This window comes from Drosophila willistoni (genome assembly GCF_018902025.1).
Source record: "Drosophila willistoni isolate 14030-0811.24 chromosome XR unlocalized genomic scaffold, UCI_dwil_1.1 Seg144, whole genome shotgun sequence".
Classification (NCBI taxonomy): domain Eukaryota; kingdom Metazoa; phylum Arthropoda; class Insecta; order Diptera; family Drosophilidae; genus Drosophila; species Drosophila willistoni.
The window spans coordinates 7869335-7932534 of NW_025814057.1; the positions used below are offsets into that span (position 1 = coordinate 7869335).

Here is a 63200-nt window from a genome sequence, read left to right on the forward strand (position 1 = left end):
AATTAAAAACACAACAGACAACATAAAGTGAAAGAGAGGGAGAGAGAGAGAGAACGATACACACTCACACACACCCACCCATAGAGAAACAATAGATTAAAGGAAAGCTCAGGCTGAAGAAGTGGAAATAAAAAGGGCTTACCTGAACACATTTCCTTTGATGAATTGTTTGTTTGCACTATTAGATATGCAAAAGATGCAAAGCAGTCAACCCTTTAGAATTGGCTTTGAGAGCAGATAAAAATGTTTCTAGCATCGGAACAGAAAATAGAGTGAGGGCTTAGCTTTTTAGAGCTCGTCCTGTAAAAACAGTTCTGTTAGTTGTTTTGTTTTGGGTTCTTATTTCAAAATATTCTTATCGATTTTTATTGAAAACTATCCATGGAAGAAGATCGTTGAAAATGCAATTTGCCAACAAATCAGGTTCTAGAAAAAAGCTGAAATCCATTTTCGATTGGGACTAGCTTCTATTGATGAAACCAGCCAAGATCGAATTGATTAAATTTTTAAAATTTTTGATTTTCAATTGATTTTTCACTTCACAACAAACTGAAAATGAACAATAGTTTGCAGTAGGCACTTGATTGAATTTTGTTGTAAGCTGAATAACATAAAAAGGACAAACAGGCAAAGTCAAGCAATTTATTAGATTTTTAACTAGAGAATTGTATAAGCCAGTTGAGATTGCAGTTGGCATTTTAATAACTCGACCAAGAGCATACATACACACACACACACGCACACATAGTTGTTTATGACACATGTATAACACACACAAGAATATTACTTATACAAATGTACATACATAGCATCGAAAAATGTTTAAAACATTTTATTGTCAGACACACAGCAGAACAAAAACCTCTTAAAAAAAAAAGAAGAAAGGAATGAGCAAACTCAACTTGACTGCTGCCAAAAAAAAAAGACCAGAAATGTGCAGACAATAAGACTTAAAGTCAAGTTCTTTCCCCTTAGCACCTCTGCGCTCAACTCAACTCAGTCAACCCTTTGCCCGGCCTAAATCAACCAGCCAGCCAGTCAGCCAGCCAGCAAGCCAACTGACTGACTGACTTATGTGCTCTTTGTATGCGCTCTACACTGCATGTGTTGCACTTTGGCAACTATCTTTTTGGGACTAGTGCAAAATTTAACTAACATTTTTGTGTTTTTGGCATGCAAGAGGCATCAGGCGCTGTAAAGTATGCTATGTTTTTTCTCTCTTTTGCTCGCTTTTGTTGTCCTTCATGCTTGAGTGAGGATAGCAAGAGCGTGGAGAGATAGCGAATGGAAGAGGGAGAACAGGAGTAAGTTTTGTTACAGTTGTTTATGCTTGCATATATACATATGTATATACTATACAGGGTGTTGCCAAACTAAAGCTTTAAAGCAATGACATTAATTTATGGCCAAGAAAAAGAAGCGACAAACGAGAGAAAAAGTCGAATTTCGGTTTTCTTTTCTGTTTTCACTCCATTCACACGCATCGTGAGCTGTTGGCTCGCTCTTTTGGGTTTTTTTTTCCGGGCGGGGAACACTTAAGCAATTTCAAGTTGCCAACCAAACACAGCAAAATGTCAAAGTAGTTGTTAACATTTCCGCTTTTTCGCGCTTCTTTTACTCCGATTTCAAACCCCATTTCTCTCACCCTCGTTGTTTCTGTTTGTCTGTCTCTCTCTCTCGCTCTTTTCTATGGTCCTGGTCTTTTATGGTCTCAAACAAACGAAAAGTTTGCTTCAACCACAAGTAGGAGAAAATGCAGTCCAAGTTAAGCTGCAGCAAAAAAAGTTCCCCTCGCTTTTGGTCTCGACACCCTTAAATTACTGACTTAATTATAAAACATGAAAGCAGCTCCAGTTCTTCGTCTCCCTATCTCTCTTTTTTTTCTCTTCTTCTGCGGCTCGTCCTCTTCCTAGTTCAGTTCCTCAGCTTCAACTGTTGGCGGTGGTGGTCCTCGTGCATTTTGGAGCTTCTCTCTGCCTCTGCTCAGTTTGGTGTTTGCAGTTGCAAGTAATTTACATAAATATAACTTGGCACTGGTAGAAAGAAGTAAAAGAAGAACTAGCATTAACATGAAGGTTACAAATCGCCCTAACCATAAAATGCTAAATGCCATTTAAACTGTTGACTTTTGTGTTAAGACGAAATGAGAACAAGCGGGTCAACTTGGCTTTACGTTTGGGCTTGACCCCCGGCATGGAATTAGATTTAGAGAATGAGAGAGAGCGAGAGAGAGAAAAAGGGACAACAAAGGAACTTCAATTGTCATGGATAAGAGTTTATGGCAAGGATGAGCTGCTGCTGCTGCTGCTACTGCAGCTACTCATGTTGTTAGTCAAGTTTTTGACTTGACTTCATGTTGACAAGTGATGCCAGTTGCAGTTGCAGTCAGTTGCTGCTGCTGCTGCTGCTGCCACTTGACTATGTTGACTACTGAGGTTCTTGAGGTTTGAGGCTTCCTTTCTGTACACAGTATTCCACATTCTACTGACATTTTCCCTCGCTAACTAGTTTGCTTTAAAAAAAAAAGTAGGAATACCATTTGCCTTCTATTTATGGCATTGTAATCAAAGACTAATCCAAACTAAGCAGCTCTTAAATTTATTAAAAATGAACAACTTTTTGACTGTTAGTTGATATTTAACTGAAAATTGAAATTTGAGTTAGCAATTTGAAAGAGCTTCTTAAGCGTTCCTCAAAACGGAATATGGTAGAAAGTTGTGTGTTGCCTGAGAATCTTTAATTTGCACTTTTAATAAGCAGACTATAAACCCCACCCCGTTTCTTAGCGTACACACACACATAGACAAATGTAACTAGGTCAAAAACCCGCCACCAGCTGCAAAAGTGTTGCCTACCTTTGGGCTGTAGTTGTGGACTTTTCTACAAAATATAAGGGTTAGAGAGATGGAGAAAGATAAACTGCAAACGGGGGGAGTGAAAATATTCACGAAACTCTCAACACGCGTATGTCCTTGAAATTTATGTTTTCGACGCAGGCGATGCCTAAAAGTGTTGCAAAGATAGCATACGAATAATATCGTATATAGGGGACAAGTGGCACATGGCGTGTAATGCGCTCATTATGTTGTTGCCATTGCCTTTACCTCTTCCCCCGCCAACACACACACACACACACACACACACGCATGACACATGCAGTGGGGGCAGAAGACCTTGGAACTGGGCCAATGTGAATGGCATTGTCTTGGCTGAGTTCCCCATAATCATCATTATCATCAGCATCATCATCATCATCATCATCACCATCGTCATCAGTAGCAGCATCCACCTCCATTCAAGCCAGAGACCAAAGATAATAACAACAAATTATTACACTTGCTTGGGGACTTTGGGGACTGGCAACTAAATTAAGCATTGCCGCATCGGGTTGATAACTCCAAACTAGATCGGACAAATAAGATAAGACCGAAAGCTCTCTCTCGTTCTCTCTCTCTCTCTCTCTCTCTGTTTATGTCCTTTGCCTTTTCATGCCTTTTGCTTTAAAGACGTTGTTTCACTTAAATTTGTTATACATATTTCGTCCTCAGTCAGATTATTGCGGTCATAAATTTTTATGATTTTTTTCTAGCGCAAACGAAAAAAAAAAAACAAAATTTCGCGTGGGAAATTCTCAATATTTTATGGGAATTTAATAGCCCTGCAGATATGAGCCAGAAAATTATTATTATTATGACTGAGTTTAAAGGAAGTACCAAAAATGGTTGAAAAAATGGGAAAGGCAAAGCGATAGCTGAAACACAGTTTCACATTAAAAATGAAAAAACCTATGGAAATTTAATAATACAAAATTTCTTTGTAACCAAAGAAGATGGAGTAGTCACCTTTTTTTTGAGCGTGGGGTGGAGACCTTAAAAAGCATATTGACATTTTCAAACTCATCCATCAATCACGCCTTGACAGCCAGCCGCCACCGCCATATGCAGGTAGAGAAAATGTAATCTAATCCAATTACTCAACACTGGCAAACAAGACGAAAGGTATCCCAAATAAAAAAAGGGGGATGTTGGTGTCCATTAGTAACCCAAGCACTCCAAACCCACCCACCCAAACCACCTTGCCCAAAAAAAAGAAAAAAAAAACGAGAAGAAAATATCACATATTAAATAACCGAAAGACAATCCAACAAAAGCATCAACACAAAAGGGAATTGCTGCCTCAAATGATTTTCCCTCAGCCATGCTACAAATTCAATATTCAAGAAAATCCTTATAACTACTTATAACCGGAGCCAGACAAATGCTTTTGATCATTAACCCACAGCAGCGATAGAGAGTTAGACAAATCCTTCGAACAAAAAAAACCCAAACAAAATTGAAATTCATGCGAATTCATTGATTCTGTTGGAGCAAAGGCGGAGGAGGAGGTGGATGAAAAGGTTGTATTCTTCATGTTGCCGAGTTTCATCCATTGTATTGACAAAAATTATCATTTTGGTTCCTTCAATCGAGAAATGACAAGGCTAAAACCATATACAACCCCAATCCTGCAGAGGTGGTTAGAAGCCTTACGAAAATTAGACAAATCAACTCTTTAAGCTCCTTGGGGGTATTGGGTCGTTTGGCATTGGCATTGCCAATTCTACATTAGGAACATAGACCCAGGACCAAAGTCTTAGTTCGACTTTGCGTGAAACTTATGAGTCATTTAAGTAGGATTTACTAAAACGTAAAGTTACATCTAAAAGTAATGGAGTTAGTAATCTAACTAACATAAAAAGATATGAATATCATCCATGCAGGGTATCATGTAGTTGAGACTTTAACTTTTACAATTCACAGCTTTTCATTTTTTAATGGCCGTTGATCAAATATCTATTAAGTCAGCGACCCTTTAGTTCAAATATTTATACCACTTATGTAAATATCTATGCATAGCGACTGGTAACGATTTCATTAAAAGACCATTTGCGCCACGCCTCTTTACGGGTTGCAACTAATTTCAATATCAAAATAACCGCCTCAGGTTCAGTGGCATTAATTTACACTTTAACCGCACAAGAGGCGTGTCTTGGTCGGGTTGGGCTTGGTTTGCTGTGATAAACAGCTTCTAAGCTTCCCAAATAAAGGTGATGACAAATCCTCACACCAGTGGCAAACAGCAAGGACTTCCAGGACATACACACACACAAACACACATATTCAGTCTCTTGGAGATAAACTGAAAAACACACAGGGCCACAAAAAAAGGGTCAATTTTATAAGCATTCAAAAAGGACAAGAATTTTGTAAACTAAAGTTAGCCAGGGTAGACAAGGCATGTAAGGGTGGCAACGGGTATTGCGAGTTGGAGAGGCGGTAAGTCCGTTTAAAATAGTTTCCGGGCAATAAGTTAATAACCAGAAAAACTGACAGTTACCCCCAGTACTAAAACTGGGTGAAAATGCCTTGCTAAACCTGATGAGTTATCAATTGTCTGGCTGAATGAACAAAAACTCTCCCATTAGTTAGTTTAAACTAAGTGTCAAATTGTTTGGCCAAAAGAAAGACTTTTATGAAAATAACAATGATAAGGCAAACTGGGCTATTGGTTTTCTTCAGTTAGGGTAAAAATTAGAGACCATGCAGTTCAACTTTTTGATGTTTGATAGGAATACAAAATTGCAGTTTAACTTTTATATAAACTCTTAAAAAAAAAACTGGGCAATAGAACAAGAAAATGGTTTACAAACAAGTTTAAAAACCTTAAAGCCTATCTCTTTTGAAATTTTAGTATTAGCATCTTTTGTCCAATTAATGTAGGTATATTTACCGATATATATTGATAAACATTTTGATTTTAATAAAATGTATTTTCCATATATGGCTTATAAAATTGAATTTCATTCAACTTGCTGTCATTCGGTCGCTATCAAATTAATATTTACCTGCAACTGCAATTCATTCTCATCAATTTGCTTAAATAATTAATGTTAATTTATGAATGCAGAAATAATAACAACAACAAAAAACATACAGACCGAAAAAAACTGAACTGTACACAATCTCTGTAGATACATAATGAGTTTGCTCTTTCTCCTCCATCCCCGCGCCAAACACCTGAGTCCTTCTTTTCTCATCGTTTCGATAATGTCATTAATTGCTTACGCATGAATCTTTGATGCATTCGGTTGCAAAAATCAATTAAATGTAAAAATTTCGCATAAATGCACAGCAATAATAATATATACTTTTATAGCTATACATATATACAGTCAGCAAAAAAAGTTTAAGTAAAAGAAGATTTTTTGACAAATTTTGATGAAATAGGGCTAAAACAAAAGTAATTGAAATGAAATGAAAATGAATGTGCTAAGATATAATTTATTCAATATTTGGCAACATAAAAGTCTTGAGGTTAATCCATTTTAACATACAGAACAAAAAAAAAAAAGCAAATTCATAAAAATAAACAAAAAAATCGAACCAAAAAAGTTTAAGTAAACTTAAAAAAACGTAGCTTAATATATCTTAATACTTAGTTGGGCCTCCTTTTGCAGCAATTACTGCTAGCAGACGTCGATGCATACTCCGTACTAACGGTTTGGTGTCATTTTCGACAATTTTCTCCCACTCGGAACGCAAAACCGACGAAAGGGTAGCTTTGGAGGATATTTGGTGCTTTCGTATCCTCTTATCCAACAAATTCCAGATATGCTCAATAGGATTGAGGTCTGGTGATTGTGGGGGAGTGTGCAATTGCTTGGTATTGTAAAGCAACCATTCCTTTACAAGATACGACGTATGTTTGGGGTCATTATCTTGCTGAAAATAATATGCACCCTCACTTAAATGGAGCTGAGTCGCGCTCTCCTTGAGATTGGCCTTCAAAATTCCTAGATAATGATGTTTGTCCATTTTAGTATCTATAAATACTAATTTTCCAGCACCACTCGTGGCGACACATCCCCAAACCATGACATTTCCGCCGCCATGCTTCACAGTTGGAGTCAAATTTTTCAGCTGTAAAGCAGTATTTGGCTTTCGCCACACTTTTTGAGCTCCATCCGACCCAAAAATGTTAAATTTGGACTCATCACTCCAAATAACAGAGTCCCAAAAAGAATCCGGCTCATTTACATACTTTTCAGCGAATTCTAGTCGTTTTTTCTTATTGACCTCAGAAATTAACGGCTTCCTACGAGGAGTTCGTGCGTTGTACCCTTCCTTGTGGAGCACATTTCGCACAGTTTGCGGATGAACGCTAACTCCAGAGGTGAGAAATAGGTCCTCCTGTATTTTTGGTGCCGACTTTTTTGGATCACTCTTTATAGTACTCAGAATTTGTCGCTTATCTCTGGCACTTAATTTTGAAGGTCGGCCTGATCTGGGCTGAACCTCAAGGCTAGCTGTTTGCCCATAAGATTTTAGAATTGATTGAACACTAGTGGGTGGTCGGCCAATCACTCTGCCAATTTCGGATACACCTTTACCCTCTAAGTACAGTTTTATTATCATTTGTCGCGTTTCTAAAGGTATTTGCTTGCCACGACCCATTATGACCCATTTACGCACACAAAACTGACACAAATGAAATTCCATTGCATAATAACTCAAGAATTTGAAGTAAAGTAAAGGAAAAAAGCAGTTTACCGTTGCAATTTCCGAGAAACACCCAACGGTAAACGGGACAGACGAAACATACTTAAACTTTTTTGGCGTGCTTTTCGTCATTTGGTTTGGTTTTTGGTGCGTAGAAAGAAAATAAAAAAAGGAACTCGGTTCTTTTTCACTCCATTCGTTAATAAATAAATGTCCTAATGTAAAATAATCATAATTTAATAATTTTCCCATTATGGAACGGGTACTAATAGAAATAAAATTAATTTAAGCAGTTTACTTAAACTTTTTTTGCTGACTGTATGTATGTATATGTGTGTGTATTTATATATATATATATATATATAATAAGTGAGCAAACGAACAATGGAACAAAGAGGCAAACAAATATTTTGTCATGTAATTCATTGAAGCATGCAAATAATATTTTAATTGAAAAACCTCGTCAAAACGATAATACAATTGGTTATTTTCTTCAATAATGGAAGGCAAATGAAAGCAAAGTCGAAACTGATAAGCCAGGCCACCCACTAGCTCCCACCCTATAAATAAGAAACGGCAAGCGAACTCATCGCTTGTTTAAGTCACGGCAATTAAGGCGATGCCACGTATTTTGTTGTATTTACTGGGAAACCTTTTCCTTCTTCACGTGCATTCGAAATCCCTGGAGAGAATTACCAATGGTGAGACAGCCTATAAAGGTCAATTTCCATATATGGTTGGCCTTGCCTTGGAACGTTATGGCAATTTTTATTCGTGTGGCGGCAGTATAATAGCCAACGATTGGATTCTGACAGCAGCACATTGTACTGATGGAGTGAACCGCGTTATCATCTACTATGGATCCACTCAAAATGGAGGGGCTCTTGTTGAGGTCGAAGTGGATGCACCTGGCAACATTATCCCAATTTTGAAATAACCAATGTGATCAAAGATGATATCTCATTAATACGCAGTGCCTGGGTGGATTTTAATGCTCATATTCAAAGCATTGCCCTGCCCAAACCCGATCAGCGTGACGAGCAATTCGTCGATCAATGGGCCACTGCCATGGGCTGGGGAAGAACAAGCGATTATAGTATGATTCCAGCCAATCGATTGCAATGGGTGTCCTTAAGGGTAATTAAAAGCTCCACTTGCGGTTTCTACTTTGGAAATATACCAGCGGGAGTTATGTGTGTGTCAACTCAAAATAAACAATCTATCTGCGATGGCGATTCTGGTGGCCCTCTGGTTCTTAATAAGGAAAAAATACTTGTAGGTATAAGTTCATTTGTTACCCATTCTGGCTGTGAGATTGGCTATCCAGCTGGATTTACTAGGGTCTCTGAATACTTGGACTGGATACGTGAGAATTCGGGTGTAACTTCCTAATGCGAGCTTTAATACATTTGTGAACTCTTTTGTCAAAAAATATAAAAATAAAGTACACATCAAAATGCATAACAAATATTTTTACAGGCTGTTATATAATTTGAATGACATTTTATTTATTTTTTATACTGGATGGCTATTCACAATTATAAATATCCAAACCACTCTAGCTAAAGACTGTCCTAAAGGTAACAACATTGTAGCAATTTAGATATTCGGTTAATTTTTAAGCAGATCCTTTCGGCTTAACGATCTCACATGATTGTTTGGGTACAAACTATGGGATATCGATCAGTCTGAGGCCATTATTGATGGCCCTGAGTCCACTAGAATCACTACAAAAGAAATTTCCGATGACTCTAATGGGATCAATCAGTGATCAATATTATTCGTCACGAAAACGGAAAATTTTACGCCCGTTTTCTGTAAATGGGCAGCAAATACAACACATGGTAAAACTATAAAACGGTGATTTTATGAGGTGTTAATTTAAAGATATCAAACAAAAAGGCCAACAAATTTAGTAATTTATTAAAAAATGCAAATAATATTTTAATTGAAAAACTTAGTTAACGCGATAAAACAAATGAAAGCCAGATTAAGGCCACGTCGGAACTAAAAGGCCAGCACATCCACTAGATCCCACCCTTTATAAGAAGCGGCTCGTAGAATCAACTCTTCAGTAAGAACTAAACTGCAACGATGAAAAGTATTCTTTTTTGTTTCTTGGGAAGTCTCATTTTTCTTCCTGCCCTGGAAGGGCATTCAAAATCCCTGGGAAGGATTGTCAATGGTCAAGAGGCCAAAGAAGGACAATTTCCTTACATTGTCGAGCTTACAGTTCACTCTCTTTACCGACCAAGTAGTTTGTGTGGTGGCAGTATAATAGCGAACGATTGGATTCTTACTGCAGCACATTGCACTGATGGCGCCAACCGTGTAACCATACACTACGGATCCATTCAAAAGGCTGAGGGCCAAGTTATAAATGATGTCGAAGCAAGTAGCATCATCCAACATCCTAAATATGACAGAACAGACTTAACGAATGATATCGCATTGATACACAGCAAGTGGGTAGATTTCAATGATCGCATTCAAAAGATTGCCCTGCCTAGGCCTGAACAGTTTGGCGAATCATTCGAAGGTCAATGGTCACAAGCCGCTGGCTGGGGTTCGATTCTCGATTACAAAGCAGCTGTAATTCCCAAACGATTGCACTGGACGAACTTGCACATAATTAACAATTTAAAATGCAATTTAGTGTTTCCAAATATCACAGAAAATCATTTGTGCGCGAGCTCAACTAATCGACAATCCATTTGCCGTGGCGATTCCGGTGGACCTCTTGTTCTTGATAAGGAAAATATACTCGTAGGTGTGACTTCAGGTGTGCATTCACTGGGTTGTAGGCTAGGTCTTCCAGCTATTTTTACGAGAGTTTCAAAATACTTGGATTGGATACGCCAGAATTCCAATGTGACTTCTTAATTTCGAATTCGATTTCTTACTATATGAAAACGAGGAATAAATAAAGTGCAAGACAGTTCTATATATCGACTTTTCTATAATTTGAATAATAATATTGTAAAGGACGAGGAATAACTTTATAACACTGATCAATATATTATTTGTCCCGATATTGAACCCTCGTGAACCATTTACTTAGTACAATCACTCGAGGCATGCTTATGGTTATTTCACTCTTTTTTTGCTGTTAAAAAAGTAATTTTTTATCATTTATTTTACAAAAAGGGAATTGGTAAAACTGTTATACAACATACCACCAAATCATTATACGAATTATCATTCTGCTGTTTAGCTCCAAGTTTTGTTTGTGTCATAAGCCTAATTCATAATGATAATGCCGAAATGCTCATCAATACACATCGGCAAATCATTTTGTCATGTAATTCGGTATGCAAATAATATTTTAATTGGAAAACTTCGTTGAACCGATAACACAAATGGAAGTAACATTAAAGCCAAGTCGGAACTGATAAGCCAGCTCACTCACTAGATTCAACACTATATAAGAAGCGACTTATACACTTGCCTCTTAAGTAAGCCACGGCAATTGAAACGATGGCAAGTATTCTATTCTGTTTCCTGGGAAGTCTTCTCCTCCTTCAAACACTTGAAGTGCGTTCAAAGTCAATGGAAAGGATCGTCAATGGTCAGCAGGCCGGAGAAGGACAATTTCCATATATTGTCGCCCTGTCAATCCAACGAAAGGTCAAATTCAACTATTGTGGCGGCAGTATAATAGCGAATGATTGGATTCTAACTGCAGCACATTGCACCCAAAATGCACAACGTGTTATAATCTACTATGGATCAATTGAAAAATCTAAGGCCCAAGTTGTAGTTGAAGTCCAAGCAAGAAGCATCATTCAACATCCTAAATATGACAGAACAGATTTAACGAATGATATCTCATTGATACACAGTAAATGGATAGATTTCAATGATCGCATTCAAAGGATTGCCCTGCCCAGGCCTGAACAGTTTGGTGAATCATTCGAAGGTCAATGGTCACAAGCCGCTGGCTGGGGTTCGACTTCTGATTACAATTTACTTGCAATTCCTAAACTATTGCAGTGGACGAACCTAGAAATTACTCCCAAGTCTTTGTGCGAAGTGGCGTATTCAGATGTGGCAAATATCACAGAGAATGTGCTGTGCGCGGGCTCACCATATCAACAATCCGTTTGCGCTGGCGATTCTGGAGGACCTCTTGTCCTTATTAAAGAAAATATACTTGTAGGTGTGTCTTCAGCTGTGCACCCACTGGGCTGTAGGCTAGGTTTTCCAGCTATTTTTACCAATGTTTCTAAATACTTAGATTGGATACGTGAGACTACCAATTTGACTATTTAAAAAATATTTACAATTCGATTTTTTGACTATTTTGCAATACGATTTGAAGATCAACTATAAATAAAATGCAAGACGGTATAAAGACTGTTAAATTATCTAAATAAAATTTTATATATTATTTGTCTCGATATTAAACCCATGTATCTAAAGTGGCACGCTACTCAGTGGTTTAGCGAACAAAATCACTCGAGGCATGTTTCATATTACTTCACTCTTGTTTGGCTATTAAATAAGTGATTTTTATACCCCTGCAAAAAGGGTATATTCATTTTGGTCAAAAGCGTGCAAAGCATGGTAGGAAGCATCTCCGACCATATAAAGTATATACATAATTTATTTTACAACAAGTGAATTGGTAAAACTGTTATACAATATACCAGCAAATCGTTATACAAATTGGTTTTTACGTTCCAAAGTCTTATGCTGTTTAGTTTTGTTTGAGTCATAAGCCTAATTGATAATAATAATGCCAAAAAGCTCAGCAATATAGATATATGACAAGGTGAGCATACAAATCGTTAAAGCATTTTTTCATGTAATTCGGTATGCATATAATATTTTAATTGAAAAACTTCGTTGAACCGATAACACAAATGGAAGCAACATTAAAGCCAGGTCGGAACTGATAAGCCAGCTCACTCAATTGATTCAACACTATATAAGAAGCGACTTATAGACTTGACTCTTAAGTAAGCCACGGCAATTGAAACGATGGCAAGTATTCTATTCTGTTTCCTGGGAAGTGTTATCCTTCTTCAAGCACTTGAAGTGCGTTCAAAGTCAATGGAAAGGATCGTCAACGGTCAGGAAGCCAAAGAAGGACAATTTCCCTATATTGTCGCCCTTGAATTGCTGCTAAACGAGACATCTCTCTCGTGTGGCGGCAGTATAATAGCGAATGATTGGATTCTGACTGCAGCACATTGCACTCAGGATGCACAACGTGTTATAATCTACTATGGATCAATTGAAAAATCTAAAGCACAAGTTGTAGTTGAAGTCCAAGCAAGTAGCATCATTCAACATCCCAAATATGACAGCACATTAACAACGAATGATATTGCATTAATACACAGTAAATGGGTAGATTTTAATGATCGCATTCAAAGGATTGCCCTGCCTAGGCCTGAACAGTTTGGCGAATCATTCGAAGGTCAATGGTCACGAACTGCGGGCTGGGGTTCTACTTTTGATTTCAGTTTAGTTGCAATTCCTGAACTATTGCAGTGGGCGAATTTGCAAATAACTCCCAAGTTTTTGTGCGAAGTAACGTATTCATATGAGGCAAATATTACAGAGAATGTTCTATGCGCGGGCTCACCATACCAACAATCCGGTTGCGCTGGCGATTCTGGTGGACCTCTTGTTCTTATTAAGGAGAATATACTTGTAGGTGTGACTTCACACGGTCACGCAGTGGGTTGTAGGCTTGGTTTTCCAGGTGTTTATACCAGAGTTTCTAAATACTTGGATTGGATACGTGAAAATTCGAATGTTACTTCTTAATAATATTTGCGATTCAAGTTCTTACTATGTTGCAGTAATATTTGAAAATGAAGTTTAAATAAATTGTTTGGCAATTGTAAAACCTATAAAGAGGATGGTATTTAGGATTAATATCTATATATAGTATTCATTTATTTATTTTGTCTTAGATCAGATCTTGCTAATTCTTGTACCTAATTGCATATAACGACTCTAACACTTTGTACAGGGTGGCTGATGAAATCCGCTACATGTCATATTTATATTTAATAAGTTTTGGTATACTTATACTGGTCATTTTGTTGAACTTTAAAACAATCATTTTCTTTTAAATGTGTTTCAAAACTTTATTTGGATGTTATTTTATACAAAACAATGCTCAAAATGGTGTTAAAGAATTTAAACTTCAGTATATACCCGTATTTTTCGCTATCCACTCGAGATATTCAGTTAGCCTTACATATCCTGCTGGCTTACCGATTTCACAGCCCATAGTTGGTACAAAAGAAGAGACGCCAATCAGTTTGGTGCCACCATTAATGACAAGTGGACCACCAGAGTCACCCCAGCAAGGTGAACGATGGCTGGATGTATCCACACAGATGACGCCGTCTGCCACTTGACCATAATATAGTTCGCATTGCCATTGCTCGATAATTGGCATTTCCTGCCATTGCAATTGATCGGGTAGCAAGGTAATCGCATCCGATAGTTGACCCCAGCCCACAGCCTTGGCCCATTGACCGGCGTAGGTCTGATTCCGATCCTTGGGCATCGGCAATGAAATGTTCTGTATGAGTTGTGTAAAACTTATCCATGGTGTTCGTATCAAAGCCAAATCATTTATCAATATGTTAGTTGTCTCAAAATCCGAATGTATGATAATATCACGTTCATCTATATAAACCACTGTCTCCGACTGGGCACGCTGTGTTGTGCCATAGTAAACAGTGACTCCCGAGGCACGTTCCATGCAATGGGCTGCAGTTAAGATCCACATGTGACCGATAATACTACCGCCACACCACCAACTGGAGGCATCTTTGTTATCGATCTGAAGGCCCACTACGTAGGGAAATTGTCCCTCAGCCGCCGCATAGCCATTTGTGATCCGTTGAGAGTTCTCCGCGGATACACTAAGGACCAAGAGCAAAAGATTTACTAAAGAGCACCAAACGTATGACATGTCCACATAGCAAACGTCAACTTTTGATTGAAATAAAACTAATCGAACAGATACTTTTTTTAGTTTCAATGCCATTGGTTATCATAAATGAAAAAGAAGAAAGAAACATAAAAAAGCACCTGCTTTTATCTTTCGCTTTTTAATTATTTGGCATGCTTAGGGTAAATTAACTTAGCGCATAAGTATTTACCGACTGAGAGATAAGGCCATAAAAATTATCAAATGTAGGAAGTTTCTCAATTTCATGTAAATATTTTTAATATTTTTTTTGTTAACCATCGTCGTATGATGTTAAAGTGAGTAATTGGTGGGCTTGGAAAAACAAAACTAAACTGTCCGTTAAGTCCGCAGGAGTAAACAAGGAAAATGAAAGAATTTACATCTAAATTCTAAATCTAGAACAAATCTACCACAAACACAATCATCTAATCTCAATGTCATTAGATTAGAATGCTGTAGGCAAGTGTTTACCTATAAAAAATATCGATTGGATCATTTGGATCGAATACAAAGCTAAACCGCAATAGGAAAAGGCAAAGAGTTTGAAATTGGAAACCATAACTCTTACTTCTAATGACTGTGAACCATTGAACCGAACTATTAACCAATTTCAAATGGTTTTCGATATCTGATAGTAGCGAGTGGTAGTAGACGATGTGTGAAGGGGTAGGGGTTCTGGGGTGCGAGGTGAAAATGAAAAGAAAAACATAAGCAAGAAAGAAAAGCTATAGAAGAGGCGAATAGTCCACTCGAACTAGTTGACTCGGAAAAATGCCAAGCGGTTATATCAAAATTGCTAACTGACGACGTGTGCGCAATTTCCGCTACCTCCCTGGCCTCTTCTCATTGCTCTCTCTCTCTCTCTCTCCCTCTCTCTCACACTTTTCGTCCTCCTGATGTTAGCTATGCCAGGGGTCATTCATCCTGCAAAGTGGCGACACGCCAAACTCGACCGAAAGGAGCAACTACCCAAAATGACTAATGGGCCCAAAAGGGGAGAGGTGGTTAGTGGCCGTAAGGGGGGATGGCCGGAAGAGGGGGTATGAAGAATGAAGAAAATGCCCAAGCAAAAATGGGAAATGGCAGAAAACTGGCCGCCACTGGCAGCAATATGCAAAATTCGTAATTTGCCATGGCAGGCAGAAAACCTCTCGTCTCCTTCCTTTTTCATACTGTAGCCGTCATGTTGTCCCATCGTCGTCTCGTGGCCTGGTCTAGAATTTGCCACTGCTTGCCTGCCCCCCCAATCCCCCTACCATATCTATCTCGATGGGGTAGTTCGAAACGTTCGACTATTTTTATGACCGAATTGCGTTTTATTGCTTTTTTCGCCTGTGCCGGCCGATTCCTGGACTTGGACTCAAAAATGGCACATGGATATGAAAGAGAGTGAAGCATTCAGCATCCAGCATCCAGTTTTGGTTGCCGTAGCCATTGCCTTTGCCTTCTTATTCTTGCCCTTCCTTTAGCTCATCACACACAATTGCAGTTTGGTCGACATTCAAAACAAGTTGACATTTTTCTCGTCTTCTTTGCCCTTTCCTTTATTTCTTTTTTTTGGCATTTTTCTTCTCATCGGTTCTCTGGCTCTTGGTTCTCAGTTCTCTTATCGATTTTGTTGTCTTGGGCTTAGCAAATCGCTGCCTTAAGCTAAAACCATTCTCTACCTCGATTTATGTGGGTTTGTTACTTGTCCTGGCATGTCCTGTCCCATCGCATCGCATCGCTTCGCCTCGCACCGCACCACACCGCATGTCATCCCAGTCCTGTCCCATTCTGTCCTGTCTTACTTCGTTTATTTCGTTTTAGGTGTGAGGCTTTGGCAAAACGTTTCAATTGATTTGAACATTTATTGCTTTGGGGGGCCGTCCAAAGAAAAAAGGTAGACAACTGTTTTTTTTTTCTATTCGTTCGCCTTCGCATATCAAATAGTTTGGTTTTTCTATTAAGCAGAAAGAGAGAGAGAGATCGAAACTTTGTCAGCTTTAAGAATTTTGCTAATTTGCCAGGGGAACTAAAAGAATACATCTTCTACACTTAAAGTATACATAGAAGAAGAATATTGATAGTGCTGTCCTGTAAGATGAAAATGCTATGAAAAAAGTCCCTTTCCTCCTCATGAAATCGTTTGACTATATAGCAAGATAATGCTCACATATTTGCCAGGGTTTTTGTTTATTTTTGTTTTTTCTTATTTTTGAAAAGGGCGAAATCATAACAACCTTTTGGCTTAATTGCACACTTGTTTATCATTTATTTTACAACAAGTGAATTGGTAAAACTGTTGTACAACATACCAGAAAATCTTTATAAAAATTGGTTTTTACTTTCCAAAGTCATATGTGGTTTAGTTTCGTTTGTGTCATAAGCCTAATTGATAATAATAATGCCAAAAAGCTCAGCAATATAGATATATGACAAGGTGAGCATACAAATCGGCAAAGCATTTTGTCATGTAATTCGGCATGCATATAATATTTTAATTGGAAAACTTCGTACAACCGATAACACAAATAGAAGCAACATTAAAGCCAGGTCGGAACTGATAAGCCCGCTCACTCACTAGATTCAACGCTATATAAGAAGCGACTTATACACTTGCCTCTTAAGTAAGCCACGGCAATTGAAACGATGGCAAGTATTCTATTCTGTTTCCTGGGAAGTCTTCTCCTCCTTCAAACACTTGAAGTGCGTTCAAAGTCAATGGAAAGGATTGTCAATGGTCAGCAGGCCGGAGAAGGACAATTTCCCTATATTGTCGCCCTTGAATTGCTGCTAAACGAGACATCTCTCTCGTGTGGCGGCAGTATAATAGCAAATGATTGGATTCTGACTGCAGCACATTGCACCCAGGATGCACTACGTGTTATTATCTATTATGGATCAATTGAAAAATCTAAGGCCCAAGTTGTAGTTGAAGTCCAAGCAAGTAGCATCATTCAACATCCTAAATATGACAGAACAGTTTTAACGAATGATATCTCATTGATACACAGTAAATGGGTAGAGTTCAATGATCGCATTCAAAGGATTTCCTTGCCAAGGCCTGAACAGTTTGGCGAATCATTCGAAGGTCAATGGTCACGAACTGCGGGCTGGGGTTCGACTTTTGATTACGAAGTAGTTAAAGTTCCTAAACGATTGCAGTGGGCGAACTTGCAAATTACCCCCAAGTTTTTGTGCGAAGTAACGTATTCACATGATGCAAATATTACAGAGAATGTTCTTTGCGCGGGCTCACCATACCAACAATCCAGTTGCGTGCGCGATTCTGGAGGACCTCTTGTTCTTATTAAGGAGAATATACTTGTAGGTGTGACTTCACACGGTCACTCAAGGCGTTGTAGGCTTGGGTTTCCAAGTGTTTATACCAGAGTTTCTAAATACTTGGATTGGATACGTGAAAAATCGAATGTGACTTCTTAATTTCCAATTCGATTTCTTACAAATTTACAATGATATATAAAGATAAAGAATAAATAAAATGCAACACAGTTTTATACATATATCGTCTTTTATACAATTTAAATAATATTGTAAAGCCCGAGGGATGTCTCCTTTATAACACTGATCATTGGTCAACATATTATTTGTCCTGATATTGAATCCTTTAGTGAACAGGATGACTCGAGGCATGTTTAATGTTAATTCACTTTTCTTTGGCTATTGAATAAGTGATGTTTTATCATTTATTTTACAACAAATGTATTGGTAAAACTGTTGTACAACATACCACCAAATCGTTATACAAATTGTTTTTTACTTTCCAAAGTCTTATGCTGTTTAGGTTTAAATTTTGTTTGTGTCATAAGCCTAATTAATAACGATAATGCCAAAAAGCAATATAGATATATGACAGAAATACAAATACAAATCGGAAAGGAATTTTGTCATGTAATTCGGAATGCAAATAATATTTTAATTGGAAAACTACGTTGAACCGATAACACAAATGGAAGTAACATTAAAGCCAAGTCGGAACTGATAAGCCCGCTCACTCACTAGATTCAACACTATATAAGAAGCGACTCATGCACTTGACTCTTAAGTAAGCCACGGCAATTGACACGATGGCAAGTATTCTATTCTGTTTCCTGGGAAGTCTTCTCCTCCTTCAAGCACTTGAGGTGCGTTCAAAGTCCATGGAAAGGATCGTCAATGGTAAACAGGCTGCAGAAGGACAATTTCCTTACATTGTCTTCCTTCGAGTTCTACTAAACGACTCATGCCTCTCGTGTGGCGGCAGTATAATAGCGAATGATTGGATTCTAACTGCAGCACATTGCACCCAAAGGGCACAACGTGTTATTATCTATTATGGATCAATTGAAATAGCTAAGGCCCAAGTTGTAGTTGAAGTCCAAGCAAGTAGCATCATTCAACATCCTAAATATGACAGAACAGTTTTAACGAATGATATCTCATTGATACACAGTAAATGGGTAGATTTCAATGATCGCATTCAAAGGATTGCCTTGCCAAAGCCTAAACAGGTTGGCGAATCATTCGACGCTCAATGGTCACTAGTTGCGGGCTGGGGTTCGACTTTTGATTACAAGTTAGTTGCAATTCCTGAACTATTGCAGTGGGCGAGCTTGCATATAACTCCCAAGCATTGGTGCAAAGTGGCTTATCCACATATCACAGAGAATGATCTTTGCGCGGGCTCACCATACCGACAATCCAGTTGCGCTGGCGATTCTGGTGGACCTCTTGTCCTTATTAAAGAAAATATAATTGTAGGTGTGACTTCACACGGTCACGGATTGGGTTGTAGGTATGGTTTTCCAGGTGTTTATATTAGAGTTTCTAAATACTTGGATTGGATACGTGAAAATTCGAATGTAACTTCTTAATAATATTTGCGATTCAGGTTCTTACTATGTTGCAGTAATATTTGAAAATGAAGTTTAAATAAATTGTATGGCAATTGTAAAACCTATAAAGAGGATGGTATATAGGATTAATATCTATATATAGTATTTATTTATTTATTTTGTCTTAGAGCAGATCTTGCTGACTCACTTTCTACAGAATGGCTGATGAAATCCGCTACATTTATATCTATCTTAAGAATTTTGCTAATTTGCCGGAAAAACTTAAAGAATACATTTTCTACACTTAAAGTGTAAGATGAAAATGCTATGAAAAAAGTTCCTTTCCTTCTCATGGAATCGTTTGACTATATAGCAAGATAATGCTCACATATTTGACAGGGTTTTTGTTTTTTATCTTCTTTTTGTGATGGGTGAAATCATAACAACCTTTTGGCTTAATTGCTAAAAACATTTGAACACACAAAAAAATTCATTAAAATTCTTGAAATTCTTTTTTCACCCCCTATTCGCTTTTTTCCCCTAATGCTCTCTCTCTTTCTCTATAATTTGGAAAAAAGAAAACAAAAGCCAAGAGTTTTCTTTTTTTGTTTTTGGCTCATTTCGACACCTTTTTGCCACTTTTTTTTGGTATTCGTTGTTGTTGTTATTTGCTGCCCTGCAGCTACAAAATGAAAACAATTTCAAAATTCACATAATGAACTTGGTCGCATTCTGGCAAGGGGGGGTGGCAAAAAAGTGGGCGTGCCATTGCCCTGTACCTTTAAAGCCTAAAAATGGCATGCCAAATGGCAGTAAGCAAAGGCAAAAAACAAAAACAACAAAAATGAAATAATTATTTGCCGTGCGAAGCGAACATTATTCATTCCATAAGATCCACAGGCGAAAAAGGCAGGAAAATGCGGGAAAAGCGAACTCTGCTAAAAGCGGGCAAAAGGCCGCAAAAGAAATATGTTAAATAACTGACAAAATAACAGCAAAAAAAAAGGAAAACAAAAAACGAAAACCAGGAAATATGAATAAAACAAAAAAACAGTGATAGAGAGAGAGGGAGAAAGGGGGAAAAGTCGAGGCTCAGGCGAAAATACGCTTGTAAGTAAAAGTGTTTTCTGGTTTTCCCCCTTCTTCTGCAAACTTACATTTATCTTTCTTCTATATCTCAGCACAGTGTACCCGAAGCTAAAGAAAACAAAAAGAAATACAGAGCCGAAATATAATTAACTAAAATGAGTGTTCCACTGTCACATTTTTATTTATACAGGAAACCATAAAACTGAAAGTAAACTCTATCAAACTACTTAGTTGAGAGAGTCACATCAACTAACCTTAAATTGTTCGACTTTTGCTATATTTTTATGAAATTTATACCAAGAGGCAGGATAAGTTTAGACTTTGGTGAAACTAAGAAACATGGACTCTACTAAAAAACCCTTTTAAGGCAAAAATTCTTCTCTGAAATGTATTTGTAGCTTGAAATTGATTAACAATCATAAAATAATAGAACTGATTATCTATCAAATAAAGGAAATTGTAATATTTTCTCACATATTGGACTTGTGAGATCTTTGTACTTAGTTGTATTAGGTCCTAAATTGAACTCTTGAAGTCTTTCTAACTAATTAGTCATCGAATTTAACTGATATTTGACTGATTGTCTTCAAAATCAATTAACCATTTGCAATAAAAAGTAGTTGAATGAACATTTTTAAGATGTTTTCCCCAAAGACAAAGTTTATGTTTCACCCAAACAAAATGGAAGCAATATATAACTATTTACTTGTTATATGTCTGCCAATTAATGTTGATATATACAGATATGTATGTACACATACATATATATATGCATGTATTAAGTATCCACTGTACTTTTCCATCGTTTGCTTTATTGCTGTCATTTTGGCAGTGCCAGGTCACAAGCATTTTATTGTTGTTGTTGTTGTTGTTGGGTGATTTACCTCTGCGCTGCGTGTCTTTTCAATTCAGTTTTGGTTATGCATGCCACAAATTTTGCCTGCCTAATTTGAGTCTAAAACGATTTATGTAGATCTATTAGCTAGGCGCCATATCCATTCACCACCACCACCAGCAAGAGTCTCTCCCCTACACCCTTCACGCACCATTCAGCTCTGTGTTCATTTCAACATTATGAATGTTTTTCAATTTTATTTATGACACAAAAATTGTTAATAAATGCAGCAGGCAGGCAATAAGCGGCGAAGCGGGAGGCGGAGGCGGCAGCGGGGTTGGCTTCAATGTGAACGTGACACTCGCAAATGTCTTATCGCAGCCAAGAGAAATGATTAATGCCCTTTTCCCCATAAATGAATTGCATTTTAAATAAATTATTACTAACACACACACACACATACGCAGAGAGCAAGAGATGATGAGAGAAAGAGACCAAGAGTGAAAGGGTTAATGAAGCCAGCGGCTATTTGATAGAAGCCAAAGGAACAGAGAAATCTTTCAAAAAAAAAAAAAGAAATGAAGCTTCACACAAAACTTTTAGTCAAAACTTTGTCGGCAAACTCTTTGCCTTTTTCTTCATAGGTTTTTTTTCTCTTCTTTTTTGCCTTGATTAAAATTTCATTAACACACACACACACACACGGGTGGGGTGAAAAAAATGTGAAAGAAAAACACGAAAAGCAAAACCAAAGGCGAAAAGAGGGGCACCGGCAAGAAAAAAAAACTTGTGGCATACTTTAAGGCTGAGCCGCAGCTGCCTCTGTGTCCTCGCGTGTGTGTGAAATCTGCGGTGGCACACACACACACACACACACACACACACATGGAACACTTGGTTCACACATAAAACGCTTTGCTTGTTCTCCTACTCCATCGCTTTTTTCCACTGCTCCGTCTCGTGCCTCCGTTGGCTTTTTTCGCTTGAACGCTTCGTTTGTTTGCCATTCAGCCAGGCAGAGAGCCATCCTCCAATCTCCAGCCAGCCATCACCCCCTCCCACACTCCCGTGCCTAACTACTCCCGCTCCAGCTGGCTCAAGAAGTGCCTGTTAAATTGCTTGTTTATGTTTGCCTCGCTACAAGGACTCCTCCACACCACGTCACACCATGCCACGCCTCACCACTCCACTCCCAAGGCTGGTGGACTCCCAGCAGTTGCCTTGCCTCGCTCATATGATGATTTTGATTTGTTTTAATTTGCCAGTATCTGTACCCCCCCAACAATCTCCCCCCTCCACACACACCATCATTATGCAACCCATATGCCTTCTAACTAACGGAATTGTTTACTTCACATTTACGTAAAAATGTTTTTGGTTAATGTTTTTGTTTAGGCCTCTTTCTCACTCTCACTCTCACTCTCCTCCCACTCTGTCTCTTTTTTTCATTTTGGTTTTTGTTGATTTTATTATGCAAAATGAGAAGAAACCAAAGAAACGAAAACGAAATATGCAAACAACAATATTAAGATAAAATTAAATCAGAAGCTAAAGCATGAATGAAACAAACATTTAAATGATATTAAAAACAAATTGCAAATGTTTTCAATTGTTTATTTGCGTATATAATAGTTAGTTCAACAAGACGTTAACTTATTTCGCCATTAATTTTAAAGTCACTTTAATTTAATTCTAAATTTTAATCTACTCTTTCTTGATGATTTAGTTAAAACATTTTAATGCGGCAGAAGTTGGGCGAAAGTTGAGTTAGTCTATTTACCAGTGACTGTTTTTTGGCTAATTTTTAAGCGATTTTATAAAAGTCATGACTTATTTTTATTACTATTTAAAACATTTCAAAATATCATTAAACACTTGGAAATTGAAATTTTCCGCTAAAAAAAGTTAAGACAAGAATTTTTCAAAAACGTTCAAAAATTGGCATTGTTACAAAATACGCAAAGTTGATAGTTTTTGAGAATTGAGAAGTCCAATTGACGCTTTTCTTTATTAAGGTTTATTGTTTATTCTATAACTATTCAAAATAAGGCAAACATTATTCGCTAACAAACATAAGGTGTTGCTAATAGATTGCCCCAGAGTGTATGATTTATTTAGATAAGGTTGAACCTAGCAGTCGGCTAACTAAAGTCTAAGAAGATGAAAAGTTGTATGCCATACAATCTAAGTTGATGGGGAGAAAGATTGTGCGTGTGTGAGTGTTTGCGTGTGTGTGAGTTAGAATAGAAGGGGAAGACGGCTCTCATTAAACCCTTTTGGAAAAAGTTTTGCATTCCTCGCTCTCTATGTATCAATTTCAAGTTAATTACAAAATAAACTGTTCACTCTTAACCTTTGTGCGCATTTGACCGAAAGGCAGGCAAGTTTATGAGACTTGCTCCCAAACATTACCTGTCACTTGCAGCGGCTACAACAACAGCAACAGTGGTGGGAGGCAACAGTGGGTTAAGGAATCGCCTTAACTACATGCCATAATTATAATGCCAACATCAGCATTAATTTACCACCAACTCCAACTCCGACTTTGTGTCTCTCTGACTCTGACTGCGATTCTTCATCCTTGGCAGTTCGCGCAGTGCCCGCCATTTGAATCCTTTCGCTAATCCTGCTTCGGCCTTACCGCCCCTTTAGCCCCTCAAAGGCATGTCAAGCATTTAATTACTAGCCATCAGCAGAGCTTAAAAAATGCCACGCCCACACCCACAGACATTTTGTTAAAATAATATTTAAGCCAGCTGCCCTCCACTCTGCCGACGTCGTCCCAAACAGAAAAGGGATCAAGAATTCATCATCAACGGAGGAGAAAAACAAAAAAAAGAAAAAAAAAAAAACAACAAACAGAAAAAAAATGATGAAAAATTGTAGCTGCAAATATTTTGCACAGACACGAAATGAAAATGGCCGTGCAGATGAGGGAAAGGGAAGATGTGAGTGAAAGGGAGAGGCTGGGTTAAAAAGGATTCCATTTGTTTAAGGCAGCGAAGCCCGAGCAAATTGTCGAGAGAGTCGTTAAATTGTTTTCATTATCTCTAGGATAATGACTTTCTCCCTTTGCCTACCTCATCTTCCCGCACTCTCTCGCTCTCGCTCTCTCTCTCTCTCTTAGTCTCTCGCTTCCCCTTCTCTACCCGCTGTCAATTAAAACCGCAATGCAAATGAGTCGACCAAGTCCTTGACTAGTTTTTGTGGTTGTCCTCCAAAAATGAGACGGACCTCGAAATCTTCGCCTCCCATCAGGCGCAACCAATAGATGAAATATGTAAAACATGCAGCATATCCTTCTTTGGCCGAACAGGACCTGCTTTGGTGTTTGCTTTAGCTCAACGTGTTTCCGTTTCATTTGTAATTAATTAAATTACTTCCGCTTAAAGTAAGCCAACAGACAGGCAGAGAGAGAGAGAAACCGAGAGAGAGAGAGCGAAGGAGCGATTGCCCAACCCAATCTCAAACTCAGTCAATCCTCCTGCGCCCTGGCCTCGACTTCTCAATTACGTCGACTCCAACCCCGTGCCACAATCACTTCACGTCCTTCGTCCTGCCATCCCCATTGGAGCCGGCTGCTGCTCCTTTTCTGTATTCTGTTCATTGCGAAGTAATTAAGAAGACATTTCACTTGGGCATCCTTTAATCTGTGCGTTTTATTTGTGGCCTCTCTTCCTCCCAAGCCTCTCCTCTCTCTCTCTCTCTCTCTCTCTCTCTCTCTCTGTTCCTATCGTTGTTTTCATGCTGTTCCCTGCACTTTGTTTATTTTACTCCTTAATGCAATCGGGCTTTAATCTGTTGTGTTGTATTCTGGCTTCACTGGATCCTTTTTCTTACTTGGCCCTCCACTTCCTCTCTCTCTCTGTCTCTCGCTCTGTGTGTGTATGGAAAGGAATACGCTTGATTAGTCACCTAATGAGGTGTTGACTATGGCAACGACAACAAACGTCTCCGGTTTAGCTATGGGTAAGAGAATGGAGGTATAGAAAAACATCAGGATAGATTCTACTAGAATCTGCTTTAATTAAATCTAAAAATAAATCTTTTACCTTACCTTTATCCTCCAATACATACTTACATATATCTAATATTTTGTCTATTTCTGTTTTGCAGTCCATGTTTGGCCATTAGAAATCTAGTCAACTGTTAACTCTTTGCTTCGATGAAAAATTTGATTGACCCAAAACTGGCTGAAGAAGAAGCAATGTGAGTAGAGAAAGGATACGAAAAAACCAAACACAAAACTAACAATCCATTTACCACTCCAACCCGTTCCACCCTCTAAACTAAGAACAAAACTTTGAATTTGGCATTGAAATGGAAAAATGAAAATTGGCGCACTAATTTTCACTTTCAAACTATTGAAAATTTAATGCAAAAATTCACATTATTAACCCATGACTGACCAATTTTAAACAGCAAAAAGTTATGACACTTTAATATGCTTAATTTTCATAAAAAATTAAGAATTTTTATATTTTATAAAGGGTTGAAAATTTTAAAGAAATTCAAAGATATAATTAAATAAAAATTTTATTATGGAAGTCTAAAAAAATCATGATATTCTTAAACTTGGTACACTTTACTCCGCAATCAAATGGAAATGTCTGTAATACGAGAGGACCAAGCTAAAGATATTTGCTTAGAGTCTAAGTGCTTCTGCCTGCTCAAATGCAGATTCCTAATTCTCTCAATATTTAAAGCTTTATAAGAAGTCCAAGTCTCTATTTCTTTTTTTGAACAATATCTATCGACCTCTGCAACAACAGAAAGATAATGCGTAAAAATTTGTCAAAGTTAAGCCCGCCAAGTATTTCACAATTTTAGAAAAATGTATAAATTAAATATTCGAAAAAATCAAAACTTAAGCCGAATGAATCATCTACGTAAAATGACTTTAAAGATATTTGGCTTCAAGGTTTTATAAAATTCAAGGAGGTCAAAATTTCAGACAGATTCTTTAAAAATCTTAAAACTTTTAGACCGCCCCAGTCAATTCAACATGATATTAAAAATTGCTTTCATTATAAAAGTTCTTTCTTAACTAACTAAACTTAACTAAAATTAATTGAATTCCGATAATAAATTGGTCAAACATGGGTTAACTATATAGAGAGTGAAAAGTAAAAATTTAATTACAATCAAAACAAAACAAAAAAAGAACATCAAAATTCAGTTAAATATATTTTCATTTTGTTTTTTTTTGTATCTTCTTTCCTATTTTCATGAAAATTCGAACTGCAATTGGCAACACACCTTCAATAACAACAACAACAAAAATTGTTTCAACTAATTGGCAACAACAAAATGCATGTGAAATCGACACGAAACATGTTCTCAACTGTAAAATTTTTTGGCTAAACGAAATCAATAATCAAAATCGAATAAATGGAAAATTTTACACAACCAACAACCAATGCAACTTCCTTTCCTCGAACCCCTCTCCGGCACACCTCGAAAACTGAAATCTTTCTCTTTCCAACTCCCCCGCCCACCCATGAATTGAATCAACATACCAAAATGTAATGGGATTACATGGTCACAACAACAATAATCACCACAATAACAACAATAACAACAACAACAACAAACAAACAACAAACATCATCATCATCATGAATAACCTGCAAATCCTATGAATCCTGTGACGTCATAAATGCAAACCCTTGGCCCAAAACATTCAATCCCCAATTTCAATCGTTCTCTTTCACCCCCTCTGCCGTGTCTTTTACTCTATCTTTTTGTTTTTACCCTCTTTTTTCAATTTATGTGCATTTTTGTGGCTTGCTATCATCACCACCCACAACACACCACCCTCTGTTCCCCTCCTGCTCAATTCATAACCATCTGACCCCGTCTACAACGCCTCCACCTCCCCCACCCCCCAATCATTTTATGCATTTTCGCTTTCTATATGCTTCCCCTCTTCAACCAACTTCTGCGCTATCCATATCGTCTTTTACCAAATGAAATTTGCTTTTTCTGTTTATGCTTCACGCTTTCGATTTTTGTTTTCCTTTCTCTTCCATTTCAAACACCAAACTCCCCGCAAAACCCACAACCCCCTCTTGCATAACTGCTTTTTTGGGGGGGCCTCTCTTGCAAAATGCGAAAACTTTTTGCGTTGCCAATTTCCGCTTGAATTAATTCTGTGTGTGTTTAAATCGCGCGCGACTGCAGTGAGTGAGGCAAGTGAAGTATTCCCTGCGGCTCCCCATTCAACGCAAAACAGCAGCAACAAAAAAGAATTAATAAAACGCGGGGGTGGATTTTGAATGTGTTTGTTGGTGGTCGGTCGCTAGCTGGTCGGTCACACGCAGTGCGACAAAAAGCCGCCGCCCGCAGCGTTTTCATATACCATAATATTACACACACACATACATATATGCCGCATTACCAAAGCTTCTGCCGCCAATGCCGTCGACGACCAGCCAGGCCAGTAGTCACATAATTCAAGCAAGAATACTGACAAAAGTTAATGCCCAGAAGCAGCAGGAGCAGCACCAATAGCAACAACAACAACAATAATAACAGCAACAACGACAGAAGCCGCAATGATAACCAACAATAATTTGGATTATGACAAGAGAGGAATGAGAGGAGGAATGGTTGGAGGAGTGGGTGGTGTTGGTGGTGTGGACAGCGCCAGCAGCAGTAATAACTCCTCACCCACAGCAGATACATCGAATTCCAATACCAACTCGAATTCAAATTCATCTTCCTCATCAACAAATCATTCGCATTCATATTTCAATCGATTTGATAATCGCATTGCGGCCAATTTGGCTGCTGTACTGACTGGAGCCGGTTCACGTTTTCGATCCTCATCGAATGATAATGCCAGCAGGACGAGAGCTAAAGCCACAGCGACGACAAACACAACAACAACAACAGCAATAGGATCAGGAACAGCATCGACAATTATAACTACACCACAAATGGGCCGTCGTCGTCCTTTACAACTATTTTCACAGGCGAATTTCAAGTAAGTTTTTTTTAACTGCAAGTATTTAACATGTAACTTTTTATCCTTCTCTATGTGTCGTCCCTCCAATATCCTTTTGTTTGGATCAGTCATCTGCTTAAATCATATCCATTGTCGCAGACACTTATCAACACACTTTATATACATACACTATGTAATGATATAAAATCATAATTCCATATGATTTGTTAATCGTTTTTGGTTTATTCACTTTTCAAGCTGCAATGACAATGAGAAGGTGGCCCAAACTCCCAGTTCGGATGAGGATAATTCACCAACTGAACTGAATAATTGCAAGCGCCTAACGGATAAGCCGCCATTGGTAAGTCTTAACACAAAAGAAAATACACAACAACTTTTTCTTATCTTAATGCCAAAAAACAAGTTTAATTGAAAATTTGAAACATCAATCAAGTTCACATATTAAATATTCGCAAAAATGTCCTTTTTTGGCTCATCGAAGGAGATTCCAGGCTCTGGATTCATTTGGCAAACGACATCCCGCTCGTCTTTAGAATGACAGAGTTATAAGGCCTTTTTTCTCAGTTCCTTAATGGACATTCCAGAACATATTCATGTCGATCGAAGCGGCTCATCGGGCACAACCATCTGAACAAAGGACCTCCCGATTATCCTTAAAATAGCCGAGTTATAAGCAGTTTTCTGTTTTTTAGGCATGAGTGGAAAATTTATGTAGCATACTTTGAGGGTTAATAATACGAGTTTTTAAAAAGTGTTGCATATTTTTAGGCAGTTGGGCTTGTAGTGTACCAAAATCAATTTTTACTGCATACTTTTAGGCGTTTGGGCTTATTGAAGATCCTGGAAAAATTTGTATTGCATACTTTTTGGCGTTTGGGCGTGTAGGGTACCCAAATAAATTTGTATTGCATACTTTTAGGCGTTTGAGCGTGTGGGGTAGAAAAATTAAAATCCGTTGCATACATTTAGGCGTTTCGGCTTGTGTGATTTGCTTCGCTTCGACTGACATTAATAGATCCTGGAATGTCCTTTTAGGAACTGAGAAAACCATAAGAACATATTTATCTTTGGGCAAAAAAGACGAATATCTCGCGAGTCCTTTACATGATCAGGACAAAAGTGGTATCCAGAAATTCAAATCATTAAGGAGTATCTTTGGTGAAAAAGTTATCCTGGTAGTCCTGCAGAAAGCTGAGATATTAAGGCTTTTTGGGTTTTTATCCAGTTTTTTGGCCACTTTTGAACTTTAAAAAATTTAGAAGTAGGGGAGAGGGCCCAGTTATGACCCGGGTTTTGAAAAACCTCGAAATTTTTTCTTCAGTTCCGGAAAATTAAAAATTAAGAAGTTTAACATTTAAATATTAACCAAACGCAACTTTTTTCCAAAGAATGTATGTTTATTTGAGTTACTCAAAAAATTTTGGAACAGATTTAATTTGGATAACTTTTTTTAACCCAAAAAAAAAGTGGCCCAGTTATGACTCACCTTAAGAAATTCACTGAAAATAAGAAAATATGAAAGGAATGTCACACGAATTGTTGTGATTTAATGGTTTACTTATTATGAAGGGCTTCAAAACTAAAAACAATGAAAACACCAAAATAAAATGGCCATATATGAGAACGATTTTAGCCCTCGTCGTCCATGTCACTTTCGCAGTTTTTGCAAGCGAAATAACTTGCTTAAATGCTAGCGCACTTCGAATGAACATTCCCGATCGAGATCTTCCAGAATATTCTCGGACAAACTGGTCTCAATATGAAAATATCCTTTCCTTGTTGTTAAACAACAACAAAAATGTGGAAATTTGACAATTTTACATAATCCGAGTGCAAAAAAAAAAAGGGACATAACTATGCACCCCAGCTGAGTCATAACCGGGCCTTTTTATAGATTAAAGTTTATATGTATATTTTTATAGACACTACATAATCACATAAATTTTTATAGAATCACAAAATATACGGCAAATACAGTATTTTGATGCATTACACTCACCTTTTTACTGTTAATTTCATAAAATTTTGGTACTTTGAAAAAAATGGAAAAAAACTTTTTCGCACGATTTTCAACACGATGTTTGGTACGCGTATATACAATACGATTATTAACGTTGGGGTCTGTTCAAAAACTGCAGAACGTCTAACAAACATGATTTACAGGGCTTAAACTGTAATTCAATACCGCATTTCAAAAATATTTGAGAATGTCATAACTGGGCCTGAGTCACAACTGGGCCCTCTCCCCTACAAAAAACAGAAAAGTGCTTATAACTCTGTCAGTTTAAGGCCGAGCTTGATGTCCTTTAGCCAAACAGATTCTCCAAGCGCGACGATTGACATTACCAGGTCCTTGAATTTGAAAAAGGTTTTTTTTTTAATGAGAAGCTATATATTAATAGATCTCCTTACCATTCATCTATTCCAAGTACGATCAGGGTAATTATTCTTGGCAACCAGCTTCGACTATATTCTGAAAAATCCTTTGGGAAGTGAGATAGGAATTCTTCGTTTGCGGAAAAATAAGTCTTAGTAACATTCAGGCCGAAAAACATTCTGCTAGACATTACTATACTATATTCGAATTGCCAATTTTGAGTCCACACACTCCAATCGAGTCCATCCACATGCTATTAGGAACCTAAAGAAAAAAATTAAATTTCGAAATTAATAATGAGAAATCTTAAAAAAAAAAAAAACTAGGGGAGAGACTTGGTGATATTCCTAAAAAATTACTTTGATTGTCGATTAAATAAAGTGATGGTTAATAGGTTTTTGTAAACTGCAAAGAGGGTAAATTTCTGCCTTCGTTTGCATTGATGACCTCATCCAAACATATGAGCATCGTAGCAGCGATTGAAGAATTTTTTACATTTTGAATAGCCAAAGCTTAGTAGTAGGCCCCGCCGGTTGTAGTTTATTAGGTTTTTGTCGGCTTTGACTTTGATAAGGGTGCGGCAGCGGCATCGGCGGCGGCGTCAGCGAGAAAACTTCAAGCACATTTATTGCTCTTTGGCAATTTGCCGAATTATGGTTGAAAACAAAGGAGCAAAGGAAAAAAAAAATTGGAGAAAAAATGGGAAAAACGAGGGAAAAACTTGCCGAAACTTTTTTCCCTTTTTGGGGTCTTAACCCCTTAAAGCTTACAGTCCATTTGCTGGCTGATTCTTTCGTTGTTCTTTGTAGCTAGCTGGTGCTGCTGCTGCTGCTCCTATTGTTGTTGTTGTAGTGTCTTTTGTTCGTCATAACACGTAGGATGCTCCAAATGTTTATCAAATGTTTTGGCTGCACCCCTCGAACCCCACATCTCCCCCCTCCTCTTCCCTTTCCACTTCTCATACTTTGTGTGTGTCACGTGAGTTCGTTCGGTTGGTCCTTGGCGGCATTTGAACCAACAAAAAGTTTGCGAATGCAAAAACTTTAGCCTTTTTCCATTTTCATCGTAGAAGAAACCGAGTTCAGTTCACTTGAGTTGAGGCTGAAGGCACGTTGTTTTCATAAATTTTGACGCCTTAAATATTCATACATACAATACATCGTCCATAGAGAAAATGTAAGAGGGAAAAAGAACGGGTGAGAGCGAGAGAGAGAGATAGATAGAAAGAGAGAGAGAGAGAGAGGTACTGGCAGCTGTGCTCAGTCGAGCATATAGTCTATGCGATAAGTACGTGCAAAGTTTATTCATATGAGTTGAAGTTAAGACTTCTGAGCCACGACGTTGCTGCGAATACGTTATATTTCCCATTTGTACACTGAGCAAAAACTAAAGACCATCGGAAACCAGCGCAAAATAAATAATAATAACTTTCAATACACGCGAAAGTCATTAAAAATTTAAAGTAGTCCAAAAAAAAGTAAAGAAATTTGGAAACATGCCAACCACAAACCTAAACTTTCCAAACACCTGAATCAGTCAAGTGTCTTTATCGCTAAATATGTATAAAAACATTTAACTTGTTTCAATATGATGTAAACTAGTTTCAATTTTAGTTTTTGAAAAAACTTGTTTCGAAATGAATCATTATTTTTTCGGTATTTCGAAAATTCTCAAAAAACCCGTAACTTTGCGAATGCAATATTTTTTTTAACCGAAGTTTTAAACTCATGAGTTACTTTTCAATTTATTTTGACAATTTTTTTAAAAAATGATGTGAAAATTATGAAATTATTCACAAAAATCGAGCCGAAATTTTGTACTTAAAATTTCTACATTTTTATCGTCATTTAGAAAAATGGAAATTGACAATAAAACAAAGATATTACTTTATAAAATCGGCTAAGAAAATAAGAGTTAGAAACAAAAGTTTTTTAGATCAAATTCGTTTTGGAATATTTTTCTGTCAGTGTAGGTATTTGTGTGTCTCTTATTTATGAGTGCAATGCGACTGTGACTCCGATTCCGACACCGACACCGACACGAAGTCTTCATGCAGCAAGCAGCATTATGATGATTACGTTTTTGTGAACTAATGGGCCTCCAAATGGGATATATGCATGCATGTGTAGAACGGTAGATACACACACATACACACAGAGGCATACACACACACACACACTTTGAATCAAGGTTACGATCGAATCCACCGTGTTGCACGAAGAAGAATAAGAAAGGCAAGGAAACACATCAAGAAAAAACGTAAAACACTTTGAGAAATTGAATGCTCTCACTTCTCGGTGTGTGTCTCTTCGCTCTCTCTCTCTCTCTCTCTCCCTTTCGCTCTGGATGACATGGAATGTGGGAAAGGGGCCACAATCGAAAGCGAAAAAGCAATCAGTTTCGGCATCTAATGGCAAACCATAAATATTTGTCAGGCTTGCCAAGGACATGCAGCAATATGCTGACAAAAAACAAAAACCAGAAAAAAAAGAAAGGGTTGAAAAGCTTTCGTTTTCGTATTGATATTGGAAATGGTGATGGGGTCACATAGAGGGCTGGGATTGGAATTCGGGTTTTGTGGCATGAATTTTGTTCATATGCCCTTGTTTTGTCAATAAATCAATTTTTGCTATAAACATAACACGCAGGCGGCAGCCTGGCACGATGAGCAACAACAAAAAAAAAAAACGAAAAACAAAAGTAAGAGGAGAAGCTTATCCTTTCCCTCATTCCATCAGGATTTCTGCCCCCCGCCCTTCAGGTTCTTTGTTTTGTCGTTTTGCATAGTTTTTCAATATTGTATGTTGTTTCGGGGCCTGTCTGTGTCGCCCCGCCGCCATGCCTTGGCACCCTATGGCCGCCCCTCTGGCTGTCAATAACATCACTCTCTTGCCGGTTGCAGAGGGCGATAAGCAAATTAATTTTTTGATAGGCAGCAGCAGGCAGAAGAACCACCATGATGATGATGATGATGATGGTAGGAATGAGAAGGAAGTGAAGGTGACGGCAGGCGGCAAGGGGCAAGCGGCAGGGCATCCTACTTCCCTCTAATTGTGGCCCAGAGGCAACATCGTCGTCATCGTCTGCTTGGTTGACTGATTCAATTTCAGATAAGCAAAATAAAGCAGAAGCAGCGGCGGCATCGAGCACATGCGACCAAGACGAGAGCAGAGCATAGAGCCAAAAACGAGGAGCGAGAGTCAAAAGACAAATGTGATGCCACATTATGCAGTTTTTGGTACGTCGCCCGCATAACAAGAATCTACCAGTGACCTGACCCCCACTTACCCCACTCACTCTTTCGACTGCCCGGAAATCACTCGATTCTTGGTCTGGGTTTCAGTTTGGGTGCTCTGGCGGCTCTGTTCTCTGGTTCTGGCGTTGATGCATCGACTGAAACTGTTGACTGGTTGCCCCGCTAAATGTTTGTTTAGCAACTGCAACTGGCAACGTGGCAAAGGATATATCCTTCTCATCCTGACATTGAGCGACAGTTCAGCCATATGATGTCTGTGTAGGGTATGGGTTATATGGGCTATATGTGTCTGTGTGTGTATTTGAGTGGGTGTGACTATATGTGGCCGGAGATGCGTCACGCCTACTTCAACCAGAGTATCCATGATATGACATGAGTACAAAATTTATACACATACATATATATATGTATATGCAAAATGTTTTCCGGCTACAAAATGCCATAAATTATATGCTATACACACTAGGGATGACATCGTGATTCCACATGCTTGCCAACAGTGTTGAATTATTAAGAATATTGGCTTAAACTCCGTAAAACGTCGGGGTCACCAAATAATCCTTAAGATTTCAGATGTCCACAACCAAACTATTAAAAGATTGTAGACATCGTTTTCAGTAATGACTGAGACAACTGAAATCTCTTTCGTGACCCAGACGTTTGTAAATATCAATAAACGTAAACTTTGAAGACAGCTTTTTTGTTCTCAAATGCAAATACTTCTCTTAAAAGCAAGGACAGTCTCTGGAAGAGACAATTTTTGGTAGATTCCGTAAAAGTTTGTTTCATCGACTGTAAAAAGGAATCACGCTCACATCCATAGAGTACAGCATGTTTGCATGTTTGATTTAAACTTATTTGACTTATGCCTCAGCCTTTTGGTTTGAGGTTTTTTGTGTTTGAGTGTGTGTGTGTGTTTGTGTGTGTGTATTGGCCTCCCCTTAAGCGTGCCAGTTTATTAAATTTGCATAAATGTTGAGCATTTTGTTGATATTTTTGCTAAGCACGTAGGATCCAGTCCGGCCTTTTGGCCATTCGTTCTCCTTTACCATCCCCCCGTCCCCTCATAGGCAACATCTGGTAATAATGTCCAACTGGCCAAGTAGTTCATTAAAAACGTAAAACAAGGACGAAGAACAAGGCAATTAGTACATGGCAGCAGATTTGAATTATAGCAGGAAGAAAAAAAACAACCAAATAAAGGAGAGAAATGCTAAACATCACAATAGAAGGCGAGGCCACAAGAGAAGTTCCGCCTCCAAAAAATTCGCCACAAAGCACTGAGAAACCTTAATCATGCCTCATTTCCTTTCCTTTCCAAAACCAACAGAACAAACACACACACACACAACACAACATAACAAATACAAAAGAAATGAACTCCACCTCCCGAGGCAAACCACCCTAAACAAAAAAAAAAGAAAAACGAAATCCCGTAGTACAAATCTCTGTGCAATGCGCCGTGAAATATGCAAACAATGTTCCTGCTGCTGTAAGCAGCCTAAAAGTATGCAGCGTTCTTTTTAAATTATGCAGCAAAACGGGCAAACAATTGCTGTCAGCAGGCTCTTCGCCTTCGCTCCGCTTTCCTAACAACTTTCTACGCTCTCTTTTTTAGTCAGGTAGAAAAGCTGCCGCTGCCGCTGCCGCTGCCGTTACCGCCATTCTCATTGTCAATGTCGCCTTAAATTATGCCAAAAGAGAGCAAGGGCGCTGAGGTGAGGTGAGGTGATGGAATGATGGGATGATGGGGTGTTGGTGGTGATGGTGAGGCGTTGAGCGTAGTATAGCCACAGGCAAACACAACAAGGACGAGAAACGGCCGAGGAACGGCGGAGGGAGGGGGCGACTAAGGACGAATGACGGTTTAGGTTAGGGAAAGCTAGACTGTAGTCTACTTTCAGCTAGACATCCATTGTACCAGAGCTGGGCCAGACTTTTTCAAAGCCACTGACCCCGAAAAACGAGGCAAAGGGAAACACGATCTTAACATGCGCGCACAAGTGCATCTGAATTATCGCCATTACTGCCTTTTGATACCACTCAAAAAGAGTATACACCAAATGAAGGGTATGTTCGTTCTAGTCGAGGCGAATTCTCATAGACAAAAGATGTTTAATTGGTTAACCCAGGAATAGTTTTTCACCCAATTGGAGTAGCTCTCAGTCAAAGAGAAGCCCATGAATCCAAAGGTCCACAGCGATGGTCTAATTCACGTTGTCTATTTCATTTTTCTGGTAATAGTCATTTTTGTAGTCGATTACTCATGCCTGGGCAATGTGCTTGCTTGTTCTACTTAGTTTTCTGTTTTTTTTTTTACTCTCTCTTTGCCATTTTGTCTGTAGTTGGTCCTTGGTCCTGCGGCACATTTCCGCTTAGCACGCCACTTCCGCCGCATCCGACGCCTGGCCATTTTGGCTATGCAACATTTTTAGAAATTCGCCGCGTGCTTCTCGGTTGCAATGTGAGTCTGCCACGAATTTATGCGCCAGCCTCTTCTTTTGTGCACTTTGCACTGCTCTTCTTCCGCCTCCATCAGCGCCTCCATCTTCGCTGTAGCAGCATCGCCTGCTCTCCATGTCTCTAGTAATTCCTAGTCCAAGCATCCGCTTCCTGTTTAAGTGTGCAGGCCAAAAAAAAAGTTTCAGTTGCTCTTTTTGTCAGCAATTTTTTTCCACTTTTTCGGTCTACCGTTTTTTTTTTTTTTTTTTTGTAATTTTTTTTCCTTTTTGTCTCGTTGCGGTTTTTAGTAATAAATTCTTTTTTGCTTCGTCTGTGGCTCCCGGGCACGCCCCACACCACACGCCCACGCCCATATTCAAGGATGTAGCTGATCCTAGTCGGCTTACAAGGTGTTTAAATTGTAGTTAATTTTCTTGCCACTTGAACGCCTCAGTTATCCTTTTTTTATTTTTGTTGCCGGTCTGTTTTTTTCTCTTTTGATTTGGGATTCAGACGGCTTTAACTTTAAAGTCTTCTCTGGTTTATCTGTCTATTCACAGGTCAAACGTCTAACCATGGGTCTACTACGTCACAACGAAGAGTCACGCCCATTGGTGGCTAATGTGATGCCCTTAAGCGCAGCATTGCTGCAGTTGAAGAACGAGGAGAGCCATCCCATGTACTCGAATGGTTATATCAATGAGGACTCTTATATTGATAGCAAATTTGGTGATTCATGTCGCCAGTCCTTGACAGCCATTCCCATGCTGGACAATGTCAATTTGAACGATAATAATGAATTCAATCTAAAGAAACGTTATCTCCGAGAGACTAGTAGCGGTAAGTTTTAATTGGTGACCCCGACAAGTGAAAGTGTACAAACTGTATAGCTGGTTAAATTGTTTCTACCACCATCGGTTTATTATGTTTGCAGCCAATTCAAGTCCCAAAATTTTTGCCAATCGCTTGAGAATAAATAATGCTTTAGCATCGGGAACAGGAGCCACCGCTCAGCGTAGCAACAGCTTAGCCAATACCCACTGCAATACGGCAACAGATGACGAAGAGGAAGCTGATCTTAAGGATGCTTGCTGGTATCAGGCTGGCATATCGCGAGACATTGCCATCGAAGTGTTGCAAAGCAAAAGTCCCGGAGCATTTCTAGTACGAAAGAGTAGCTCCAAGCCGGGATGTTATGCTCTGACCTTACGTGTACCCTCACCACCAGGACCCAAGATAGCCAACTATATCATATTACGTTCCCCCCGAGGCTATAAAATTAAGGTGAGAAAGAGAGGAATGCTACCTCTGGACAGATTTTTAACTCCGATTGTTAAAAATTTTTGTAGGGTTTTCGCAAGGAATTCTCCAGTTTGAAGGCGTTGATTACTCACCATTCGGTTATGCCCGAACTATTGCCCGTCCCCTTGGCCATGCCACGTCCCACCAATATGTCCTCGTCGCGTCGTAATTTAGATGACTTTGATACCTACGATTCACTGCAAATGCTATTGAAATATCTAAGAGCTAAGAATCTGGAAACTGAACAGCAACAGCAACCACAGTAATATCTCAGTAGCGATATGTATATGTATTAAACTTGTAGCACAAAATTTGCAAAAAAAAAAAAAAACAAAAAAAGCGAAATAATTTTGCTTCAAATATTTACTCTAACTATGTATATGTAAAACAAAATAAAATTGTGATACTCTCTAAAAAAAAAAAAGGAAAGAAAGAAAAACAAACACACACTGCAAATGAAACGCCTAGCTGATAAATGGTGAAAGTATTTATAGTTTAGTTTAGTTGATATCGTTTTTTTTTTCAGAACATGAAAGGAAAAGACAAAGAAGAAGAAAGGGAAAAGTATATAGATGTAGATGGAGATATGAAAAAGGTAAGCAGATTCTATTAGAATTTGTGAGAAAAAGAGCGTTTCGTGTCGTTGGAATATCAGATAGATTAGTTTGCCCAATTCTAATCTAGTTATTTGGGTGTTTTTCAACACTGTTTATTCTATAAATGAAGTGATTTCAGTAGAGTTTTCTCTTTAAAATGTGTCACTGAATTTCAAACCGTTTGGTCTGTCCGATTGCAACAAAACTTCATTCCTCAAAACAAATAATTGAAATGAACCAGCAGACTATTTAAAGTAACATTCCAATTCTGTAGAATATCAAAAAATCTATTAAAATTTCCAACGTCATTATCATCAAATACAAGAAAACAAACAAAACACCCATAATAATTGCTTTTCTTCAAACTAAATTCGCCTCTTAAAGATCAAGTTATTACATCACAAAACAAAGAATTATTTAAAATGTGGAATATTCTTAGCAGTGCTGGAAATTGCATTTCTTGTTACGAACCGAAACAAGTAGTGTAATTTGCAATTGCCTGACTCTTAGCACACATTTTCAAACTGCAAAAACCTTGAGTAAAGCAAACATTTTCATAAGTATAACAAATTCTATATACATATATCTAATTAAATAAATAAGCAAATATAAAGAAAAATCTATGTTAAATGTTGTTGCCGCTTCAATTGTTAAGCATTAAAGTGAATAATATTATTATGATCTACATATACATAACTGCAAACAATTTTAAATTTAAGCAAATAAAACCTAACAAAAAAAAAAAAAAAACAGAAAAAAAACACAAAAACCAAAAACAAAAGCAAAGAATATGTAAATAATTCACTCACTCACCGTAAACATAATTGAGTAAATAAAGTTGTTTAATTTATATAAAAAAAAGGAGCAAGAGGACTATGTGTGTGTGTGTGTGGGTGTGTGTGTGTTTGAGTGTATTGGGGAGGTAATGGTAAATCATAATAATAATGTGGGACTAACGAGTAATAATAATCAATTTTCTCATGGGCTCATTATGCAAATGTGCAAAGGCTGCGGCAGCTGCACAATCAAATAAATTTTCACACGTTAATTATAGTGAACGGAGAAAATAGCGACACAGTTTTTAAGGCTTTAAAACAAAAAAAAACACATGAAATAAGCCCAGAAACAGGACCAACTTCATGCGTTCAAAAGTTTGTGTACCTTGGAGACTATTAAAAGAAGACCTTTTCTACCGGCAAACAAGCAAAGGAATCATTAAGGAATAACAAAGGAATCTTTAAGGAATTACAAAGAAATTATTAAGGAATCCTTGATAAATCATTAATGAATCAATTACGAACCATTGGGGAATCAATAATGAAACAAATACGCTAAAATTTGGTAGAGAAAAAAAGGACATAAGTTTTTTCTATCAATTAATTGAGTTAGACGTATGCAAAGTTAGGGTTTCGACTGGTTACCTTGCTTAATTTGTCGTTTAGCCCACAGATTATTTGATAGCAAAAGAAGAAAGTAAAATCGGTATTCATTGATTCTTTTACTTTAAACTTTAAGAAAAGAAAGAAAAGAAGAAAGAAAGAGAGACACACCGAGTAAGAAAGGGACGCGAGAGGGACAGAGTGGTGTGGAATTTACTTTAGCCGCCTAATCAGCATAATTATACAATTTTAATTTGCTAAAACTTTTAATCGAATGGCACACAGAAGGAAAACCAAAAGGGACAATGAGAGATAGAGACAGACAGAGAGAGAGACAGAGAAAACAAGGAAAAAAGCACAAAGAAAAGTCTCGAGGAAAAATCAAAGTTCTGGTCTAGTCTAGGTAATCCTTTTTTTAATTGCAGATACGAGTTTTCCTCTTGTTTTTGTTACTGAAAAACTTTTCCTAGCCAAAGGCGTCAAAGCGTTGGCTCTTTTGGCCTTTTTTTCCCCCCTTTTATCCTTTTTGTTTCCGTTGCTGTTTTTCAGGGCAATTATTGGCCTGGCTACACATGAAAACGTGCGTAAATGAAATACTCGCATATTTAAATCATATGAAAATCAACTCGGGGTAAAAATGTCGCTTTTCCAGCATCACATTTCGACCCAGGGCGGGGATGGCACTGCTGGTGTGTCCCCGTTTTGGTCTCTCTGTCAGTCAGCTAAAACATTCATTGCCAAAAAAAATAAAAAGAAGAAAAGTTTTCCTTGTCAATTTGAGAAAATTCCTTTCCCCCCGGTTTTATGTCCTCTGATTTTTTTTTTTTTTTTGTTCTTTCACAATTATAGTTACCCTGTAATCAAATGGGTATACCAGCTTCTGCCTCATTTCATATAAAGATGTCACAACATTTTGCAGTTCTACTCTTATACTAATACAAAGATCAAAGTTAATTCAAAGGATTACCCAAATTAAGTAAGGTTAATGAAAGAAACTGTCCCTTCTTGATTAGCTTGAATGAAACAGACAGTCTCCAAAATTGCCAAATAGTCGGTAAGAATCTTCAATTCCATGCTTAAGACATATTTCTGTAGAATATTTTTCTATTAAATATTTAATAAGCCGAAAGTGGCCGAAACGTAAACAACAAATGTTGGAAATCAATTATGAATCATCATTGAAGTAAGGAAGATTGCAGAATTGAAGCAAATGTAGAAGAAAAATGAGGGAGAAAAGTTAAAGTTGGGGGGAGAAATAAGACCTAAGAGGTTTATGCCCATTGAAAACTTTTTAATTGAACACGCCCATAATGAGAGGGCCACTTTCTCAGTATAGACAAAGGCAAATAAAGCAAATAAACGATGGTGAGGACGAAAAGAATCGCTGAGCAGAGAATTTTTGGTATTTGTGTTCCCTCTCAAGTGCATCGGCAACATCCTTGTTCTACTTGTTCATGTCGTCCTTTTCCATCATATTTGTATTATTTACCCATGTTCTTTGCTTTCTGTCATCCCTACCAGAATACCCAGCGCCCACCGCCCATCGCCCATTTCCCCCGCCATTGCCTTCAGTTGCTTCCGATTTCAATTTATTTCTTTGTTCTCTCGAGGACAAAAAATTATTGCCTTCATTCTGTAAGTTGATGATGATGATGATGCTGATGATGATGCTGATGATGATGATCATAAAGATGATGATGGCTTCTCTTTTGTGCTGCTCTTTACATTTGTAAAGTTTTTTCATTAGGCTAATTAAAAATGTTTGTGGAATGTCTTGAAAAGTTGCCATTTCTTTTCATTTTTCGGCAACACATGGCGTATGAGCAATAAGTGTTTTATGACTAGAAGGTAAATGTGTGTACTTAACAATTTCTCTGTCATAAATGGAACTGCAGCTGTCAACCACACACAGGGCAACGACTTCTCGACAAGGACAAGAAGGATTCTCAAAGGTACCTAAAGAAAAGATTCTAAGATTAATCAGGGATTTAAGTAAACTTTCTATCATTTCTATTAAAGTTCTAACAGTTAAATAAAAACTTTAAGGCGTCAACTGAAGCAAAGGAAACCCTTCACTCCAATCGCCTGAATGGAGAAACGGAGAGAGGGAGTTGACAAATCGTTTGCCTCTGTTTCTGTTGCTGCTTCTGGTGCATTTCTATTTTATATTTTTCCATTTATTTGTTCGTTTGTTTGTTTGTTTTTCTACTCATTTGTTTCCGGGCGCCCCTTTTTATTTGGGTGAGGAGGTCCTTCCAGGTACTTATGGCATATAGTCGCTTCGTCGTCGTTGTTGTCCTCGTCCATATAGTTGATCGAACTGCTTTGAGGCAGCTGTGTGGCATAAAGTGTTTTGCTCCCTGCAGCAGCAAAAAGAGAGAAAAAAAAAAGTTTCAAGTGCCATATCACTTGAAATATATGTTTGAATTTGAAATTCTCTTCCTCCTCTTCCTCTCTCACTTGCTGTTCTGTTTCTCTTTCTCCTGGTCAATAGCATACAATTTGGGTTAGGCAAACAAGTAAACCGATTCTCAGTTTGGTTATGGTAAACATTATGGCATAATCACGGACCGCACTCACGTTCGTTTCACGTTTTACCATCGATGCCGTTACCGATTTCGATGTCGATGTCGATGTCGACGTCTGGTGCATTCAATTGGCCTAGGGGAACCATTGGCCAAAACTCTGCCAATTGGCCAAAAATGCCACACAAAAACATATTTGGCAACAGCAGCATGAGCCACGAGATGATGATGATGATGCTGATGATGAGAAGGATGAAGAGGTTAGAGGGGCGCCATGGCGATGGCGATGAGGATGAAGATGAGGATGAGGTTGGTGGCCAAGCAACCATAAGCTTCTCTTGGGTCAATGTTGATGTTGTTGTTGATTTTACTGCAACAATTTGCTGGGGGTGGTTGGTGGGAATAGGAATCTGAATGCTACTGCACTTTGCCTGCTAGATTTTGTGCCATAAAATCAGACAGTCAATGAGCCAAATCGCCAAATAGCCAAAATGGCCTGTTATTGTTATTGCCGCAGCGTTGGGCAAATTAATGAGGTGTCCTGCCTGGCATATCCTGCATGACTGCAGTTTTGTGTAATTGAGTATGCCAACTGGGAGACGAAATTGCTCCAATCATCAGGGACCAAAAGAGAGAGAGATGAGTATCGGCAATTTAGGCACAGCTTTAAGGTATCTCTTTATCTCGCCCAATATTTCTCTGCCTCTTTAACCTGTCATAGTTTCATTCAAGCGATTTTTACATAAAAACTCACAAAAAAACAAAAATGCTAGAGAAAAGTAAAAGATTTTTTTTTTGTCTCCTTTACATGAAAAACTTGGCTGCTGTTGGCGCTACGTTTTCTACTCTTTCTCCATTTTTTTTTTTATTTTTTTTTTATTGTTTTTCCCTAGACTTTTGCTCGTCTCGCCATTGTGTTTTGTAGTTTTAATGACAACTTCTACGAGTATGTCTCGGCCAGCAGTTGGCAATTGTCGCCTTAATGTCAATGTGCAGTCTTTTTCTTCATCTTCTTCTGTTCTCCAACCTCTTGATGGTTCTTTATCCGTTTTTTTTCTTTTTTTTGTGTTAAGAAACTTTACAATTTTTATGTCCTTAGAAATGCTGAATTTTTAAGCAGATCTGTGTGTGTGTGGTGGTCTTTTAAGTAGTATAAAAGAAGTTAAGCAAAAAGTTACAGTATAATAAAAATGAAATTCTAAATACAATGCTCGGCCGTTTTCATTGTCACACACACACACACACACATTCATTCATGAGAATGGCCCAAAACCTATTTGCAATCTGTAAGAAGTATCTTACGTTGCCAAAACCAGAATTATAACATTTATTTATTTATTTTTTTCAGTTTTGTTTATTTTTTATTAGTTTGTAAAGTTTTTTGCGTAACCGTTTTCTAATCGCAAAGATAATCTATGTGAATTCTTTGTCAAAATTTCATTAATTTTTGCTGATTTTTCAATTTTTCAATTTATATTTGGATTTGTATTTTGAATTATATTAAAGATATACATAGATGTAAGATGGCCTTAAAACTCATTAGTTTGTTTACTTTTTATTTAAATCACTTTTGTATACATTTTAATTTACTTTAGAATTAGACTGATAAGATGGTTTTAAAATGTTAGAATATGACCAAAGATGTGTTAATATCAGATGAAAATCTTCTTGGTGGCATTTTTATTTTGTCTTGGTTTTTGTTTTCTTTTTTTATGTCTCTCTCTCTCTCTCTATGGCTATAATGCTAACATGCTAAAAAGTATGCAACATTAATGCACTACATACAGTTGGGCTAATGCAACTGAAAATACCAGAACAACAACAGCAACAAAAACGGCAAAAGCAAAAGCTATGCCATCAACATCATGAATGAGAAATGGGTGGGAAGGAATGAATGGAGCAGGATTAGGAGCAGGAGCACGAGCAGGAGCAACAGCAAGAGTAGCAGATGAAACTGGCTCAGAGGTGGTGAGGCAAACAAAAGCCAGCTAAAGCAACAGTGGCAATAGCCTAGAATCTCTTTCCCACTGTGTGTCTCTCTTTCTCCCTCCCTCTGACTGTGTTCTTAGCCCACAAATGTACATACATAGAATTTTTGTTGCTGTTGCTGCGATTGTTGCAGCTGCCTTACACACACACACACTCCGTTTCCCCCTCTCTCTGCATCTGCCAGCTGCCTGGCTTTTTGTTTAATTCGTTTTTCTATTGTTCACACACATGCAAAGGACGTGGGGCGTGGAGCAGAAAAGGAGAAGCCGAGCCAAGAAGAGAACTTTAGTCCAAATGGCTTTGGTAACATTGTAAAATTGCATGAATGTGCCATCGGCATGCCCCCTCCCCTGCTCCCTTGTAACTTTCTGCACTCTCTTTGTCTCCCCCCTTCTCACACTCACTCTCTTTCGCCCTTCCACCTAGATCCTATGTCTATGCAGATTTTTGCATAAAAGTTGAAAGCGACATTATTGAATATGCGTTGCAAAGTGTCCCCTGTCCTCTCTATATCTTCCCTCAATTCTATTGTACCATTGTCCCATTGTGTGCATATGTGTGTGTGTGTGTGTTATTATTATTATTTTTATTTTTTTATTTTTTGGGCCCTGAAGAAGCTTAGTGTGGGAGTTTTGTTGAAATTTAGACAGGACATTAAAGCCATTTGGAAAGTAAGTAAGAGAAACATTCATTGAATGTTTAACACACTTCATCCTGCTCTACACACACACACCTCTTCCTCTTTGCTTATTTATGTTACGCTTTCGTTTTGTTTGCCGCTTTGGCTAATAAATTAACAGCTTTACCTTTTGGCCCAACTGCAAACCAATAGCAATTTATCGCCAGCTACAAAGAAAGGCGGCACGTAGCAGCCCAGCCAGATGTAGGAGCAGAATGAAGATATAGGTGAAATATATAGAGGGGCTCGGGCTCTGACTCTGGCTGGCTGACTGGCTGGGCTGAAACAGGAGGAGGGGATTTGCTTTTGCTTTGGTTTGGTTCGAATGTGCTCACCTTATCGCCGGCTTAAAGCGACACGCACTGCCACAAAACGGCACCAGATACATAGTACTCGTACGTACATAGAGGTAGGAAGAAGGTGGGCTAGGTCGACGACTAGGATATGGCCAATAGTTAGTTGTCCTGGTCGGGTTTGAGGATGTGAATGCTTTGGCTCTTTGACTAACGAGGGGCGACAATAAAAATGGTCATGGCAATTGGCACATTGCGGTTTCCGCACAAAGTTAAAAGGATTTGCAATTTTAAATTATGGCCTAGGGAAGATATCGAGTGTGAAAGAGATAGAGACAAAAACAAATATGGCAAGAGAGAGAGAGAGAGAGAGAAAATGAGACAGAGAGTAAGAGGGAAAGAGTTGAGTTACATACACACATAAATAACAACTAATTTCTTTAACTGAAAGATAAGCTACAAATAGTCGCAAGCTTTATAATGGAATTCTTAATCAATATATTAAAAGGATTTTATTTATTTTAAACTTACGTTTTGCCAAAAATTTAAAAAACCATAAGAAAAATCGTTATCATGGAAAGGTTTCCCAATGGAAGACTTTCTTCTCTTCCCAGTGTATACATATTGCATTACATTGAAATAAGTTCAAAAAAAAAAAAAAAACACAAAGAAACAAAAGAGGTATGCCCATTGCGTGCAGCTCTTTTCGCTTTTTTCTGTTATTTGAGATTGCAAAGGAAAAGCAAGAAAAGCCGCTGGATAAGGTGGCGTGCGGGTGGACGAGCTGAATTGGCTAGGTGGCCGTCCAGGAAATGCTTGCCAAGATTTATCGTGCGTCCATTACAAGCGGAAATTAAGCGCGGCAGGTCGCCAAGGCAAAGGCAATGGCAAGGCGAAAGCGTGCGTGAAAGCGTTTTCCCGGCTAGCCATAAAGTAGCAGCAACAGCACGGAGAGAGGAGAGAGAAGAGAAGCAGCGAGAAGAAAATGTGAAAAAAAAAAAGGGAAAACTCAAATTCCAACAGGCCAAAGCAAAGCTATTGTTTTTTCCTACTTCTTTTCCTTTTTTCCTTTTTTTTTTTTTTGTTGTGTATTGTGATGTTTCAGGGGATGCCAAACGAAACGAAACGAAACGAAAATTCCAGTCACGTGTCATGCAACGACAACTTGGGATTTGTTAAGTGGCGAGTCGTCCTCGTCGTCGTTCTCGTCATCATCATTGGGGACCTCCAGCAGCAGCAGCAGGAGCAGCAACAACCAACTACTACATACATCTATCTATACATACATATGTATATATAGAACCTATATAGTAAAGGTATAGCCATATTCATTTTTTCACAATTGCCAACTTCCTTGTCTTTTTGCTGTTCGATTGCTTTTACCTTGTGGTTGCCATCAGTCAGCCATGAGCTGATTCGATTTACCCTACCCACCTACCATCCCACATTTTGGTACTCCTTCTGCCTCAAAGTGATGTACCTTTTGCTTTTAGTGATTGAAATCGCACATTTTAAGTGAAAAAAAAAAGAATGGAATGGGGATGGAGGTAAAGGTGGAGGCAAACACATTCAAGTGCACTCAATCATTCGTCACTTTGGTATTGGTGGATGGATGGATGAAGCTGTGGCTATCGGGACGGGTTGGGTCCGTTTGCTTCTTCGTTCGTTCGTCCTTCATCCTGTCAATTGTGTAAATGTTTTTCTTAGTTCCCACATTTCACGTTTGTGTTTATATAAAAGATTATGTCCAACAAAAAGAGAGAAATGGAGTCGAATGCTTTGTAAACCATACGATGATAAGTGTCCCCTCTCCTCACAGCTTTTACTTTCCCTCCGCCCTCCTTTCAATGCGAAATCAATACCAAGAGAAAAATTTAAAGCCCATTGCCACATAAAGTAAATGGAAACTTTTCTAATTTAAGCATTATGAAAATTATCTAAACTGGTGACCCCAAAAAAAGAAAATATATAAAATAGAAATCATTTCGGCTATAACGAAGTTTAAATACCCTTGTAAGCGAAACAATTTTTCTGGTAAAAATTGATTTTCTGATTGTTCCTAATTCCACATATTAAATAACAGTTTGGATCTAAAAGATAAACCTTTCAATCGATCGTTCATTCGGAATTAATATGTTGTAGGAGTACGAATCCAAGTTTCATCTTACATGTTGGAAAACTAAAGACTGAAAATTCATTGGGATTCGGTTTACGCTACTAACTTGTTATGCTGATCAAGAAAATATATGCCTTATAGGTGAGAAACCTCTTAATTTTCGATTTACAAACATGTGACCTATTTTATAATATTTACTGCAAGGGTATTAAAATGAATGGAACAAAAAAGAAAGCGAAAGAGAAGAAAACGGCCAACAAAACGTGTAAAGTGTAACGTGAAAACTTTTCCATTAAGAAAATTAACTGGGATTAAGTGTTTCCCAGCTTTTTTTTTGGTCGATGGGGAGGGGGAGGAATGGGCCAACTTCAAATAATGCTACCATTTTCAGGGTCTTTTAAACATTTGTCACACAAACACATACACACAACGTTCTGTGTTGTCCTTCCCTAGAGGAAGTGCTGTCACACACACACACACACACACACCCACACACACAAACGCTCATACGCATGAAATTGGTAAAAAAAAAAAAAAAGGCGCATTGGGGGGGGGCAAAGAGAGACCCGGAATGTGAAGGAAGATTTCGGGCCCTTATTTGTTGCCTTTTTGCTTCGTCGTCGTCCTCGTCATCGTCGATACTAATCTAATTTTATTGATATTGACACAATTTCTGCAGATTTCCGCATAAACATAAAAACACAGGCGGATAGACGACTTCAAGTGGCTGGAGCATCGACAACAACAACAACAACAACCACAGCAAACAAAAAGAAGTCTGAGTCACGCAAACAAATGAAATCTAATAAAAATGGACGAACAGCTAACCAAAAAAATAGAAGAAAAAAATTGCTCAACATTGTGAAAAAGTTCAAAAGAAAAAAAAAAAGATTCCCAAATAGGGATACTTGACTTTTAGATAGGAAATTGAGGAAATATGCTGATATTTTCTTATAACTATAAAAATGGACAAATTATTGAATTTCTCCTTCTGTAAGTGAAGCATAGAAATCAATTGCACTGAATGAACTGGCAAAAGAATCTTGTAGACATCTAATTTTCAGAGATTCAAGGAATTTCTTTGTATCTAGTTGTAGCAGATATTTGTCGTTTTTTGTCACAGTTAAAATAGTAGCATTTTAGAGCCAAACGAGGGCTGGCTAATAAGCTTACATATGACTCTTTTTCTAACACATAATCTAAAAGGCAATCAGAGGCTTTATTTAAAAGATTCAGAAGAAAAAAAAAACGGAAATAAACTATAAACAAAGTTCGTTTCTCTCAAGATCTCTTCATTTACACTATTTAATAGAGGCTTAAAGCCTCTACTCTACTAAACTCATACGATGATATCAATTGACAAACAACAACATTAAAAGAGATAACATTCGTTGGTTTGAAGAACAGCATGATGAGAAAGAAAGTTATTAAACTTATTGCTCATTTAAAAAAAAGAATGAAAGGGAATTTTAGACCTGCCCTCTTAGAACAGCGCACGATCGATCAATTTTCAATTCAATAGTTGATACTAGCGTCCACTGTTTTTTTTTATATTTAGGATAAGATTGCTTCTAATATATAATTAAGTACTACGTGTGGCAAATATATATATTCTCTTATCTTGGATCAATGATACTTGAAACTATTCTACAACTAAAATGATGGAATACCCAAAACTATTGTGATATAGATGACACATTTGTACGCTATTCTATCTCTAAATATTTAGAAAATGAAGAAAGTAGCTAACACAAATCTAATTGAATTGGAATTCGTTTACTTTATGATCTCTTCGCTGGTTTTTAAGAACCTTCTGCAAGCAATATAAATACAAAATGGGTTGACATTAAAAAGTCTTTAATTATAACTATTTGTGCTGTAATTAAGTAAATAGAATTTATTAGATCGGCTTAGTCGACCAAGTCCATCATGAGTATTGTCTAGACCTCGACGCAACAAGTTCTATGAATGACGGCAAGATGGTGGGAGACGGGGGGTGGAAGGGGGAAAAAATATATGGCATTATAAATTAAATAAACCGAAGCTGGCAAGTTGATAAAAGGCAGTCAATAAACAATGACTGGCAAAAGACCTCGAGAGACTAAGACCGAGACCGACTACGAGTTGCAATTGAAGGCCTGGGCAGGCAATTAAAACCAAAAGCAAGTAAACGCCAAAGGAAAATGCAATATATACATATAAAGAGATGGAGTCGGAGAGTTGGTGATGATGACTAAAGAGATGCTGGATGTTGGGTAGGTGGGGAGGGGGAGGGGGGCCTAAGCAACATAATCGCCAAAACGTGCGGCAATTACATCAACTTGTGGAAATTGAATGCCAAACTCAAGCTCAACCCAACTCATTTGCAATGGTTCTCTATAGGAAATTCAATTAACAGACCAACCGACCGACCCCGAGACCGACTCCAAACCCACCCAGACACGTGCCCCCCTAAAAATGTCGACGGTCGTGTATGTGTGTGGAAAGACTATAAAAACAACAACAACAAAACAACAGTCGACTGTCGACATAGTAGTAGTACTCCAACCATTGAAGGGTCCACTCAGACAACAAAAACAAACACACACATACATAATACTAGATGGGAAATTACAAGTCACTGTTATTGCCATGGATTTGGGTTTTACTAATCCTGCCATCACTAAACCAGGCGGGATACAACGATCATGAGCAGCAGCAGGAAGAGGAGAAGGAACTTCAGTTGCAATACAATTACGAGCAGTGGCGACTCCAATGCGAGAAATATGACACAACGGAAACGGGGATTACGACACGCATAGCCGGCGGCAATTTGGCTGAACCCGAAATGTTTCCCTATCAAGTGGGTCTACTCATAGAATCGGCGGGTACCAAAGGTGAACTCCTACAATGTGGTGGCTCATTGATAGCCGAAGATGTTGTTCTAACAGCCGCCCACTGTCTATGGAATGCCAAAAGAGTTCGAGTATTTTTGGGATCTCTTAGATTTGCTGATTCCACAGATGCCACAGAAACATTTCTCATATCGCAAGAAGATTTTACAATCTATCCTGGTTATTTGGGTTTCGGTGGCTACAATGATTTGGCTGTAATTCATTTACCCAGGAAAGCTAAGCTCTCCAATAGAGTAAAGACCATCGCCTTGCTGGACAATGACTATATGCAAGAGCAATCATTTTTGGTCAATCAAGTGGTCAGTGTTTCGGGTTGGGGCAGTTTAAGTGACGGAACAAACTCCACGCACATCCATCAACAAAACCGTTTGCTTTATTATGCCGATGTAAGAGTTATGGAGCAGGAAAACTGTGAATGCTATTATCTACCGGGATTAGTGAGTCGCAGCAGACATCTTTGCACCGATGGCAGCAATGCTAAAGGAGCATGTCAAGGTGATTCAGGTGGTCCTCTGGTATTACAGTGGCAGAATATAAACTATTTAATAGGCATCATATCATTTGGTAATGCCGATGGCTGTGAATTGGGCTCACCGACGGTCTATACTAGGGTTAGTACCTTTGCAAATTGGTTACAACACTTTATACAGTAATAAATATATTAAGCAAAGTGAAATTGTTTTTCTTTATGACTCCTAATCGGTGCCTTTAAATTTTATTCATTTCAAATTGGCCATTAACCGCAGTTTTGTGGTCACTTAAACCACTTGAGTTACTCCCATCGAACGAATGACCGCAACGCGTCATCAAAATCACGCGGTGAATGTTGATAACAGCAACAACAATTATAAAATACAAAAACAACAAAAAAAAAAACAAAAACAATACAACAACAAATCGTGCTGTGTCTCTTTGTTATTTTCATAATTTTATCTTTGATTGATTAAGAAGCTCTGATTTCATTTTCAATTGCAACACGACTGGACAAAATAAGCCAAATTAAGACCAAGAAGATTGTGCAAGATGTCAAATCATGGCTACACTGAGACAAAAATTGTCACTTAAAATGAAGCAAATTGTGTAGAGGAATCGATAAGGAATCAGAGTACTATAACCCAAAAATGTTTTATTTCATATTCAGATATCTATAATACTACTAAAATATTATAGTTATATAAGGGAACTATAATCCCCGAACCCTGGACTTTAGAAAACTATAAAATTCAACTAAGTTTGGCTTAACTCAATGGGTAGTTTTAGTTAGTTAGTTTTCATAGCAATTCATAAAGCCGCTGACTCTAATAATTTCCCCATGATTATCATAAGTTATATCTAACTTTCATTGCTAATCATCAAAAGATATGTATTCATGTGATTGCTAATATTTATAAATTTCACAAATTTTGATTAAAATTTCATAAGTTTTAAAGAATTTCGAACTTATTGCAAACTAATTTCGAATGCGATGGACATTGGTTACTAGCTTTAATCACAAGTTTATTTTAAGATTTAAAGTGCTCAATAGTTTTGAAATTCTGTCATGATTTAAAGTAGAGAGACAAAATAGAATTTGTTAAAGAAAGATACATAAAGAAAGAGCAACTTATTGATTGAATTTGAATACCTAAAGATATTATGCATTATGATGGGACCATCTACATATAAGATAGGATCAACAAAAGTTGTCTTACCTACAATTTGAAACATTGAACTTTTCATCAAAGTTCAGTTTTCTAAAACCAAAAACATTCCCCATTATATTATTTAGACCTTCCTTGACCTTAACAATTTTGAAACGGAACTAAAAGCTTGACGACGCACACCTCTTGCACTTGAGATAAGATAATTAATAGATTCCAGGTAAACTAGAGACAACAAGACAACATGTTGAAGAAGAAGCCAATGTAATGCCACTTCAGACACTCCAAAGTAAGCGATTTTGATTTCGCGCACTAATCGAATTAATTACTTAATTCCCCCAGGGTAAGAACAATAAAACCTTACATAGAAAAAAAAAAAAAAGAACCAGCAAAATCAAAAATAATGTTTGATAATTGATAAGAGGGGTTACTAGATTATTTGTTTTGTTTTTTTTTTTTTTTTTGCTGGTCTAAAACTAATTTCGCAGACCGCATGCCTATTTGGAGGAAGAATAGGAATCATAATCATATCTGCAAGGCAAATCAGATAAGACAATCAAGGCGCGTTGCAAATGATGTTTTGTTCTATTGAATATGACGTGAGCTAAAGGCAGTTCAACTATCTAATCATTCTAGATGGTTAGAAGAAAGAACCAATATTTTTTAGTATAAAAGAGCCCTTGGGTGCAACAGAAGGCCAGTTGAGTTCCTTTGACGGAAGAACAAGCAACATATTCAGCAAAATGAAATTCCTGATCATTCTGGCTTTGGCTGTGGCCGCTTCGGCTTTCCCTGAGGCACAATTGGTGCACCGCAGCCGTGTGATGCCTGTCCAACAGGATAGCATTGAGGGTCGCATCACTGGAGGAAGTGCTGCCGCTGTCGGTCAGTTCCCCTACCAGGTCGGTCTATCCCTGAGATTGAGCGCTCTTTCCTCTGCCTGGTGCGGTGGTTCCCTCATCGGTAACACCTGGGTTTTGACCGCTGCTCACTGTACCGATGGGTAAGTTACATAAAGAAGTCCCTGATTTAGATACATATATATTCAACGGATCTCTCTCTCTCTCTCTGTCTCTTTTATTCCCTATGTTTAGTGTCCAGTCCGTGACTGTCTACTTGGGTGCTACCGTTCGTACCTCCCCCGAGCTTACCCACACCGTTTCTAGCTCTGACATCATCATCCACTCTGGCTGGAACAGCGCCAACCTGCGCAACGACATCTCCCTGATCAAGATCCCATCCGTCACCTACACCACCAAGATCCAGGCTGTCAAGATCCCAGCTATTGCTAGCACTTACTCCACCTATGCCGGTCAAACCGCCATTGCTTCCGGATGGGGCCGTGCCAGCGATGCTGCCTCCAGCGTGTCCAGCGCCTTGAACTACGTCGATCTTGAGGTTATTGCCAACTCCGTCTGCGCCAGCACCTACGGTTCCAGCATTGTTGTTGCTTCCAACATTTGCGTTGCCACCCCCAACGGCAAGTCCACCTGCAACGGTGACTCCGGCGGCCCATTGGTCTTGGCTTCCAACTCTCTCCAGATTGGTTTGACCTCCTTCGGTGCTTCTGCTGGTTGCGAGAAGGGCTACCCAGCTGCTTTCACTCGTGTCACCAGCTACTTGGACTGGATCAAGTCCAACACTGGCATCTCCTACTAAGTGAAGAGAATGACCCGGAATTTCGCATAAATAAAAAAAAAATCTAAAAAAAAAAACACAAAGACTCTTTCTTCTTCACACACACACACACCCAACCCAACAAGAACAATAGCAACAACCAAAAAAGTTTCAAATTGTCATTAAACGACAATTGCAGAGGGGAAAAGCAATAGGACCTACGGGGTGATGGTGGGGAAAGGAATGAGGGAGAGACATTCGGCAGGCTGTCACACGCTTTGCACATAAGTTTTCATTAAAATTCATTAAATTTGCCAAGCAACACAATAAAAAAAATAAAAATAAGAAACCCAGTAACAAAAAAAACTTGGCAGAAAATAAAAAGAAAGTCATCGCCATTTTCCTACCCTCCAAGTGAAAGTTGAGAGTTGGCGAAATAAGGCGAGATGGCGAGAGGGGCGGGTGTAGGCTTCGCTGTGTGGTACAAAGCGACAATATGTCAACATTTAAATTATTACAACGAATTTAAATAATGGCAAAAGTTTTTCCTTTTCATTTGCATTTTCATTGTTTTTTTTTTTTTGTTTTTTTCACTTTTCTCCTGCGAATGCAGAGGAGAAAAAATTGGTACAGTAGGCACCGAAATTCAGTCTTTCGTTAACATGAAAAGAATATAATAATAATCACACATACATATCTAACAGCAGAGAGAAAAGAGATTTAGTCAAGAGAAATGAAGTTACTTGAAATGGCTTGAGCATTTGCATTTATTTTCATAACGCCTTTCCTGGAAGAAAGTTCTTAGGATTGCTTTCCCTTTTTGGCTTCATCAAGCTGTAATTCTCAACTAGTTTTAGTATTAAAGTAATGTTAGAGTTATGTAAAAAATTCAAATGGGTCGCAAAAATATGTGTCTTGATATAGAATAAAATATTCAGTAACTTTAGCTTAATTTGGAGTTCTCTTATATTTAGTCGACCTTATTATCATCAATATCCATGGCTACTTTCCAATGATTTTATGTGTAATTCATTCAAGGAGAAAAAATAGACTTTTTTATTCAATAATCAATAAAATTTGTGTAGTCAAAAGAACTAAATAGCCAATAAATAAGTGTAGTAGATTTACTCGTTCAAAACTTAAAATGAAAAACTCTTGCACACACTTAGAAAATTTCTGCACGTCTATAATCACACTATAATCTGGCTTAAAATAGTTGTCAAACTATTTCAAAGTCCAAGATAACTTCATATTAAAATATTCATGCTGTTTTATAATTATACATTGAAGGGAAAGCAAATAGAGGAAACACTCATAATTGAGAATTGTAGGAATATTTTGCACTAAAAATTTCTGCATAAATTACTCTAACAAAAAACATAATATAAACTCTACTTGAACCGCATTTATATTTCAACATATATCATATAGTGTTTGCGTGTATGAGGCACACACACACACACAGACACCATATGAATATGTAAAAAGAACAATGAAGAGGCCGTAAATGTAATGGCAGAGGGGGGCAGGTGGTGGACCTGGCCCGAACCACCAACGACCGACCAGGCAGGCTTGTGAAGCATATGGGGACTTTTGCGGTTTTTGAATAAAAAGCATTTACTCAAAACGGCCAAAAGCGAAAAGAAAAAACCAAAGTCAGTCAGTGAAAACAGCAGCTGAGCTTTGAAAGTGGACTCAGTCACTCACACACACACACACACGCATACACACTATCTCTAGGTAGTCCTTCTAGTGTGTCTAGGGGTCGGATCCAACCAGCAGCAGCAGTGGCAGCGGCAGCGGCAGCAGCCATGCTGATAAATGTTTGCATTGCGGAAATTTATGACAGCACAAAAAAAGTTTTACTCGTATTTTGTGGTTTAGATATGACAAAAATATCATATACATAACCAGAAAAAGTTACATTGTGCAGACTGGATGAACGACTCTAACCGGACTATGTACAAACACACTCACACTCACAATAGTCCCTTGCCTTCCTTGTCCTCAGTTTTTTTTAGTTGCTGTTGTTTTTTGCTAAGCAAAGTTAGTTAAAATGTCAACTGCACCCACCCACACACACACACACACACACACACCAACACACACACATTTGGAGTGTTTATTGCAAAAGTTTCGACTTCTTTATTTTTGAGCTCAATTTGTTTTTTTTTTCTTTGTATTTTTTTGTTTTTTTGTTTTTGAATTTCTCGTTTATTTAAAATCCACTTTTGCCACAGTTGCAGTTTCTGATTGAATGCTCAAAAAGTTCGTTTGGTCTTCTTTGGCCACAAACTTTGCTCTCTTGATTTTGGCAATAAGTTTTGTGTGTTGCTACAGTTTCTGCTGCTGCGGTTATCCCCAAAGTGACTGTCAAATGGGTCAGTGTGTGTTCAAAATATTTGCTCGCCTTTGGCAGAGAGTTCAAATTCAAGTTGGGTTTTTGTGTCTGTTCAATTAATTTATTATCCTTTGGCACCTTGTTTTTGGCCAATGACCCAATTTAATTCCATATATGTACATCTAGCCCAATCGACATCGACATTATTCCTCTGGCAGTATTCAGTAGCAATTAAATATTTAGTTCAAATGCTTTGCCAGCTAATAAAACCAAATTTTACTTGATACGACTCGTCTAAAGCAAAATCAATTAACGAAGAGCCAGCTCATCAATTATGTGTGTGTGTATGTCTGTGTGTGTGTGTGTGTGTGTGTCTCTCTCTCTCTCTTTCTCTGTGTGAGTATGAATGGAACTTTTTGATCCTGGCAATCCTGGCTAATATATGCCAGCCAATTGAAAGCAATCAAGTTAATTAACGAATTTTTGGTGGCAAAGAGAGAGAGAGAGAGTGAGTGGTAAAAGAGAGCAGGCAAAGAGTCAGAGTCCTTTCTTCTCTTTCCCTCTTTCTACTTTTGTTTCAGTCTCAATGATTTGGCTACATAATTAATTAACCAAGTCAAAGTCAAAAAACGCAGACAACAGCAGCAGCAGCAACAACAACTTCAACAAATGAAATTTTGCCAATGCCAGCATTAATTTCAATAACTGAACTGAACTGAGGCTCAACACACAGAAATGAATGGGGATTAATTAAAAGAGGGACTAAAAGCTGACCGTTTAATATATCCTTGATGAATTATGAAGTTAAAGACTTAAGAACACTTGAATACAAGATTTATATATGAATATAAATGTAACAATTTCTGTTTTATTATATGATTTTCTGGGAATCCTTGTATTTATTTCCTTAAATTTTCCATCTTACTGAAAGTATCCAATAGGATTCAAATTTACTTATAAAAATATGAATGCAATAAACGCGCTAATTATAATTAGCATTCGCGGATCTATTACATGAACAAGCCCCATTGGCATTTTCACCACAATATTGGAAGTCTCATTAAAATTGCTTAAACCACCACAAATATGTTGTTTGATGGCTAGAGTATTCCCCTATTCTAACCCTATTGAAATCGCTATCTCTGCTTTATGTTGACCGCATAGACCGCAAAGTCACTCGCTTGATTGCCTTCAATAATTATAATGATGATGATGATGATTATAATTGAACGGGGATAAGGAGACGGAGGCGGCAGGCAGTATGGAATGGAATGGAATGGGAAATTGGGCGAATGACCAGCACTTTGCAATTTGACTTGCATATACTTATCATTAGCTGGTTAAAGGCAAAAGATAAATTAACCAACTATTTAGTGCTTATGTGACTACTTGAAATGACTAGACAGAACCCCCACAATAAAGAGCGAGAGAGAGAAGTGGACCCCAATTGAGAAGTTTTCGTGTGTGAGTCCTGCCTTCCTTTTTTTCTTTTGCTTTCTCTGCTTGGGTTGACTTTTTGTTTTTCGCTGTGACACTTTGACTGATGTACGGCTAATTAAGTATCTTCATCTGTCCCCTCTAGTATCCACTAACCACTCAACGGTCCTGTCACTTGCTGCGTCACAGCTGACAGGCCAAACAGAGAAAGTGTTTCTAACAAAAACTCATGACAAACACCAAGTGAGACAAAAAAGAGAGTGTACGGGAGTATGGGAAGGGAGGGTGGAGAGTATCGCACACTTAATTCATTTAACTCAAACATTTTCATTTATTTATCGCATTAGTACTTCCTTTTGCCAGAGTTTGGTTGATTTGGGTTTTGGTTTCTCTGAGTGTGTGTGTGTGTGTATTTTTTTGTTACTTATTTTTTTCTGTTTTTTTTTTTTTTTTTTTGGAGTTGGGTGGCTAATGACTTCCTGCTTTTGCCAACGCGCTCAACTTCCGGCGCACATCCATTCACACACAAAAACACATATGAGCAGGATGACTGACACTCGCCCACATGTGGCAAAGGGCCCGAACTCATTCGCTTCGCTCCTCCACTCACAGTCAGTCACTCAGTTCAGCTAACTCGGCATTGAATGTTTTTGGCATGTTGCCCGTCTCGACACCATTATTTCTGGTAACAAGATAATTGTATAATGAAATCCAAACAACACTTTGGCTTGACTTGTCTGCAGGCATCAACTGCTACTTCAGCTCCTGCTCCTGCTCCTGCTTCAGTTCCTCCACACTTGAGCTCAGCCACAATGACTTGACGGCAAAAGTTGTGCTGCGTTTTGCCAAGACAAAGACTTTTGGTGTGCCATGGTTTTTATTTTTTTTTTGTTTTCATTCCCAACCCTCTTTCTCTCTCTCTCTATCTACTTTTGCCTTATTGAGTGGTAATACTTTTTGGAGTTGTATGCCCTATAAACTGGGGTAAGAGGCAGACTGTATTGTATGAAAGAGGCAGGGAGCTACGAAAAATATCAATAGAAACTTTTGCATGAAATTTGTTCTTCAATTTTAATTCAAAGATTATTTTATTACTTTTTTTTTTTTTGTTAAGATTACGCAACATAAAGCTGTGAATCCAAAAGAAAAAGTATTCCAAACGTCATGTTTTTCGAATGTTCTGCTCTTTATTCTTAAAAAGAAATAAATGTATATTTTTAGCAATAAATAATTTTAAGAGCAAATTGTTATTGGAACGGACATAACCTAAGTCTGGTTAAACTTTTTGCAAGATTTCATTGACGAAAAACTTTTAAATTCCTTTTGGCTTAATTTTTGGTTTCTTTTTACCATTTTTCTTTTTGGATTTGTTGGTTTTATTTTTTGTCGTTTTGTCGTTGTTCACATCAAATCGTTTTCCAATTTTCAATGAAACTTTGTATACTCTAGTCTTTAACGAATTCGTCTTAAGATATCTTTACAATAAAATATTTTTCATCTAGATCTTTTGAGATAGCTTCTTCGATCTGACTGATTTTCACAGATGAAACTGGCATCCTGATCGAAAATATATATGTATGTACATCTGCACGCTATATAGAACAACCAACTGACAAAAATGAAAGTGACACTTTATATTTTCATAGAGTATATGGAAATGTCTTGTCATGGTCTTGTGCCTTTTGTATTTATTGTGTTTTCATGTTTTTTCCTTGTGTTTTCCCTGTTTTCCTTTTGTTGAACTGGCAAGTGACAATTGATTGACAGGGGAAAAAGTTAATGGCTTAAGTGTACAGAGCCACAGAGACAAAGGAACCGAAGTAAATACAAAATAAGTATATATATGTATATAATGAATGATAAATAAGCTGTATATACTTATTTACATATGTATGTTGTACATTTATACAGATAAATGTAAGTGTATGGACTACTGGAGACTGGTAATTGAAACATTTTCACAAAAGTTACCAAAGTAACCAGCAAGAGTAAGGACAGAGTGGGGTGAATGAGGACTTATCAAGTAGAAAGCACTGGGACATGGACTTCCAATTATTTCGCATATATGCAAAGCCTCTTTTCACTCATCCTTGCAGGCACTTCAGCGATACATTTACCTAGCCATCACTCAAAAAAAAAACAAAAATAATAATAATAATACTTTGCTGATTCCATCTCTCTCTCACTCTCTACCTCTCTGTCTACATCTATCTCCTTTTTTCTATATTTTTCTGGCAGGGCACAAAAAAATAAAGACATAAAGCAAACAAATATCGAGGCAGGATGCTGCTTTTGCTCCTCCAGCCTCAGCTCCTGCGCCTGACTGATGTTGACTGGCAGCCCGAGTAGCTTTTAGTGCGTTCAAGCAGAAAAATATATAGAAAACAATAAACCGAAATTACAACAAAAAAAACCAGCATATGATAAGAGACAACAAACAACCAACCGAAATAGAAACAAAACGAGAAAGAGATGGAAATGTTTATAAGCCGTAAAGTGTTCTCTTGCCAGTTTTTTTTTGTTGAATAGTTTCCCATATACATACATATATATTCATATTCATATTCGTATGTATGATTTAGCAAAAAATGTTTATTAATGAAGTTGCTAACAAAAGGAATTCGCCTCGCATTGAAATGTATTCACTCAATACTCATACTAATACACGAGTACACTCAATGCACAGTCAGTGTTTGCATTCATTCGACAAACAAATAGGAGAAATGTGCAGACATGGCCAAAACTCTTTGCCAGATTGATTTCTGGCCAAAAAAAAAAGAAAAGAAAAAAACACACACAAAAATTAAGAAACTTTGCAATTTTTCTATACCTTTTTGTTTTGTTGTATTTAAAGTAGAGCCAAAAACATAAGGATAAAAAGGATACATTTTGTAGCAGAAGATGTGAACTAACCAGAGATAAAAGAAAGAGCGAATCAAAATTCTAGACTATTATTCGATAATATTCTAATAAAATACAATATTCAATTATTTTTACTAATAACTAAAAAAAACAGCTAATAGAGAAAATCAACTGAAATACGTCCTGAGAACTTTATATAAAACATAGCCAAAGACATTAGCTTTAAAGTATCCATTTGAGAGAGGTAATGAATGCAAATTTTAATCGTTTGGTTTTATATTCATTGGTTATTTATGTATTTGATCGAAAGTGTGTGTGATAAATTCCTGGTTACCCAATCTTCTCTTCTCAATAGATACTAGCTAAGGTATACGCCAAACAAAAACGAAGAAAAAATGAAATGAAAAGGTATAAAGGAAATAGCCGGCAATCCGGCAAATCCGCAAGTCGCGTCAAGCCATTGATATGCCATTTTGCTAGCGCCAATAAGCAAGACAAGTACCTCCTAGACCGGGAGACACGTATTTTGTCTTTTACTCCAAAATCCCTCAATTTCGTCTCGCTTCAGCAAAGTAGAAGAAGATGAGGACGAAAAAAAAGAATAACGAAGGCCCAGAAGAGGATGAAGACGACTTGGAGGAGGGAGGTGAAAGCAAAAAAAAAAAAAAAAAAACAGGAATCCAATTGTCGTCGAGAGCCTTGGCATTGGCACACAATAAAAAGCAAAAAATGGCAACTGCCGAAAAGGATTTGTTTGCTTGAAAGGAATTTATATTTATATTTATATACGACAAGGTCTAGCTCCAGCTTCAGTCTCTGTGCCTGGCTGCTACTTCTTACTTTTCATATGCAAAGACTTTTTCCTCCTCATGCTCTCCTTGTGCTTGTGGCTCGGCTTATTGATAGAAAATCATAAAAAGCGATGACGAAAATAAAGAAGAGAAAAGAAGGGGCAACGAATTCTTTGCCTTTCCTCAAATATTTGGCGATATATAATAACATAGTTTGATCCTTCGGGGGCATCAAATTTAATGTGTGTTTGTGTCTGGGATTTATGTCAAAATATTGCCAGTTAGTCGTCAGTTATTGCTTTTTCTTTGCCCTTTTCTTTTACTCTTCTTTTGGCTTTCGTTTCTCTTTCTCTCGCCCTCTCTCTCTCTCTCTCTCTCTCTCTCTCATCTTTAGAGTAATGAAAATTGCACTCAGGTATTACGCCCTCGACTTTATAGACAGCTGTATGTTGCCCTAATCAAAGTTTTTCAATACAAAACGCGCATTAAAAACGAGTTGTTGAAAAACTGCAGCAGCATAAAACTTTGACCAAGTACCAAACGCAGCAGCAACTTCGTTACGAAAACTATAAGAAAAAGTAGTAGAAGTAGAACATACACTGGCAAAAACAAAAAAAGGACTGTATAAAACGAATATATGTAGATGTATATTGTTTATTTAAAAAGAGTTTCGAAATATGGAAAGCTAGTACTCGGTTCTTTACACTTTTTCAAGTCGAAAATGTGTCGAATTTTCCGTAGTAAAAGAAAAGTCACAGTTTGATTGATATAATCCATTTCTTTCAGTGATTTGGTACTTACATATGTTTGAATGTGTGTTGAGTAAATCATGTGCGACAACAAATTGCTGCTAGGGAAAAGTTTTTAAAAATGCATTTGCGCCATTTACGATGTCTGGAAAAAGGAACACGAACACCACCATCACCATCATCACGAGATGAAGATGGAAAAGTAGAAGAAGCACAACCAGAAGTAGTTGTAGTTGGAGTTGTAAATGTAGACGAAATTGTTGCGGAGTTGCCAAGTTGAGGGAAACGGCACAACAAAAAAGACAGAAAGAAGGAATAAAAAGAAAAAAAAAACGCATTACTTATACGCAATGTGAGACAACATCTTTCAACGAAATGATTAATGAGGCGGCTGCTGGTGACAAGAGGCATTTGTGAATTATAGTTGAAAGGGAAATATACATATAAACAGAGTGAGAGAGAGAGAGAGAAAGAGAGAGAAGACACAGCATAGGAAGAAAGCACTCTGGCTTCCAATGATGATAAGTCGTCATCAAATGCAGGAAATGCTATGACAGGTTTTCGGTTGGTCGTTCGGTAGCTCGGTCGGTCACTTAGACAATCAGACTGAGGGACAGACAGACAGCTGGCCAAGACAGTTGTCATTAATTTTGGGTGCAAACAAGAGAGAAGTAAAAGCAGGCGGGCGTTTGGAAGGATGGCGTAGAAGATCTTGACCACAAGGCACAAAGCATTGCCCATGAAGCGACATTTTCATGACAATTTAACAGAAATTGAGGCAAAGCACAAAAAAAAAAGGAAAAAAAACGATGAACAACAACTAAGCAGTTCAAGATGTGGATGCCTTAGAGGAACTCCTTGTAGTAGTCCTTCGTTTATCATTTGTTGTTCACTTGTCGAAATTTTATTGCTAGCAATCTTGTTTGTCCGTTGTCAAAGGAGAAAATGCGCGCTTGCTCTCTTGGGGTGGAATGCCTGGGCTATATATCACCAAAGGATATGTATGTGTGCGTGTGTGTAAGTGCCTCTGTGTGTGGACATTGTTACTGCAAGCAGGATATCAGGATATAAGTCCAATAAGCATTTCTCTCCCTCACTTTGTCCATCCGTCTGTCTGTCTGTCTGCCTGTCTGTCTGTGTGCATGCTTTAAACTTTCGCTGGGTTAAATTGATGACGGACTTTAAGTTTCAATAAAAGCCAAATATATGTATCAAGAAAATTAGTTGCCTTTGTTCCGAAGCAAAAAAAGGAGGGTAAAAAGTATCATAGATAATCAGAAAAAGAGAATTTGAACAGAAGCATGTCTTCAAGTGGGTACAAGTAAACGAAAAAGTAAAAAAGAAAACATTTCTTTGATACTCATCATATACATTTTGACTAGAGCCTAATTAGTTGAAAGTGGACGAGTCACGACTCTCTTCGCGACCCCTTCTTTAAAGACCTCTACTCTTCCTAGGACTGCAAATTCAAGAGACGAATTCATTGGCATAACTCATCATAGAGTTTCGCAATAATCAAGAGGTTATCGGTTAAACTAGAGTAACTTAAAGTCGTAGTCTTGGAAAGCTAACGGGTTGTTTCTTACCCGTGTGCAGGAAAAGACACAATGGCATGTGAATTGAGAGAGGAATAGAGGAGAGGTCTGCACAGGATGTTCAACATTTATGACCCAGACACGCATCCTTTTCGAACTACATGTGTCAGCAGGCAATGAATTGTTTT

At 37.8% G+C, this 63200-nt stretch overlaps 9 protein-coding genes and 1 pseudogene across 10 annotated transcripts; 9 read left to right on the forward strand and 1 right to left on the reverse strand.

Annotated features, from left to right (window-relative positions):
• The first annotated feature begins 8223 nt into the window (after positions 1 to 8223).
• Positions 8224 to 9006, forward strand: LOC111519758 (annotated as a pseudogene).
• A 626-nt stretch (positions 9007 to 9632) lies between these two features.
• LOC26529533 (serine protease 1-like) lies at positions 9633 to 10482 on the forward strand. The gene has a single exon (XM_047012059.1). It carries the CDS (start codon positions 9633 to 9635, stop codon positions 10419 to 10421), a length of 789 nt encoding a protein of 262 aa, XP_046868015.1. The 3' UTR covers positions 10422 to 10482.
• Positions 10483 to 11000: 518 nt separating this feature from the next.
• On the forward strand, positions 11001 to 11945 carry LOC26529881 (serine protease 3). Its single transcript, XM_015179190.3, has one exon. It carries the CDS (start codon positions 11016 to 11018, stop codon positions 11808 to 11810), a length of 795 nt encoding a protein of 264 aa, XP_015034676.2. The 5' UTR covers positions 11001 to 11015; the 3' UTR covers positions 11811 to 11945.
• A 576-nt stretch (positions 11946 to 12521) lies between these two features.
• Positions 12522 to 13391, forward strand: LOC26530272 (serine protease 1). Its single transcript, XM_023181660.2, has one exon. It carries the CDS (start codon positions 12522 to 12524, stop codon positions 13314 to 13316), a length of 795 nt encoding a protein of 264 aa, XP_023037428.2. The 3' UTR covers positions 13317 to 13391.
• Positions 13392 to 13701: 310 nt separating this feature from the next.
• LOC6638799 (serine protease 1) lies at positions 13702 to 14481 on the reverse strand. The gene has a single exon (XM_002061956.1). The coding sequence runs from the start codon at positions 14479 to 14481 to the stop codon at positions 13702 to 13704; it is 780 nt and encodes a 259-aa protein (XP_002061992.1).
• Positions 14482 to 17071: 2590 nt separating this feature from the next.
• On the forward strand, positions 17072 to 17966 carry LOC26529398 (serine protease 1). The gene has a single exon (XM_015179157.3). It carries the CDS (start codon positions 17113 to 17115, stop codon positions 17905 to 17907), a length of 795 nt encoding a protein of 264 aa, XP_015034643.2. The 5' UTR covers positions 17072 to 17112; the 3' UTR covers positions 17908 to 17966.
• Positions 17967 to 18536: 570 nt separating this feature from the next.
• LOC26530143 (serine protease 1) lies at positions 18537 to 19454 on the forward strand. The gene has a single exon (XM_015179202.3). It carries the CDS (start codon positions 18552 to 18554, stop codon positions 19335 to 19337), a length of 786 nt encoding a protein of 261 aa, XP_015034688.1. The 5' UTR covers positions 18537 to 18551; the 3' UTR covers positions 19338 to 19454.
• A 5884-nt stretch (positions 19455 to 25338) lies between these two features.
• Positions 25339 to 37950, forward strand: LOC6638798 (tensin). Of its 2 annotated transcripts, XM_002061955.3 has the most exons (6): positions 25381 to 25431; positions 27406 to 28210; positions 28430 to 28532; positions 36828 to 37107; positions 37202 to 37551; positions 37617 to 37950. In XM_002061955.3, exons 2-6 carry the CDS (start codon positions 27780 to 27782, stop codon positions 37833 to 37835), a joined length of 1383 nt encoding a protein of 460 aa, XP_002061991.1. In that variant the 5' UTR covers positions 25381 to 25431; positions 27406 to 27779; the 3' UTR covers positions 37836 to 37950. The 2 variants fall into 2 exon arrangements, with proteins under 2 accessions (XP_046868012.1, XP_002061991.1); XM_047012056.1 differs by lacking the exon at positions 27406 to 28210 and having other exon boundaries at positions 25339 to 25431.
• An 11537-nt stretch (positions 37951 to 49487) lies between these two features.
• LOC6638797 (brachyurin) lies at positions 49488 to 50704 on the forward strand. Its single transcript, XM_023181656.2, has one exon. The coding sequence runs from the start codon at positions 49749 to 49751 to the stop codon at positions 50691 to 50693; it is 945 nt and encodes a 314-aa protein (XP_023037424.1). The 5' UTR covers positions 49488 to 49748; the 3' UTR covers positions 50694 to 50704.
• A 1687-nt stretch (positions 50705 to 52391) lies between these two features.
• On the forward strand, positions 52392 to 53395 carry LOC6638667 (serine protease 1). Its single transcript, XM_002061953.4, has 2 exons — positions 52392 to 52683; positions 52775 to 53395. Exons 1-2 carry the CDS (start codon positions 52424 to 52426, stop codon positions 53337 to 53339), a joined length of 825 nt encoding a protein of 274 aa, XP_002061989.1. The 5' UTR covers positions 52392 to 52423; the 3' UTR covers positions 53340 to 53395.
• Positions 53396 to 63200: the final 9805 nt, after the last annotated feature.

Excerpts from the sequence above, each read along its gene's own strand:
- LOC26529533 (XM_047012059.1), top strand. The coding sequence starts at position 9,633 with ATGAAAAGTATTCTTTTTTGTTTCTTGGGAAGTCTCATTTTTCTTCCT.
- LOC26529881 (XM_015179190.3), top strand. The coding sequence starts at position 11,016 with ATGGCAAGTATTCTATTCTGTTTCCTGGGAAGTCTTCTCCTCCTTCAA.
- LOC26530272 (XM_023181660.2), top strand. The coding sequence starts at position 12,522 with ATGGCAAGTATTCTATTCTGTTTCCTGGGAAGTGTTATCCTTCTTCAA.
- LOC6638799 (XM_002061956.1), bottom strand. The coding sequence starts at position 14,481 with ATGTCATACGTTTGGTGCTCTTTAGTAAATCTTTTGCTCTTGGTCCTT.
- LOC26529398 (XM_015179157.3), top strand. The coding sequence starts at position 17,113 with ATGGCAAGTATTCTATTCTGTTTCCTGGGAAGTCTTCTCCTCCTTCAA.
- LOC26530143 (XM_015179202.3), top strand. The coding sequence starts at position 18,552 with ATGGCAAGTATTCTATTCTGTTTCCTGGGAAGTCTTCTCCTCCTTCAA.
- LOC6638798 (XM_002061955.3), top strand. The coding sequence starts at position 27,780 with ATGATAACCAACAATAATTTGGATTATGACAAGAGAGGAATGAGAGGA. Across the intron at positions 28,211-28,429 it reads TTTTCACAGGCGAATTTCAA|CTGCAATGACAATGAGAAGG; the intron begins GTAAGTTTTTTT and ends TCACTTTTCAAG. Across the intron at positions 37,552-37,616 it reads CCCGAGGCTATAAAATTAAG|GGTTTTCGCAAGGAATTCTC; the intron begins GTGAGAAAGAGA and ends AAATTTTTGTAG.
- LOC6638797 (XM_023181656.2), top strand. The coding sequence starts at position 49,749 with ATGGGAAATTACAAGTCACTGTTATTGCCATGGATTTGGGTTTTACTA.
- LOC6638667 (XM_002061953.4), top strand. The coding sequence starts at position 52,424 with ATGAAATTCCTGATCATTCTGGCTTTGGCTGTGGCCGCTTCGGCTTTC. Across the intron at positions 52,684-52,774 it reads GCTGCTCACTGTACCGATGG|TGTCCAGTCCGTGACTGTCT; the intron begins GTAAGTTACATA and ends CCCTATGTTTAG.